Here is a 72,089-nt window from a genome sequence, read left to right on the forward strand (position 1 = left end):
AACCTACAGAACCATGAAAAAATAATTTCTAACATTAAGCTTCCCATTTTGTAGTATTCAGCATCTAATATAGTTCACAAATCCTTGCCCCAACATGAGTATAAGAATATACCTAATGGGTGCTGGATTGGTGGTTCATTGTGTTAAGTGCATGCCACATAGCATAGGAACCAGAGACCAAACCAACAGAATCTGTAGAAGCATCAACTGGGTACATAGGCCCTTGTGTAATTCCAGACTATGGAGACAAGACAGGGGATCACCAATGCAATCTGGCCATTAAGACTAGTTGTATGATGAGCTCTGGGTTTGATTGAGAGGCACTTCCTTAAGGAAAATGTAGAGGACCCATTAAGGTGGTTCTTGGCAATAATATCAGATTTCTACATACACATGCATTCATGTTCACATGCACATGCATAACACATACACACACACACACACACACAAATGTGGAAAAATTTAATGGGGAATGGAGACATCCTCTGAATTGAAACTCTCCCTCCAGGAAGGGAGGAAAGAGTTATGAGACTTAGATTTCACTCTGGGAGGAGATACTGACTAGCAGACCCTACTAAAGCAAGCTGAGACTGCCTCAGGTGGGTGACTTTACAGCCTGGAGAGCCTGCAAGTCATACTGAGGATGCAAATTTCCTGAGTTATCATCAGTGTCCGGGTGAGGGTTTTGGTGGTACAGCTGCATATGAGTCTCCCTGCTCTACAAGTAACTCCTCACCTATACTTACTTAAGTAACCTTAATAAACTCTCTGGTTGACCAAGTCAGACTTTGGTGAAATGGTTAATTTTGTCTACTGTGGATACTCTGACTGGGAAAAGTGTTAGTTGTGTCTCTCCAGGAAGTTTTATCATATTTGAGAAGAGACAAATCTCTAGTCAGAAAGAAATTGAACCTTTCCTTTGTGAGATTACTAGAGGAGCTCAGTTAGAGCCAGTACGGTAACTGTGCAAATATAAGATTATGGATCACTGATTGGAGCCGTATGGGAGTACAAGGAGTTCTGTTTCTCAGCATCTTAATACAGTCTTTTATCATTGCTTCCCACAATGAATTCCAGTAAAATTCACCTGTTTTTGTTGCTACAGCATTTACTAAGATGCTGTTATCTGCTTGGCTTCAAGAGTAACAATGTTAATATCTCACCTGGATGTTGAGAATGGATGATTTGTCCCAGAAAATTTAGGCAGACTAGAGCAGTCAGGAGGAACTCCTGTGTGTGTGTGAGAGAGAGATCTGGCATTGATTCCTAAAATGACAGGAATATTCAGTTAGGTCACAGCCCGAATCATACAGTTTGTCTTCTTAGGGGATTTGATAACCAAACCTCCTCATTAAAACTGGGCTTTTTCCTGTCTTTCTCCTCCCAGGGGTGCAACTCCTTAAAGACTTGTTCTATAAAGACAGGAGTCCCTCACAGCAGATCCCCTGATACTCCAGGCCTAGAGTATACACATCAGTTATCTTCATCATTGCTGCTCACCCCCAACAAGGCCCTTGAATTAAAACATATACCACAGGCTCATATAAAGGCACACCCCTGAAAACACAGTAAGGAGACACAGACATGAATATCAAAAGATAACTAATAAAATGGGTAGCAAGAAAACCCCAATCACAACTTCTCCAATAAATACCAGCATTCTTGGTGAAAAACAAAGAAAAGCTATGTCAGAAAGTCTGATGTAAACTTCAAGCATGAAAATATGTCTTACATATGAAGATATGTTATTATTACAAATATTTAAAAAGTATTGTGAAATACAAATAATGTGTCACAGCTTTTCTTAAGTATCATTGATATTTCCTTTACCATCTTATATTTTACTCAGAAAGTTCTGATCCTTATCAGAAAATATAGAATAAACAATAAGTAAGACTTAAAATTTTATTTGGTTATTCTTGACAATTATATATATATTGATATATTTTATACATCTACAATATAATATAATATATATCCATTATATATATGTAACATTCACTCATTGTTATACCCATTATGATCTCCATCTCATCACTATAAATCCTCCCTCCTTACTGATATTATCATTTCTATATTCATGGTTTTTGAGGCTTTTTTTGTTTTGAAGGTCAAGTGAATTCAACAAGGATTATTCTAGGACCATGAGTTTGGAACTGCCTGATAAAGCCTGGTAGGCTCCTCCATGTATACAAATGAAGACAATTATTGGCTTTTTCACAGAACTTGTTACTAAACTATAGTTCAACAAAGAGACATGTGATCAGTGATTGACTATTGGTAGGTACAGTCTCATGTAGACAACCAAAGCTTCACTGGAGTCAAGATTGCTTTGATTATGCCATGACTGTAAGACAGAATTTCATAGCCTTTCTGCATATCTTCCAGGTCTTACATTCTTTCCCTGTCCTTCTTTGAGATGTTTCCCACCTTTGGATGGTGTGGTATAAATGCCTTGCTTGGAGTTAAACATTCAACTACCACTTATTCTCAGCACCTTGAACATCTGTTTGTATCTGTATTCACTGTTGTTGATTTCAAAGAAAGGGTTAACTGATTGGAGCTGAAAATAGCATTTCCCTATAGATAAGAATATAAATATCAAAATGCACCTTTGCATGATGACAACTTAGCTAAACATCTGTTTTAAGTATTAAGTAAGTAAGGGTCATACTTAAACCCTGATAATCCATGGGCCATGCCTGCCAGAAAACTAGGTAGGCTGCCTGCAAATTTTTTCTTCTCCCTGTCTTCTTCCTAATCAAATTCCCCACAATCACCCCGAGTTCAGCAGCAAAACACGTCTGGCAAATTTCCCTCATCCCCTCTTTGAATCTCCTTTGGATCTCATAGATTTTCCACTTTTAGTCTGTCTGCTACAATTCATTAGCAGGAATACTTTGGAAACACACAAGCTGAGCAGACCATGGACACAGATCCACATAAAATTTCCTACTGGGCAGTCCACAGTCATCACACTCTCCAAATATAGAAACTCCCAGGAGTAAAACACTTACCCAATAGAGACAAAGCCAAATATCTTCACCCAGACCTAAAAGCATCCCAATAACAGTTACCTGGACATCATCATAAAAGCACAACCAATAAAACCTAGAAATATGTCTTAACTGGAGTCCAGCAATGCTACAATAGCAAACACTGAATATTCCAACATAGGTGAAGCCCAAGAAAAAGATCTAAAATCAGTCTGTGTGAAGGAGATAGAGACCTTTAATGAGGAAATCCAAGAATGTAAGGAAATCCTTAAAGAAATTCAAGAAAATACAAAAATAAAATAAATAAAACTGTTCAAGACCTGAAGATTGAAGGATGATTGATTAAAAAAATATTGAGGGAATGCTAGAATTGAAAACTTTGAGAATTTAAACAGGAACTATAGCAGCAAGTTTCACCAGCAGAATACAAAAGATGAAAGAAAGAATCTTGGGCATTGAAGATAAAATAGAAAAAATGGATATATTGGTCAAATTAAAATGTTAAGTCTAAAATATTTTCCTTAAAAAATTTTAGGCTATTGGAGCACTATGGAACACAAAGAAAGGACTACTAAGAGGTAAATTTTAGTACTACATGCTTACATAAAAAATAACTGAAGACATGTCATTCTAGTAAACATAAAATCTCTAGAACAAAAAAAGAAAGAAAGGGAGGGAGGGAGGGAGGGAAGGAGGAAGGAAGGAAGAAAGGAAGGAAGGAAGGAAATCACATCCAAAAGGGGTATGTGTCAAGGAACAATCAAACTCTGGCTGAAATCAATAAAATAGAAACACTGAGAACAGTACAACTAATCGAAGAAACAAAGATTTGGCACTTTGAGAAAATTAATAAGATAGTCAAACCAGAGATACAATGGAGGGGTAAGTGTGTGCTTGAGCTGCCACACAAGTCTAGTAAGGGAACACACAATCTTCCCACCTTCCTTATCTCCCTGGGTATTCTGAAGGGGCAGCTTCCCCAACCTAAACCCTCTATCCCCCTACCCCATCACCACTTTCAGCCAGGAACCCCTTCCCTTCCTCTCTCCCTTTTTTGGGGCATAAAATCCTCCAACTCAGTCTGGGTGGGCATCGCTGGGACAGGGCGGTGAGTGCAAATGGGAGGTAGTTCCTTTTGTTTTAATAGCCTGCCTGCGGCAAGGTAGGACTGCAGGGAAAGTTATTCCTGGCCAGCAAGGGGCACTAATCCTGTAGCAGAAGACCCAGCAGAGGAAAGAACAATTAGAGAGCATATGAAGGAAGTGATGGGCAGGCGCCAATGCAAGAATTCCTCCAACAATCTGAAAAAACAACATGAAAACACCAGATCCCAGCAATCTTACAACAGAAGGACTTGAACACCCTATTCCGGAAGAAGTGGAAAACAGTGTCATTATGAAAGCAATAGAGTCTCTTAAACAGGGTATGAATAACTCACTTAAAGAAACAGAAGAGAAATATAACAAAAAGATGGAAGAAATGAGTAAAGAAATAGAAGAGAAATATAACAAAAAGTTTGAAGAAAGGAGTAAATTCGTAAACGATACCCTGGGAAATCAAGAAAAAACAATCAAACAGGTAATGGAATCAGTTCAAGAATTGAAAACTGAAATGGAGGCAATGAAGAAAACACAAACTGAGGGCTAGCTGAATATGGAAAAGCTAGGTAAACAAACAGAGACTTCATGAACAAGAGATAGAAGAACGAATCTCAGATTATGAAGACACCATAGGGAAAATAAACACTCTGACCAAAGAAAACAGCAAATCCAACAAATTCTCATCTAAAAACATTCAGGAAATCTGGGACATAATAAAAAAGCCAAATCTAAGAATAATAGGGGTAGAAGAAGGAGAAGAATAGCAGATCAAAGGTACAGAAAATATATTCAACAAAAAATTATGGAAGAAAACTTTCCCAACCTAAAGAACGGTATTCCTGTGAAGGTCCAAGAAGCATACAGAACACCAAATAGACTGGATCAGAAAAAAAATCCCCTTGCCATTTGATAATCAAAACACAAAACATTCAGATTAAAGAAAGGATATTAAGTGCTGTGAATGAAAAAGGTCAAGAAACTTATAAAGGTAAACCTATCAGATTGACACCAGACTTCTCTATGGAAACCATGAAAAACAGAAGGTCCTGGGTAGAGGTACTGCAGAAACTAAGAGACCAGGGATGCAAGCCCAGACTACTTTACCCAGCCAAGCTATTGTTCACTATCAACGGAGAAAACAAAATTTTTCAGGATAAAAACAAATTTAAACAATACGTTGCTACAAATGCAGCCTTACAGAGAATATTAGAAGGAAAATCACAACCAAAGGAAGCCAACATTCCCAACACTGCCTACAATAACTCAGACATTTAGCGACCCTTCACAAGAACAACTCAAAGAAGGAAAACACATACACTCTACAACCCCCCCCCCAAAAAAAAAAATGACCGGAGTCAACAACCACCGGTCATTAATATCACTTAATATCAATGAACTCAAATCACCTATAAAAAGGCACAGACTTAGAGATTGGATACAAAAACAGGATCCAACATTCTGCTGTTTACAAGAAACACACCTCAACCACAAAGACAGACACCTACTCAGAGTAAAGGGTTGGGAAAAGGTTTTCCAAGCAAATGGACCTAAGAAACAAGCGGGTTTGGCCATTCTAATATCTAACAAAATCGACTTCAAACTAAAATCAATCAGAAGAGATGGAGATGGACATTTCATACTCATAACAGGAACAATTCATCAGGAAGAAGTCTCAATCCTGAATATCTATTCCCCTAATATAAAGGCACCCACATATGTAAAAGAAACTCTTCTAGAAATCAAGGCAGTCATCAAACCACACACACTAATAGTAGGAGACTTCAACACTCCTCTCTCACCAATGGACAGGTCAATCAGACAGAAACCTAATAGAGAAATAAGAGAATTATTGGAGGTATTGAATCAAATGGACTTAACAGACATCTATAGAACACTCCAACCAAATAGGAAAGAATATACCTTCTTCTCTGCAGCTCATGGAACCTTCTCGAAAATTGACTACGTACTTGGTAACAAAGCAAACTTCCACAGATACAAAAAAATATTAGTAACCACTTGTGTCTTGTCAGATCACCATGGATTAAAGTTAGAATTCAACAACAATGCTACCTCCAGGAAGCCAACAAATTCATGAAAGTTGAACAGTCAACTACTAAATCACCCTTGAGTCAAGGAAGGCATAAAGAAAGAAATTAAAGTCTTCCTTGAATTTAATGAAAATAAAGACACAACATACTCAAACCTATGGGACACTATGAAAGCAGTGCTAAGAGGAAAGTTCATAGCACTAAGTGCCCAATTAAAGAAAACGAAGAAAGCACACATTGGAGATTTAACAGCACACTTGAAAGCACTAGAAAAAAAAAGAAACTGATTCACCCAGGAGGAGTAGAAGACTGGAAATAATCAAACTGAGGGCTGAAATCAACAAAATAGAAACACAGAAAACAATCCAAAGAATCAACGAAACAAAAAGCTGGTTCTTGGAGAAAATCAACAAGATTGACAAACCACTATCCAAACTAATCAAACGGCAGAGATAGAACATGCAAATTAATGAGATCAGAAATGAAAAGGGGGACATAACCACAGACACAGAGGAAATTCAGAGAATCATTAGCTCTTACTACAAAAGTTTATATTCCTCAAAGTTGAAAAATGTAAAAGAAATGGACTTTTTTTAGATAAGTACTATATACCAAAGTTGAACCAAGAACAGGTGAACAATCTGAATAGACCTGTCAGTCACAAAGAATTAGAAGCTGTTATCAAAAATCTCCCTACCAAAAAAATCCCAGGACCAGATGGTTTCAATGCAGAATTCTAACAGAACTTCCAGGAAGAGCTAATACCTATACTCGTTAATGTATTTCACAATATAGAAACAGAAGAGTCATTGCCAAACTCCTTTTAGGAAGCTACAGTTACTCTGATATCAAAACCACACAAAGACACAACCAAGAAAGAGAATTGCAGGCCAATTTCACTCATGACCATTGACGCGAAAATTCTCAATAAAATACTGGCAAACCGAATCCATGAACACATTAGAAAAATTATCCATTATGATCAAGAAGGCTTCATCCCAGAGATGCAGGACTGGTTCAACATATGCAAATTTATCAATGTAATCCATCATATAAATAAACTGAAAGAAAAAACCATATGATCATTTCACTGGATGCTGAAAAAGCATTTGACAAAATTCAACACCCCTTTATGATAAAGGTGTTGGAGAGACTGGGGATACAAGGATTATACCTAAATATAATAAGAGCAATATACAGCAAGCCGACAGCTAACATCAAATTGAATGGAGAGAAACTCAAAGCCTTTCCACTAAAATCAGGAACACAACAAGGCTGTCCACTCTCTCCATACCTCTTCAATATAGTGCTTGAAGTTCTAGCAATAGCAATAAGACAACATAAGGGGATCAAAGGTATTCGAATTGGAAAGGATGAAGTTAAACTTTCGTTATTTGCTGACGATATGATAGTTTACATAAGTGACCCCAAAAACTCTACCAAAGAACTCCTACAGCTGATAAACACCTTTAGTAACGTGGCAGGATACAAGATCAACTCCAAAAAATCAGTGGCCCTCCTATACACAAAGGATAAAGAAACAGAGGGAAATCAGAGAAACATCACCTTTCATGATAGCCACAAATAGCATAAAGTATCTTGGGGTAACTCTAACCAAGGAAGTGAAAGACCTATTTGATAAGAACTTTAAGTCCTTGAAGAAAGAAATTGAGGAGGATACCAGAAAATGGAAAGACCTCCCCTGCTCTTGGATTGGGAGAATCAACATAGTAAAAACTGGTGCATGGGGGGGGGTGGGAGGGTTGATGGAAGGGGAGAGGGTTAGAGAGAAGGGAGTAGGGGAGGAATGGAGAAAGCTCGGTTGACCGGGATGGGGGGAAGGGAGGAAGGATGAATGTGGGATCAGGGAAGAATATATTTCAACTAAGGGAGTCATATTAGAGTTTACAGGAAACTTGATTATATATGGGATCCCAGGTCCAAGGAGAGATCCCCAGATTGTTCTCTGGACAGAGGAGGGGGTGCCTGAACCGGCCTTGGCCCGTGACCATACTGATGAATATTTTGCTTATCACCATAGATCCCTCATCTGGCGTTGGATGACGATACAGATGGAGGCCCGCGTTGGAGCACCGAACTGAGCCCCCCAAGATCCAAACGAGGAGCAAAAGGAGGAAGAAAATGACGAAGGACTGCGAGGGATACTATCACCCACTGATACAAGGGGTCGGATCTAATGAGAGTTTACCAAGGCCAGATGGACCGTGACTGAACGAGCATGTGATCCAACCAGATTCTCTGAATGTGGCCGGATTTTCTGAATGTGGCTGGCCTGCAGTCTTTCCGAGAAGCCATTGACAATGACACTGGGACTGGTTTCCTCTGCATATACTGGATTTTTGGGATCCAGTCTGTTTGGATGCTCACCTTCCTGGACCTGGAGTGAGGGGGGAGGAACTTGGACTTCCCACAGGGCAGGAGACCCTGACTTCCCTAGGGGACAAAGAGGGAGGAGGAGAGGGAGGGGGGAGTGGGAGGGCGTTGGGAGGAGGGGCGTAAATGGAAACTTTTTATAATTTAATAAAATTACAAAAAAATAAATAAATAAATAAATAAATAAATAAATAAATATTTTTTAAAAAGATATAGGCACAGGAGACCACTTCCTAAGTAGAACCCCAGTAACATAGACAATAAGAGAAACAATGAATAAATGGGACCTACTGAAACTGAGAAGCTTCTGTAAAGCAAAGGCCACTGTCAGTAAGACAAAAAGGCTACCTTCCAACTGGGAGAAGATCTTCACCAACCCCTCATCAGACAAAGGTCTGATCTCCAAAATATACAAAGAACTTAAGAAACTAGACACTAAAACTCTAATTAACCCAATTAAAAAATGGGGTACTGAACTGAACAGAGAATTCACAACAGATGAACTTCGAATGGCTAAAAGACACTTAAGGTCATGCTCAACCTCCTTAGCGATCAGGGAAATGCAAATCAAAACTACTTTGAGATACCATCTTACACCTGTCAGAATAGCTAAACACCAATGAGAGCCTATGCTGGAGAGGATGTGGAGTGAGGGGAACACTCATCCATTGTTGGTGGGAATGCAAACTTGTGCAGCCACTATGGAAATCAGTGTGGCAGTTTCTCAGGAAACTGGGAGTCCACCTACCTCAGGACCCAGCAATTCCACTCTTGGGAATATACCCAAGAGATGCTCTATCATACTACAAAAGCATTTGTTCAACTATGTTCATAGCAGCACTATTTGTAGTAGCCAGAACCTGGAAACAACCTAGGTGCCCCTCAATAGAAGAATGGTTAAAAAAGATGTGGAACATATACACATTAGAGTTTTACTCAGCGGTAAAAAACAATGACATCTTGAATTTTGCATGCAAATGAATGGAAATAGAAAACGCTTTACTGAGTGAGGTAACCCAGACCCAAAAATAGGAATATGGTATGTTTTCACTCATAAGTGGATTCGAGCCATAGTTAAAGGTTTTTGAGTCTATAATTCGTGACCCTAGAGAAGCTAAATAAGAAGGTGAACCTGTAGAAAATCATATAGTTATCCTCCTGGATATTGGATGTAGAAAAGATTGCCAGGCAAACTTGGGTGCACGGGGGTGGGGGGTGCAAGTAAGGGGAGATGGTTAGGGAGAGGGGAGATGGGGAGGATTGGGGATGGCTTGAGGGAATGGGAGGGGGGATGGAGGAAGGATGGTTATGGGAGCAGGGAAGTTTATACCTCAGCTAAGGGAGCCATTTTAGGGTTTGCAAGAAACTTGATTCTGGAGGGGTTCCCAGGCCCAAGGAGAGGTCCCCAGATTGTTCCCTGGGCAGCAGAGGAGAGGGAACCTGAACTGGCCTGGGCCTATAACCATACTGATGAATATTTTGCATGTCACCACAGAACCTTCATATGGCTAAGGATGGAGATAGAGACAGAGACACATATTGGAACACTGGACTTGACTCCCTAGGTCTAAATGAGTATCAGCGGGAAGGAGATCGTGAGCAACGAAAGCAAAACCAGAGTGAACCTTCATCTGATGGTGGATGGAGATAGAGATGGAGACCGCCATTGGAGCACTGCACTGAACCCCCAAGGTCCAAATGAAGAGCAGAAGGAAGGAGAACATGAAATAGGAAGTCAGGACTGCGAAGGGTGCGTTCACCCACTGATACAAGGGGACTGATCAAATGAGAGCTCACCAAGGCCAGCTGGACTGGGACTGAACGAGCATGTGATCAAACCGGATTCTCTGAATGTGGTTGAAATGGGGGCGGACTGAGAAACCATTGACAATGGCCCTGGGTCTTGATTCGTTTGCATGGACTGGCTTTTTGGGATCCTGGTCTGTTTGGATGCTCACCTTCCTGGACCTTAGGAAGGGGGGAGGAACTTGGATTTCCCACAGGGCAGGAAACCCTGACTGCTCTTGGGAATGGGGATGGAGGAGGAGAGGGAGTGGGGGGAGCGGGAGCGGGAGGGTATTGGGAGGAGGGGAGGAAGCGGAAATTCTTTAAATAAATAAATAAGGAAAAAAAAGATAGTCAAACCACATATAAATTAACTACAAGGTGGATATAGAATATCCAAATTAAGAAAATCTAAAATGAAAGGGGGACATAAAAACACACACTGAGAAAATCCAAAGAATCATCAGGATATACTTTAACATCCTGTGCTCAAACAAATTGGAAAACTTAAAAGAAATGAGTAATTTTCTCAATAGGAACCACTAACCACAGTTTAATCAAGATCAGATGCAAACAGAGATTATACTTTGGTTTCCCAGCCACCCAGTCCCAAATAATCACACAAAACTGTATTAATTATAACGCTGTTTGTCCAATAGCTCAGAATTCTTATCAACTAACTCTTACATCTCAAATTAACCCATTGCTATTTATCTGTGTATCTCCATGAGGCTGTAGAAAACTGGTAGGAAGGGTTCTGGCAGTGTCTTTCTCCTTTGGTAGCTACATGGCATCTCCTTGACTATGCCTACCCTCTCTCTATATCTCTGTTCAGATTTCCCACTTCTCTGTACTCTGCTTAACCATTGTCCAAAACAGTTATATTCATCAACCAATCAAAGCAACACATATACAGAAGGACATCACACATCAATCAGATACACAATCTAAACAAACCTATAACTCCTAGTGAAATAGAAGCCATCATCAAAAGTCTCCCAACCAAAACTCCCTAGGGCCATATGGTTTAAGTGCAGAATTCTATGAGATTTTCAAAGAGTTAACACCAATACTCCTTGAATTATTCCATCAAATAAAAAAGGAGGAGCATTGCCTAATTCATTTCAATAGGCTGAAGTTAATCATGGTACTCAAACCCAACAAAGTATGGAAATTATAGACTAATTTTTCTTATGAACATAAAAATAAAATAATCAATAAAATACTTGCAAACAGCATCCAAGAACACATAAAGATATCATCTACCAAGATGCAATGGTGGTTCATCATATTAAAATCAATAAATGTAATCCATCATTTAAACAAACTTAAAGAAAGTTATTGTCTGACAGGTTTACCTTGTACTCCTCCAGCATTGTTTGGGAAAGGCATTAAATCAGAACCAGCAAGCCATTTGCCAACCTAGTAACAAAATACATGCATAATCTCTTTTACAATATGGATTATAAAAGTGTCCTCCTAATAAGCAGTATGTGAGTATTCATCGTAAAATGTTTTATTAGCAGAGCACCATCTATAATATTAAAGCCATGACAACACTGAGAAAATAATTTTATCTCTTTATGTTGTCAGTACTGTATATAATATCTTTCTTCACTCAAGAAGACTGTTAACTAAATTGAGAAATTTTTTGCCTATTTTCATACTAAAGACTTAAATTAGGAACACACAAAAGTCTACCTCGTAAATACTACCACTGAGTTGCATACACACACACACACACACACACACACACACACACACACACACACACTACAATTAACATAAAAAGCAAATCTATACGGTAAATTGAGTTTTGACCAAACTGGAAGCATCAACAAGAAAAATCCTTGTTGGCGTTTTAATTTACTTCATACAACCATTATAAAATACAGTGTAATTACCAACCTTAAAGAACCTAGACAACAAAGAGGACCCTAAGAGAGACATACATTGATCTAATCTACATGGGAAGTAGAAAAAGACAAGCTCTCCTGAGTAAATTGGGAGTGTGAGGATCATGAGAGAGGGTAAAAGGAGGGTGGAGGAAAGAGGGGAGCAGAGAAAAATATATAGCTCAATAAAAACAATAAAAAACATAGTGTAATTCCTTCTTTTGCAGTGTAGTATCTGTTTTAACAGGGTGGGGAGTGGGGTGGGGAGGGGATAGTGGAGGGATCAGGAGGAGGAGCGTGAGTGGGAAATGGATTTGGCATGTAAAATGAGAAATTATGTTTTTTTAAATGCATTTTTTAAAAAAGAAAATAATGGCAGGAATATCAAGTTCTTATCCTTATGTAGATGCTCACAACCTTCATTAGTGGATCTTCTTTATGCAGCAGAAATCAAATAATACAAATAAATAAATAAGTAAATAAATGGTTAACACGCAGAGATTGACTGACTTTGGGATGTTCTCACCAGTAAATGGAACATTTATACATACCTCTTCCCTTCAAGTCCTAGGGATACAAAAAAATGAAATAATCCCATTTTTTCTTATCAGATCACCATGGCTTTAAGGTAGAGTTAAACAGCAACACTAATTTCTGAAAGCCTACAAACAAATGAACAATACTTATCTGAACCACCACTGGGTCAAGGAAGAAATAAGAAAGAAATTAAAGACTTCCTAAAATTTAACAAAAATGACTGCAAAACACACCCAATCTTATGAGCAGTTTTATGTTAAAAGTTTGTATCTCTAAATTCCCACATAAAGAAGCTGGAAAGATCCCACACTAGTGAGTTAACAGAACACCTGAAAGCAATAGAACAAAAAGAAGCAAACTCACCCAGGAGGGCTAGACTACAGGAAATAATAAAATTGAGAGCTGAAACCAACAAAATAGAAACAAAGAAAACAATATAAAAAAATCAATGAGACAAAGAGTTGGTTCTTCAAGAAAATCAACAGTTTCGACAAACTTTATCCAAACTAACAAAAAAGGCAAAGGGAATATATCCAAATTAACCAAATCAGGAATGAAAAGAGGGATATAGCAACAGACCCAGAGGAAATCCAGAGACTCATCACATCATACTTCAAAATCCTGTACTCCACAAAATTGGAAAGCATAAAGGAAAGGACAATTTTCTGGATAAACATCACTTACCAAAATAAATCAAGCAAGTTAAATAGACTTATAACCACTAAGGAAATATTGGCATCAAAATTCTTCAAACCAAAAAAAGTCCAGGACTTACCCCTGGCATAGAAGCATACAGGTGGATCAAGGGAATCGAATCAAAGCCCAGACATGGATCCACAAACCTGATTTTCATCAAAGAAGCCAAAATTATAAAATGAAAAAAGAAAGCATTCTCAAGAAGTAGAACTGTTCTAAATAGATGATGGCATATAGATGAATTCAAACAGACCCACATTTATTACCCAGCACAAAACTCAGGTCCAAGTGAATCAAAGAACAGAGCATAAAATCATATATACTGAACCTGATAGCAGAGAAAGTAGGGAATACCCTTGAATGCATTGGCATGTGAGACAACTTTCTGAACAGAATACCAACAGCATAGGCACTAAGATCAACAATTAATAAATAGGACCTCACAGAACTTAAAAGCTTCTGTAAGGCAAAGAGCATTGTCATTACGATAAAATGGCAGCTTATATAAAGGGAAAAGATCTTTACCAACCCTCATCTTCCAGACAGCTGATCTCCAAAACATATAAAGAACTCAAAAGACTAAACACCAAAAAATCAAAATCCAATTAAAAATGGGGTACAGACCTAAGTAGAGAATTATCAACAGAAGAATCTCATATGGAAAGAGAAAGACTTAATGAAATATAAAATCCTTAGCCATCAGAGAAATGCAAATCAAAATGATTCTGAGATTTCATATCACGCATGTCAGAATAACTAAGATCAAAGCACAAATGTTGGAGAGGATGTAGAGCAAGGGGAATACTCTTTCATTGCTCGTTGAAGTACAAACTTAAATAGCCACTATGGAAATTATTATGACATTTCCTCAAAAAAATGGAAACCGATTCACCCCAAGACCCAGCTATACAACTCTTAAGTATATATGCAAAGGGCACTCTGTCTTGCCACAAGGACAGGTGTTTAACTATGTTCATCACAGTTTTATTAATAATACCCAAAAAGTTTAAAGAGTCTAGATGTTCCTCAACTGAAGAATAGATAAAGAAAATGTGGTACATTTGCACAATGGAAAATTACTCAGCTGATTAAAAAAAATGACTTCATGACATTTGCAGTCAAATGGATGAAAAAAATCATCATGAGTGAGGCAACCCAGACCCAAAAAGACAAATACAGTATGTATTGGCTTATAAGTGAATATTAACTGTTAAGAAAATGATAAGCAAGATACAATTCACAGACCTAGAGAGATTAGGTAAAGAGAAGGGCTCTGTTGGGGAGCATGGATAACCTTGGAAGGAGAAACAGACTAGATTTTATGGGTAGACTAGGAATGGGTAAGGACAGGAATGGAAGTATCAGGTGGATGGTGAGAGGTGAAGAGAATGTGGGAAGATACAGCCAAATATGGGAGCCAGTGTGGAAACTTAGTGCAGTGAAAACTTCCTAGAATCTGTGAGGATGACCCCAGTAAGGATTCTTAGTTACGGAGGATACAGAATCTGAACTGTTCATTTTTGTAGCCTGGCAAGGCTTCCAGTGTTAGGACTGGATTGTATCTGGTTGAATTTTAAGCAGTGGGGGGGGGGGGTCTGATGGCGATACCTGAACAACCCAGGCTGATTGTAGTGATTGCAGGTCACTCTCTGAAACCTGAGAGTGGGACCCCATTGCTGATGACAGCATCACACAACTCAGAGAACTTAGAGAGGTTGAACTGGTACCTATATTCTAATCTTGTTGGCAAGAAGGGACTCTGAAGGCTATGGAAAAACAAACCTGAACACCAACCCAGCCACAAAACCCTCAACCTATAATCTATTCTGCCTGCAAAATGTTCTGGGCCATGCTGATGCAAAATTTGTGGGAGTTGCCAACAAATGTTTTTGAGGCCTACTCCATGAAAGGGAGCCTATACCCTACATTTCTTAGACAGCTAGGAACTGGAGACTAGATAGCCCAGAGATGGAGAGTAAAAGCAAACGTGACTGGCCAACAAAAGTAAATAAATGAAATGATTCCTATTGATATTCTAATGTATTTATAGATGGGTGCCTTGTCTAGTCTTCATCAAAGAGACTTCAACCAGCAGCAGATTGGAACCGGTACAGAACACACAGCTAAACAATCCAGAGAAAGAGTCTAGATTTGAGGGCTCTGATTGGGTCTTTCCCGCTGGAGCTCGGAGAACCCATGGAAGATATGAAGAAAGGAATGTAGGAGTCAGAGGGCATGAAGGACACCATGCACCAAATTTGCTAAGCAGGGCTCATATGGGTCTGCAGAGACTGAATTGGCAAGCACAGAACCTTTATGTGTCTGCACCAGTCCTCTCTATATATACATACACTACACACACACACACACACACACACACACACACACACACTATGGCTGATAGTTTTGTGTTTTGTGGTACTCATGACAATGAGAATGGGTTTATCTCTGATTCTCATCCCTACTCTTATCACTAATTTCCTCCTATTTGGTCACCTTATCTCCAGCCTTTGTGAGGGCTTTTTCTTTACCTTTTTGTGTCTTATTTTGTTGTGCTTGGTTGTTATCTTTTGGAAGCCTGCTTTTTTTCTGAATAGGAGATGGAAGAGAAGAGGATCTGGGGGAGAGAAAAGATGATGGGAACTGGGAGGAGTGAAGGGAAGGAAAACTGTGGTCAGGATGTATTGTATACGAGAGGAAATCTACTTTCAATTTCTAAAATTAATTAATTTTAAAAATAAAAGAGCTCAAATTTTCTAAATAAAATAAATTAATTAGTTAAAATATACGTTGTAGAATAGACAATTTCAAATTGATGGTAATATTAAAATAATCTGTAGCAGTTCAATAATTGTATAGCAAGTGTGGTTGGTTGGTAGAATTTGATGGAAAAAATTACTAGACTTTGAAGCATCCCTGTCCTATGAGTCATGAGCCTGAATCTGCCTTGAGATGCTACTCTCTTTAGGCTTGTTTTATCCTATCAATGTTGAATCTTCTATCAAATAATCTAAGCATTCTCTATTATATTAGCCAAGTTCCTATTGTTAATCAAAAGATAACAAACTAAAATATATGTAACTATAACTGATTTTATTACTAGTTGAATTTAAAATAAAATAAAATCATAGATAATGGGACAGGGGTTTGACTAAAATTCAGAGAATGGTGCCTGTGGCGGTGATGCACTAAAATTCCAGCACTCAGAAGGCAGGGACAGGTGGATCTTTGTGAGTTCAAGGACAATCTGGTCTATACAATGAGTTCCAGGGCAACAAGAGCTAAACAGAGAAACCTTATCTTAAAAATCAAGGATGCAGGAGGCTGGTGCAGAGAATGAAAAACTGCAAAAGGAATTTTCTAAAGATAATCACAAAAATGTCAAAGTCAAGTTCTTACTGTTAAGTGTGACTTTGAGCCCTAGAATGAGAGATCAAATTTTAAGGGTCAGATGTTAGGGTTCCTGTCTCTTCTTTCAAATATCATACTTTTGTACTAGGTGTCTAATCTTTAAGGTGCTTGACTGTTTCATTTTTTGTGCATGATAATCTATGTAAGAGGTTAATGACTGATCCAAACTCATAGAGTTGTATAGAAATGAGAAAATAAACATATACATTGGCGAAAAATAATAAAGAAGGAAAGACAGTAAGGGAGAGAGAAAAAGAAATCCCTGTTTTCAATGATATGCTTTCTCATGAAGGCACTCTAGAACTTCCAGAATGTTTGATTCATTTACTTTTTAACTTGATTGGACCAGAAAAGGAAGCCCCCTCACCACATAACAACAAAATACCAGGAATTAGCAATCTTTGGTATTTCAATGCAAATGGTATTAATCTTTCAATGCAAATGGTATTAATCCCCCAATAAGAAGACAAAGACTAGCAGAATGAATAGGAAAAGAAGATCCATCCTTCTTCTGAATACACAAAACACACATCAACAACAAATACAGGAACTACCTCAAGGTAAAGGAATGGAAAAAATATCCAGGCAATTATATCTAAGAAGCAATCTGGTGTAGCCATTATAATATCTAACAAATAGATTTCAAACATAAAATAATCCTAAGATATGAAGAAGGACACTTCACACCCATCAAAGGAAAAATCCTCCAAGATGACATCTATGCCCCAAACACAAGGGCACCAAAACATCTGTAAAAGAAACACTACTATAACTTAAATAGTTTACTGACCCTAACAAACTGATAGTGAGAGACTTAGAAACTTCAATACCTGACTCTGACCAATAGACAAGTCTTTCAAACAAAAATTAACAAAGAAATGATGGAGCTTTGCTGACATTATAAACCAAATAAACCTACCAAATATTTAAAGAGCATTACATAGAAACACAAGATAATATGACTTCTCAGCACCACAAGAAACTTTCTTCAAAATTGACCACATAAAAAAAAAGTGGACATATAAAAGTCTTAACAGGTAAAAGAAAATTGAAATAACTCTCTGAATTCTATCCGACCACTGCAGATTAGAACTGGATACCAGCAAAACCAGAAAAATAGAAGACTTACAAACTCATGGAAATTGAACAACTCTCTGGTGAATGAAAAATGGGTCAAGACAAAAGAAATCATGGGACACAATGAAAGTGGTACTAACAGGAAAGTTCATAGCACTAAGTGCCTGTCTAATGAATTTGAGAGATTTCATACTAACAACTTAACATCACACCTGAAACCACTCTAACTAAATGAAGCAAAATCATCCAAGAGGAGTAGATGACAGGAAATAATTAAATAGAGGGATAAGATCAATAAAGTAGAAGCAAAGAGAACAATACAAGGAATCCATAAATCAAAGAGCTGATTATTTGAGAAAATCAAGATAAACAAACCTTTATCTTAATTATCAATGGCCAAGAAATTAACAAGCTCAAAAATGAAAAGGAGACATAGTAATAGAAATTGCTGAAACCTAAAGAATCATACTTTACAAGCCTGTACTTCACAAATTTCGAAAATCAAAAGAAATGGATAGTTATGATTTCTCATTAGTTACCACTTAACAAAATTAAATCAATATCAGAAAAACAATTTAAATAAACCCGTAACCCTTAAAGAAAGAGAAGGATAAAGGTGAGCCCAGGGCCATCTATTTAACACAAAATTGTATGATACTTTTAAAGAAGAGTTGATGCCAATAGTCCTCAAATTATTCCACAAGAACAAATATTATCAAATTCATTTTATGATGTCACAGTTACCATAATACATGAACCACATAAAGACTCAAAAAGAGAGTTACAGTACAATTTTCATTATGAACATAGATGAAATAATACTCAATAAAATACTGGCAAACCAAATTCAAGAGCATATCAAAAAGATTATCCACCTTGATTAATTAGGCTTCATCCCAGAAATGCAAGGATGCTTCAACAAATGAAAATAAGGAAATGTAATCCACCACATAAATAAAGTAAAAGAAAAAATACATAGTCATCTCCTTAGATGTTGAAAAAGTCTTTAAAAATTCTAAACACCCTTTCATGATAAAAATCCTGGAGAGATTAGGAATAAAAAAAAAAAAAGAACGTACCTGAACATAATAAAGGCAATTTACAGCAAGCCTATAGTCAACATCAAATTAAATGAAGAGAAACTCAAAGCAATCCCACTATAATCAAGAAAACACAGGCTGTACACTCTCTCTATATATATCCAGTGTGGTACTTGAAGTTTTAGCTAGTAAAATAAGAAAAATGAAATAAATCAAAGAGATACAAATAGGAAAGGAAGAAGTCTAAATATTTTTATTTGCAAATGATATGTTAGTATACCCTAATTCCACCAGGGAACTCCTACAGTTGATGAACAGTTTCAACAAATTCTATACAAGATTAACTCAGAAGTTGGTTTTAAGGTCTTTTCCTTGTCTTTCAGCCTTGTTGGAAGACTCAGGACTTGCTACAGTAGAATAGTTGGGTTCTGGTGGTGACATATTTCCCTGACTGTTGTTGATTGTGTTTTTGTGCTGGAGTCTAGACCTCTTAGTTTTGGGTATTGATTATATGTCGAGGTGTTAATTTCTGAGTTTTTCTTAATTGAATGGGTGTTTCATTCCTTGATTTTTTCTTCCTTTCTGGTCTTCTGGCCCTTGTGGCTTGTGGTTGAGCAGGGGGTCTTCACCCAATTTGGGGGCTGGCACTTGTGATGGCAACCGTGGTCTTTTGCTGAGCAGGGAGTTTCTGCCTGTATTGGGGACTGGAACGCAGTACATAAGAGGGAATGGTGAACTGGGAATAGGGTTGATGGGGCACTTAGAGAGGGGAGTAGTTCTACTGCAGGCAGTTGACCTGGTCTTCTGGAAGTTATGACTTTGTGTTTGGACAGTGGTTGTCTTCTGGAGTTGGGTGCTAGTTCTTCTGCAACTGGAACCTGTGGTCTGGCAAGGGGTATCAACCTTAGGGAACCAAGACAGTGGAGGAGGTCTACAGTTAACTGGCCTGTTTTTCTGGCAGGCTTGGAAGATGATTGGCAAAAGGTATCTTCCAGAGTTGAGGGTTGGTATTATGGCTGGTGTGGCCTATTGTTGGACAGGTGGTGTCTACCGAAGATATTCTTTATTCTGCTTGATGCAATCTTTTTGTCCTGATATCCTTTGAGTTTTTTAGTATAGTTACTATGTTCTTTTCAATTGCATCTTCACTTCTTATTGAGTCCTTTTTAATGTTTCTATATCATTATTAAATTCCATTCTCAAGTCCTGGATTGTAACTGTTGTTTTCATCTGCTTTGTGTATGTGGTTTCTTGGGCATTTCTCAGGCATTTATTCACCTTAAGCTCTTTGTCTTTAATCTCATTAAACTGTTTCTTTGTGTCTTCTATAAGCTCCTTGACATCACTGATGAAGTTTGTGATTTTTTTTAAGTTCTGTGTTCTGTGTTTCATCAAAATAACTGCCATTTCTGCATTTCTACAGGACTGGTAGGGTTTAGAGAGAAGATACTGGCATGACCTTTCATATTCTTTTTATCTTGGCATGTGGACTTTTTTCTTTCTAAGTTTGTTGTAGACCTAGAAAGTCGGGGAAGAAGAGAGGATATGGGGCAGTTTGACCCTAGAGGTTAGAGTGAAATTAGGCAGACATTAGGCAATGAAATTAGAGGAAACAGAGCTAGTATACAGACAATGCATCCTAGTCCAAGTCTGGAGTTTGGGTGGTAGATCTGTATAGGTAGCAAAATTTAATGTGATGTGAGAGGGTACTAGCATTGAGAACAGGCAGGAAGGGTCCTGACAGGCACCTAGAAACCATTTGTGGTGCAGGCAAGGGATGCCAGACTAGTCAGTAACTGGATATATGATTGACTCTGGAGAACCATGTAGCAAAGCAATGCATAATCAGCATGTGGTTAACTACAGGTAGGGCAGGTAGTAGCAGGAATATTGAGGTTTGCTGAAGCTTAGGTGGAGGAAGACTGACTAGCCCTAGGCCCTGCATGTGGGACCTGGCTTAAGCTGGTGGATTGTGGAGAATGTATGGATGGGGATGTCCAGGAGACTCACTGGGGAAGGGCATAGGAAGTGTAGCTGAGTGCCGTGGCTAGAATCAGACCAGAAGTGACCTGTCAGTAAAGTTTTGAAAATTCTTTGGAAGTAAATGAGTTTATTCGCAAATGAGCATAAAGACAACATGCAGAAGCTATCACTTCCCTTCATTTTCTTCCTGGGAAGTTAAAATGGTCCACATGGGCCTCTTACAACCATGTTCCAACCCCCACAGGAGGCTGAACTATTCAGGGAATCAAGAAGAAATTGGACAATTTGCCTAACAAGAAGTCTTGGGAATTAACTCCTCAATGAAACTGTAAATATTCCCTTAGTTCTCATAATTTATCCTGCACCTTGGCTTCATTTACTCTTTGGGCCAGAAGGATACCTACATGTAAACTGCAAGGTATCCTTTTGGCCCAAAGAAGATTTCCCAAGAAGAAAAATTAACTTCTTTGTTTAACTTCAGAAAGAAAGAAATAAAGTCCAGTCAGTATAAAGAATGCACGAGTGATGGCGTCCCACAGAAGAAAAACAGCCAAGTAAGTGTTTGGGGAACCTGGAGTAAATAAAAGAGGAACACGAGCCATCTGATGACAAAATTGATGAGAGCCTGGTTTGATGGTATCATAAAAGCTAAATTATTCACTTTTACCAAGACTTTAATGATTTTCCAAGATTTAATTATTCATTTTTTCAGCAACTTGTATTTGTGAATGTCTGCTCTTACATGTGCACCCATGCCATGGAATGAGTATGGAAGTATTTGGACAACTTTGTGATTTGACTCTTTCCCCCCACCTTACTGAGATGGTATCTCTCTTCCTGTATCTATTCTCAAAACCTATACGGTGAAAGAAAAAAATCTAGTCTTGCAAGCCATCCTCTGACCTCCTCACACACACTACATTATATACATACCCACACATATACAAAATAAATAAGCATTTTTTAATCTTTTAAATTCTGATAGCCTGTAAACAAAATACAAGGGACTAGGTGGGATCACATCAGTGCTTCCTTGAGCTAGATAGACTCAAAAAGAAGAATAAGAGGGTACATGAGTCCTCCCATTCCTGAGAATTTCCCCAGGCTCTAGAACAACACGGTGTGAAAGAGTGGATAGGCAAATGCTTAGACGTCTTAAAACGAAGGTACAGGAAACTAGTTCATTGTATCAGTTACTAATTTCATCAAATAATGATCTTTAGTCCTTTTTGGTATATAAAACGTTTATTGTCTTTTGCTTGAATTATTACACTACAGTGTAGTACGTTTTCCAAGTCTTAGAGTGGTATAAACTATTTGTGCCCAAAGATTTCTCTAGGATTTCTCTAGGACTCCAACAAGAGACTCCATAACAAAGGATTATAACTCAATGGAAAAGGCATAAGCCTTTGACCAGGGAAAATACAATATGGGAATCAAGCTTGCACTCTTAAAATCTATAAGAGATTTTGCAGTCAGGTGGTGGAGGCACACGCCTTTAATCTCAGCACTCAGGAGGCAGAGGCAGGCAATCTCTGTGAGTTCGGGGCCAGCCTGGCCTACAAGAGCTAATTCCAGAACAGGCTCCAAAGCTACAGAGAAACCCTGTCTCGAAAAATAAAATCTATGAGAGATTTTGTATTTCCTACCTCTTCTTCAACTCTCAATCATCTGACCTTTAAAAAGGAAGACAGCAGGGTTTAGAGAGATGGCTAAATGGGTAAAGTGCTTACTGTGGAAGCATGAAGACTCTTGTTCAGATGGCTAATACCCCTGTAAAAGCCAAACTTGGCAGTGTATGCTTTCAAGCCCATAACTGAAGGCAGAGAGAGATAAATACTGGGGTCTTGCTGGGTATTCAGTAAATCTAAAATGATGAATTACAGGTTCAGTGAAAAGAGGCTCTGTCTCAAAAATAAGGCAGAGAAGCTATTGAGTCATATATTCTCATTGTCAACTTCTGGCCTCCAAGCATGCTCCCCCAACACACACACAAAAGAAAAATAAAATAATAAAATCTGGTCACAACTCACACTTAACAACTTGCTTTTAAAATGATTTAACATATATGCAAAGTGTTAACTATAAAAGTGGTCATGTTAGGATTTTATTAGATGTTATAGAATATGAAACTACTTAGAAGCAGGAAATGCTAGGAATGATTGAGATGAGGGGAAGTTAGCCTAGTTCCCAAGACAAGTGCAATAAACCTGTAGGGAGATGTGTTACCAGAAAGCATAAATTTGCAAAAGATATTGAAGGGTTTTGAGAGATTTATTGCAGGGAGGGGCATATGTATGTGTGTACTCACACTTACAGTGTGAGGGTACATATGTGTACCATGATGTTTGGACAACTTTCAGAAGTCCACCTTCTTTTCTATGTATTTGTTTGCTTGTTTGTTTAGAGGTGAGGTCTCTTTTTGTTTCTGCTGCTGCACTGTAATTGTGACCTTCTAGCTAATATTCCTGTCTCTTCTGTGAGTCTCATCTTAGGAGATCTGAGATGACAAGTGCAAGACACTACATCCTATCTTTTTATCTTTTTATTTTGTTTCCAAGAATTAGAATCAGGTCACCATACTTGAAATGTAAGCTCCTTTGCTGACTGAAACATCAAATAGTCCTGAAGTTTTTAACACACACACACACACACACAAAAATTAAACTTCACTCAGTGGACAGTAGTGAGAAATACAAAGACATTATCCAGATACTAAAGTTTCCAGAACGCCATGACATACCCAGACACATTTCCAAAATAGTCTTATATGCTATTAAGCCTTCAGGTAGCTGATTATTAAGATTATGGAGACTGCAGCATTGACTCCACTTGCTACTCAATCATGAAAATCAGAGTTCAGATCCCAGCTCCTGTGTCCAGTGGCTCACATTAAGGACATGCTCTCACAATTTGAAAATTGTCCTTAGCATTCAATTACCCTACCAAACAGAGATGTATCAATTCATGTATAATTGTTAAAATATAAAAGATAAACATATACTCTAAATTTAGACCCCTTCGATTAATTTTACTCTCTATACTCTGTGAAATTCCATCTGATTTTACTAATCACGCCATGCCTCCACTTTTTATGTTAAGTAACACTCATTTCTTTGGGTTGTTGTAAGTAGCAAATGAGAAAAGAAGTTAGTGTTGCAGGTATCTTCCAGGTTCATGCCTGCAATCCTAGCTCAGCAGAGATCTGAAGGAAAACTAGAAGGTCAAGGACAGCCTAGGCAATTTACTGCCTCAAAGTAAAAATATAAAAAAAGACCCAGCCTGAGTATGTAACTCGGTGATAAATCACTTGTCTAACCTATAAAATACCATGGGTTCAAATCCCACTGCTACCAATAAATAATAACAAAAAGTAAATAAACATTTAGTGATTGTTCTTATAGGAGGCATTCAAGCAAAAAAATAGAGGAATTGTTTTCTTACGTTTATGAAGAAATTATTCTTATGCCTTTGTTACCAGAAATCTTAGGGAGTCCCACAGGGTCATTGCATGTTACTGAGGAAATTCAGATCCACCTACGTTGATTTAAAAAACAAAACAAAACAGAAGAACTGGTTTATAAACCTCAGCATCTGCAGGCAGAAGGAAAATGGAGAAGAGAAATAAAAACAATGCATGCTATTTTCGTTAAGCCAGAATGGAGGTCAGCTGCCCTGTGGACAAGCAGACACATATCCAAGAGGGGTGCTTCAGCAAAGAGTAAAAAAGACCGAAGAATCAGAGAAAGCATGCTTCAGTTCTGACTAAACTCTGTAAAAAGAGACAGAAAAGAAAACAAACAGACAGAAAGATACACCCTTTTGAGTCAGACCTCAGAAAGGCTGACAGATACAACAGAATCAAAGCAAATTGTCTCAACAAATAATTGATATTCCTCTCTCCTTTTAAGAATGGCTCAAAGTGAATCCACCTTCCTATTGTTGGTTCTGACTCCCTGAAGGGTTATCTTTAGCCAGATCACTGACCTGTGATCCCTGCCAGTGATTTTATTCTTTTGACAAAGTGTAGTCTATTCTTACTGGTCCTTTACTGTTCCTGTGACATTATTATTGTTCAGATATGACATTGTCCACAAAAATAAAAAAGAACAATGGCTCTGGTTTCAAGTGTCTTGAGTACAGGGTCTGTGTATCTCCAAGTTATCATTCCACTCAGTAAGCCTAAAGCTTGATATGTGGCAATCACCAGTAACTCCTTCTGGTGTGAGTAAATGAATATAAAAGAGGTGTCAGAAATATAATAATTCAAAATAAATCCAATTGTTTTCAGGTGGGGCCAGTGAAAGAGAATGGATGATTAAGTGCTAATTTAAGGTTATAAATTCAAAGCTAATTTGAATTAGCTCCTGTTTTAAGATAGTTGTGTAACCAGAAACTCAAATTCTTACTTAATACTACAGTTAGCTTGTATCATAATAAAATTAGAAAACCAAAAATAATTTTAAGTGGATTCTTTACAGTTTGTCTCGACGGAGAAGATAAGTAATTCTCATTTTCTCTTCACACCTGCTACTGTGAGAAGTGTGTCAATATTAAGTGTCTTTCACAATCTTTCTGTCGTATTTTTTCTTTTTTATTAGTTCTTCAAGAATTTCATATAATGTATTTTTTCCATATTCATGACCCTCCCCCAACACCTCCTTGATCCATCCTTACCTTCTTTACTCACCCAACTTCGTGTCCTCTTTGAATTTTAATGCATGAAGTCCAGATTCTGTTACCTTTGTGTGTATAGATGTGCGACTATTCACTAGTCCTTATTCAGCCTGCCAGGAGCCACACCCTTAAATAAAACTGATTTCCCCTCTGCTAAGAGCTATAAATTGCCAGTACCTCCCTTAGCAAGTGATCTTTGCCCACCTCATCCCTGTCTAGGCTAGAATTTAAAAAGATGAAATTCTCTGATGTATTGATGGAACGAAAAACAATAATTTTTAGTGAGTTAGGACAGACCCAGAAAGAGAATGAATCATCACATGTTTTCTCTCACTTGTACAGATTAATATTTGAATCTTCAGGTAATATAGTTATCAGAAAATTAGGCAGGAGCTATAAACGGGGTTTTTGAGGGAGAGGAGATAAAATGAAGTGATATGAAGGGGTATATAGAAATAATAGAGCATGAAGCCTTATTTATTCTTTTGAAACAGGGTCTCTAACTGAAGCCAGAGATCACTGGTTCAACTAGGCTGACTGCCAGTGGGTTCACGGAAGCCTCTTTGTGGTACCATCCAAGCATCAGGATTATATACACTTAGCACATGAGAGCTTTTCTGTGACTGCTGGCGTCCGACACCAGGCCCTCATTTTGCACAGCAAGTATTTTATCAGCTGACTCATCTCCTTGCACAGTTCCTATAACTGATGGGGAGGAACAAGATGCAGCCTAAAGATATGTGGTTTAGACTTTGAGACAGGTGAAAGAGTCCTCTTGAGGGTAGGGTGGGAGTGATTATTTAGCCTCAACTTTCTTCCCCTATCTCTGTTCTTTATTACAAAATGCTGCTGTTGCTGTTGCTGCTTATGCTTCTGCTGCTGCTGTTGTGGATATTGTTTTCAAGTTCAAATTTGAAGAAAATAGCAGTAAGCAGTCCTTCTTGAAGATTTCATATTTTTTGCAGAAAAAGGTCTTAGAGTACCAAGTAGTAAGAGTAAGTCCCACCCTTTTAACCAAGCAGAGTTCTTCATTTGTAGGTCTATTCTTTCCACACAAGTAGCTCAGAAAGATTTAAAAGTTGTTTGGTCTGAATCCTTTTATGTCTGCTTTCTGCCCTTCTCCAGTCCTGAAGAATATTCAGATAAAGACTTTCACAAGTAAAGTGGAAATACAGATGTGTATATTAACGTCTGTTGCTCTAATTGTAGAATGAAGTTTGAAAAAGAATCTATGGAATTCCTATCCTGGGTACTATAGCATTTGCCTATAAACCATAAAATAGTATGCAAAATGAAGATCAAGCATTTGTTATTCTTAGAAAGCACATCATATAGCTTTTACCATATTCTCCCAAGGTCATGGGACAAAATTGCTAATAACGACAGAAAGAGGAGAGATAATTGTGGAACTCAATGTTAGAGCACTTCCCTAACATGTGAAAGTACTGAATTCAATCACTAGTAACACACACACACACACACACACACACACACACACACACACACACACACAAAAGAATATAAAGAGGAGAAATGAGGGAAGCAAAGAAAACAGGGGGGAGGCGTGAGAAGAAGGAGGAAAAGTTGATGAAAGGAAGGGAAATGGATGAGAAAGCAGGGGAGGAGCAGAGAAAAAAGAAATGGAGGAAAACAAAGGAAAGGGAGAGAGGAAGTGGAAGGGAGGAGAGATAAGTCCAAACAATTGGACAAAAATCAGATTTATGGGAATATGAAATTACCAAGAATAGAACAAGTAAATGAAGAGAAATCTAACATGGGCAACCATGATAAAGACACATGAAAATAAGCCCACACCCATTCTGTTGACTGTAGAATCCTCAGGTAGAATCTTATTTCTGTCAAATTCCATCCAGCTCAGGCTTTGGAAATCAAAATCTAATCCAAAGCGTGACTCTTAGATCATGTGCCTCTTAATCTCCTTAACCTAATCTGAGTTTGTTCTTTTGTGAAATTCTAAAACATCTCCTAGCCCCATCTTAACTCTTCTCAATCTTTATGCTCATCTCATTTCGGCTTCATGGCTTTTTCAATAAAGATGTATTCATCCAGCAGCCTCTACTATCTACCAGAAACATAGTTATCATGTTTTTCACAAAGGTCATGGGACAAAACAGTTAATAACAAGAATTTTAATTGTAATAACAATGATTGTTAATAACAGCAAAGAAAACAAGGAAAAAATAGAAAAAAAATGTTTCTATTCCATTTATAATTATACTGGTGGGTTTGCAGTAGCAAGATATTTCCTGTAGAGAAATAGAGATCACCATGCTAATTAAATAAGTACATCTAACAAAAAAGCTTCTCAGATATGGAATTTATTTATTTATTTATTGGCACCAGGTCTCACTGTGTAACCTTAGTTGATCTGTCACTCACTGTACATTCCAGACTTAAAATAAAGATTCTCAAAGAGGTTCTTCTGTCTTCTCCTCCCACATGCTCAGATTAAAAGTGTGAGCCACCATGGCTGGCATCATATGCAATTTCCAAAATAATATTTTCCACCTACAATTGGTGAATCTATGGACACAGAATCTACTTTATGGAAAGGGGACTGCCTCTCCTTTCCTAAATTTCCCTAGTGTGATTTAGTTCTCATTGTTTCTGTTTCTCTTTGATCTATTTGAACGTTAGATATCTGCATTCAGTATTTTAAGTAGTTATCTCTAAATTTTAATCATGTACACTTGATGAAGAAAGTATGAAATACCCAGGGCAACACTGAGAACCTCTTTTGCTCTAAATGTGCTTCTTATACATAATTTATTCCCAGTGATTTATTTTTATTGCTTCCATTTCTCTTTTCTCTTTTCTAACCTTCTGTGTGTTGAGGGGTAGGAGAATCTGCTCACACATATGTAGTAGGCAGAGAACAGCTAATAGGAGTTGGTTCTGTCCTTCCTCTATGTGGCTTCTGGAACTCTCAAGTCAGCAGACTTAGGGGTAAGCAACTTTCTCCATTCAGCCATCTCTTTAAGATGTGTTTTATTTTTAATTAAGACGTATTGATAGGATTCAGTGTCATGCTTACACATATACATGCATACATGCTTGTTGATCAAACCCAGTCACCATTCTGTCACTCTACTTTCTCTCTCCCCATCACCTTTCCCTGTCCCTAAGTAATTATTCTTGATCTCTTTGTGTTATCTTAATTTTAGTTCTGACATATGAGAGAAAATACAGCATGCCTGTCTTTCTGTATCTGTCTAGCTTAATCTACTTAAAATACCTTCCAGTTCCATCAATATTGCTGCAAATTAAAGTCTTTAATTTCTTCTTTTGGCCAAATAATTCTCCATTTAATATATCTTATTTCCCTTTCCACTCATCTACTAATAGACATGTGAGCTGATGCTATTTCTTGGATACTGTGGATAAGGCTGCAATTACACGGCCATGCAGATGGTTTCTCCCTGTTCTTTGTTTCTTCTCCCTAAATGTTTACCAAGGGGAGGTATAGTCAGAAATTTTTAACAAGGAAGTGATATATGTGCATATATCTTTTAAGATTTTCCCAATAACTATAATTCATTTGGGTTTTCTTTTCTGATCATTTTTGTGTTTTCAGTTTTAAAGTATCTTTATTGAATATTTATGAATTTCATAAAATTACATTATGCATTTTATACAAAGATAATACCTTGTATATATATTTTTATTTATTTGTAAAATCTTCTTGACATCTTCCATAATGAATATGCTAATCTGCATCCCTATGTCTGGTTCCTCTTTCTCTACATTCACACAAGAAATTACTTTGTTTGTGTTCTTTAGTTTTAATTAAGGCAGGTTCTCCGTAGTCCAGGTTGGCCTCAAAATCATTGTACCACCAAAGTTGTTCTTGAGTTTCCAATCCTCCTGCCTCTACCTCCAAAGTGCTGAAATTTTGTGTCAACATGTCTCCTGGCTTTCTGTTTGTTCATCTTGTTGTTGTTTTCTTTTTTTAAATAGTCAACTTTTCAATTTTTATTTTTCATTCTTTTATGTCTTTTTATTTGTTTTATATTTGCTTATTGATACATGTAGAAAGGATATGCACATATCAGCATGTCTGCAGAGGTCAGAGGGCAAATGGAAGGATTCAGTTCTCTCCTTTCAGTGTGTGGGCATCAAGGATCACATTCAGGTTCAAAGATTTGGCAGCAAGCACCTTTACCCACTGAGTCATCTCATCAGCACATTTTTTATTTTTATCAGTATGCATTTATTTTAAAGAAATGAGTTTTGTATTAAAATTTTTGTTCAAACATATTATGTACTTTGACTGCATAACCAGGATAAGATGATATTTCACTGTTTGGTTTTATTTTCCCTCATAAGCTAATGGCTGTAAATATTTTTTCATATATTTATTCATTTCTTCATATTTTAGTTCACCTTCACAACATAAATTCTATTTGTATTGCTAAATGTTTGTGACTCAACGTTTAATTTTTAACATTTGGAACATTGAAATTTCTTGGATGGCGATTAATTCATAGATACAACGTTTTTCTGGATTTCATTAGTTCATCCTTCAATACTTCTTCCTTTGAGAACTTTGAGTGAAGCCTGGAAATGTGTCATAGTACATAAGAACACTTGAAAACAAGGGGAGAGCAGTTCAAACTCTCAGCACTCACATAAAAGCTGAGCATTGCTGCACATGCCTGTAGCACCGGAGTTTGAGGGTAGAGACAAGAGGGTCCTGGAATCACACTGAACCTAGGTGAAATGGCAGCATTCAGGGCCAGTAAAAAAACTGTCTCAGCAACAAAAAGAGGGGGAGCAGAGCAATAGAGAGAAACATTTGATGTCCTCCTTTGATTGCCACAATTATGTGCATAACATATGCATGCATATATGTTGTACACCAAACACACACACACACGCACACACACACACACACACACAATTCAAAAGCAAAATATGCAATCTTTCTTTTCTCTCTTCCATAATGTTCTCAGCCCTGAAACTATGTATATACAAGATTATATTGTCTGAGCAAATTGTATTTATATATTTAGGAATGTAATTTTAAAACTGTATGTAACAACAATCAAAGAAAAAGAGGCCAGATTCCATGAAACCAAGAGAAAGTGTGAATGGGGAGAAGGATAACTGGGAGGGATTTAAGGATGGAAAGAGAAAATGGAAAATCGCATAACTGTATCTTAAGTTCAAAAAAAATTTAAAATCAGTAAAAAGAAAAAAAAAGAATCCATGAAATCTCCATTTTCTCAATACTTATGTAAAATGGGAGCATTCAGAGAATTCTGAATTTAAGCTTCCAAGAGTGAGGTAATATAAATACTAAGCAAAAGTCCAAGGTATTGTAATTAGCTCAACAAGAACTGGGACGTTAGCTTGTCTTACCTTCTAACCTATCTCCATACTATTCCTTAACTTCTACTTTTAATACTCCCAAAAGAGTTAAACACATGGGACCACAAAACCAAACCAGCGCATCTGAATTCATCCTCCTGGGACTCTCAGAGAAGCCAGAGCATGAACCTGTCCTCTTTTCTCTCTTCCTCTGCATGTATGTGGTCACAGTCGTGGGGAACTTGTTGATCATCTTGGCCATCAGCACTGACTCCCACCTCCACACTCCTATGTATTTCTTCCTGGCCAATCTCTCCTTGGTTGATTTCTGTCTAGCTACCAACACTGTCCCTAAGATGCTGGTGAACATTCAAACCAGGAGCAAGTCTATCTCTTATCCTTGCTGTCTAACTCAGATGTACTTTTTCCATTTCTTTGGCATCATGGACAGTGTCTTAATAGCGGTGATGGCTTATGACCGGTTTGTGGCCATTTGTCACCCACTACATTATTCTACTATCATGAGTCCACGGCTCTGTGGGCTGTTGGTAGGTGGGCCATGGGTGTATTCCTGCTTCATCTCCCTTACCCACATCCTCCTCATGGCCCGTCTGGTATTCTGTGGAAACAACGAGCTTCCCCATTACTTCTGTGACCTCACTCCACTTCTTCGGCTTTCATGCACAGACACGACAGTAAACAAGATATTTGTGCTTATTGTGGCAGGGATGGTGATAGCCACACCTTTTGTCTGTATCCTTGCCTCCTATGCTCGAATCATCGTGGCCATCATGAAGGTACCCTCTGCGGGTGGCAGGAAGAAAGCCTTCTCTACCTGTAGCTCTCACCTCTCTGTAGTAGTCCTTTTCTACGGGACCACCATTGGGGTCTATCTTTGTCCCTCCTCTGTCCGCACAGCTGTAAAGGAGAAGGCTTCCGCAGTAATGTACACAGCAGTCACCCCCATGCTGAACCCCTTTATCTATAGCCTGAGGAACAGAGATCTGAAGGGAGCCCTGCGGAAGCTCATCAACCGAAAGATCAGTGCATCCTCCTGATCATCAGAACATTGGGGAATTTCTAGGCAGATCTAAAGATCTTATTTCTTCAACAAAAGGTGGTATAGCATGTGAAGAAAGAGTAACCACTTTAAATTCTGAGTTACAGAAATGCAAGTGACAATTGCTAGGTGGCCTTTTAACTATTGTCCTGTTCTAGTTGTTTTGACAGTCAATTTGGCACAGCCTAGGATCACCTGGGAAAAGGAAATCTCAATTAGAGAATTACCTGGGTTTAATTGGTTTGTGTGTTGTGGGGACTTATTTTAATTGTTAATTGATGTATGAAGACCCAGCCCATTATGGGTAGTACCATCCATAGGTCCATGGTCCTGGGCTGTGTAAGGAATTCAACCAAACACTAAATATGAGGCTTTAAGAAAGCCAACATTGCTCCTCCATGGGTGTTGTTTCAAGTTTCTGCTGAGTGTCTTCTCTGATGTCCTTCAAAGATTTACTGTAACCCTTAAACTTAATTAGGCCCTTTCCTCATATAAATTGTTTTTTTTGTCATAGTATTTTCTCACAGCAACAGAAAAGGTAACTAGAAAATTCCCAAATACGGAAACCAGTAAATAATTCTAATTCTGTCTCACAGTGTCCTCACAGAAAAATAAGATGATCATTACAGATTGGATTTTTCCTGCTTCAATATCCTTTTATCAAACAGCAAATGTCATCATGCATTCTGTAATAATAATATCATCTGAGAAATGTATCATTTGAATATTGTAGCATTGTAGAAATATTACAAATGGTATTTACATAAACAGTATAAATTGATAATTTAATCCAACACTTTTATTAATTAATTTTGTTTGGAGATAGTCTCATGCATTTCCACAATACATTCCAACCATTCTCATCTCCCACCTTCCTATCACTCCCATGAATCTCTGCTCCTATGCACATGTCTCTCTTACACATTCTCTCTTATACATTTATGTGTAGCCACTTTGCTTTCTAACCCAGGGCCATCAGCATGACTATGGGATCATAGCTATCTGTTGGAGCCTGGTGGGCTTGACCATGGGTACACAACTGAAAATAGTTGTTCTCTCTGTCTCTAAGAGTCTACCAATAGCCACTAGTTCCATGACAATAGTCCCTCTTCCTTCATTGAATTATTATTGATAAGGTCAGTCTTGTATGTATACCCAGTACATATAACTACACTCAGTAAGAGTTAATAATTGTAATAATGTCAGAGAATGGTTGTTCATGGACCTACTCCTTATCCTTCAAATCTTACATATTTCCTGTCACCTCTCTTATGCAGTGTTCCATGAGCCTATATAGATGTCTTATCTACTGTCAAGCACACAAATATTCCTAATATTTTGAATCTTGGGCAGTGTCTTAGGTAGGGTATCTATTGCTGTGAAGAGATACCATGACCACAGCAACTCTTACAAAGGAAAAAATTTAAAGGGTGTGACTTAAATTTTCAGAGGTTTATCCATTAATACCATGGCAGGACATGTAGTAGGCAGGCAGACATGGTGTTGGAGAATGAGCAGAGAATTCTACATCTTTAACACACGCACAGGAAGTGAACTGTGTCATTGGGCACAGTCCAAGCATAAGAGATCTCAAAGCCTGCCCCCACAGAGGCACATTTTTCTCCAACAAACTCACACCTCCTAATAGTGGCACTCCCTATGAGCTTAGGAAGGCCAATTGCAATCAGACTACCAAAGGCAGCTTGCAGTAATCACCCCAGGACTCTCTTTATTCACTGCTATTCTTTGTAGAAAGAGTCTGTTCTGATCAAAGGTGAGAGAAGCTTTGTCTACAGGTATAAGTACGGGTATTTAGAAGACAATTTTCTGTCTTGTCAATTTATCAACACAGAGTCTTCATGTAATTTAGAAAAATAATGCTGGAGGTGTAGTTCAATGACTAGCATGCTTGATTAGTATGCACCATACCTTGGCCTGGATCTCTAGCACAGTAAGACACAGGGAATGATGGGTAGACATGAATGTGGCTACTATCGGCATAACAAAACATACTGTTCCATCATAAACATTTTATGCCACAATAAAAAGAAATGAACCTTAAAATGTGAATAAAGACTGGGACAGCTTGTTGAATAAAGCTCTTGGTGCACAGACATGAGTACTAGTATTTGGATTCCTGAGAACCCAGGAGAAGCCAGATGAAGTTGCACACATCTCTAATTTCAGTATATCTACAGTGAGATGGAAGGTAGAAACGGCAGAATCTCCACAAGCTTACTGGTTGGCCAGCCTTCCATATGCAATCATCAGAGGACCCTGTCTCAAACAAGGTATGAGATGAGGACCCACATTCAAATTTATTTTCTGACCTTCACATGTCCACTGTGTATACATATCTCCATATTCATACATAGATACTCATACATACATAGTCATCACCATATACATTTACATATCAATAGAGAAATCTCAAAATAGCAATAAATATATAAATCAGCAACATGGGCCTTTAGTAAGTTTCCCAGCTGCCCAGACTCCTGAAATAACCGCACAGAACCTGTATTAATTAAACCACTACTTGGCTAATTGCTTAAGTGTATTGCTAGCTAGCTCTTACATCTAGAATTAACCCATCTCCATTATTTTATATTTTACCATGAGGTTTGTGGCCTACTGGCAAGGTATCAGCATTTCTGGCAGCGGCTCCATGGTTTCTCCTTGACTCTGCCTCCTTTCTCCCAGCATTCAGTTTAGTTTTCCCCACCAAGCTTTACTCTACCCTATCACAGGCCTAAGACAGCTTCTTTGTTAACCAATGGTATTCACAGCATACAGAGCAGAATCCCACATCACAGTATCTTGTTGTGCAGCAATGTCCCCTTAAATTGACTAAGGTAATTTCTTCTAGTTCCAACTTTGTTTTATGTATGTTTAGACAGTACTTAGTCTTTCACCCATCAGTAATCACATCTACCTTGGCAATGCTTCTGAGTCAGTTCCTGACCCTGATCATGGTCCAGATATATGAATCAGAATAATAAATGTTTGTGCAAGCTAAAACAATAAAATAAAATAACTAGATAAATCATAAATCAAAAATAATTGTCTTGTGTCTGGAAAATGATTGTAAGTTCTGAAAAAAAAAGACAGATGTTGCAAGGCATCTCCAAACCCCTCACTGATGTAAATGCCCCCAGTACTGATGCAATTGTGTGCTTTGTCAAAACACTGTACTCCTGAGCTTTGGCACCAAGAGAGATTTTGGAAATATTAGTCTACTCTTGGTCTGACTATTATTAAAGGACTCTGATACTCTTAATGGACTTAATTAGTGTCATTGCTGATAATTGTTTCACTCTGAATTGACACATTTCCACAAGGAAAGAGTCATGAGACTTTGGAACCTAACAAATTTCACATGGCTGGGAAAGCTGAAGCTAACATGGGTATCCATTCAAAAGGATATAGAAAGAGTAAACAGCTTCTGGAGCAGGAGACTAATCCACCTAACTACCAAGAAAAGGTTCTCCAACCTGTCTAGCTGCCTAGAGGTCATGCAGAGATCTCTTGGGTTTGGACTTTAGTGATGCAGCTGTTTTGGGTCATCTCTGCTCCTGTAAATACCTCTGACAAAAGCTCATTGGTTCACTGAATCTGATTTTTCGTGCAATCATTACTTTGGCCTCTGAGTTCTTTATCTAGAAGGATTAAGGGTGTTTGTGTGTGTGTGAGAGAGAGTGTGTGTGTGTGTGTGTGTCTGTGTGTGTGTGTGTGTGTTATGCTCCCTAGGAAAAGTCTCGCACACTATGTATTGCTGTACTTTAAAATAACTGGAAGAAGAATTCGCATTTGTTTAACTGTGAGTAATACATTGCACTCTTAAATTACTCCAACAATAGTGTCACTGGGTTATAAAATTTTTTTAGTTGCTTTATGATCGTATGGCACCACTGTCATACACACAGGACATCTTTGACTGTAACATCATTGTTCAGCATATGATTCTCTTTAAGTTCTATTCTGCACTCAGTATTTATTTTTATATCCATAAGTTTACATTTCCCTCAACCTTGGTCAGACCAGATTCGTTCTGCAGTGGATAGTAGTGAATGCAAACACACACATGTATAAGACAACTAAAGAAGATCAAGGGGATACAAATTGGAAAGGAAGAAGTCAACGTATTGCTATTTTCAGAAGACATGATAGTGTATGTGATCCACCCCCAAAATTCTACAGAAGAACTCCTACAACTGATAACTATCTTCAGTGAAATGGCTGTATACAAGACTAACTCAAAAAAATGAATAGCCCTTCAATTTACATATAATAAATGGTCAGAGAAAGAAATCAAGAAAACACCACCACACCCATCACAATAGCTAAAATAATATAAAATATCTTAGAGTAACTCTAACCAAGCAAGTGGAAAAACCTGAATGACAAAAACTTAAAGTTCTTTTTTTTTTTCAAATTAGCTCATTTAATACTTACACTTCAGGATTTAAAATAAAGCAATTTATCCACTTCCAGATCGTCTGTGCTGGTACATAATTAAATCCAATAAAAAAAATCCTGTCCTTTTTGTTTCAATTTTCACTGTCTTTATTGAACTATATATTTTTCTCTTCTAGAAATAGATTAGAGAAGATATAAGAATATGAAAGGATCTCCCATGCTCATGATTGATAGGATTAACATACTAAAAATGACCATCTTACCAAAAGCAATCTACAGATTCAATGAACTCTCCATTAAAATCTCAAAGCAATTCTTGAATGGTATTCAACTTCATATGGAAAAAGGAAAAGCCCAAGATCTCTGTATCAATCCTGGAAAAAAAAAACTTCTGGCAGTATCACCATCCCTGATTTCTAGCTTTACTACAAGAACTATAGTAATAGAAACTGCATAATGCATGATGTTGCCATGAAAACAGACAGGTGGATCAACGGAATTTAATGCGAGATCCAGACATAAATCCACACACCTATGGACACTTGATTTTCAACAAAGAAGACGAAATTATACAATGGAAAAAAGAAAGCATCTTCAATAAATGATTTTGGTATAACTGGATGTTGACATATAGAAGAATGCAAACAGATTCATACTTATTACCCTGCATAAAGCTTAAGTCGAAGTGAATCAAAGATTTCAACATAAATCCAGATACAGTGAACTGCATTGAAGAGAAAATGGGAAATGACCTTGAACACACTGGCCCAGTAGACAACTATCTTGACAGAACACCAATAGTACAGGCACTAAAACAGGCAAATAGGACCTCATGAAACTGAGAAGCATCTGTAATCCAAAGGGCAATGTTAATAAGACAAAACCAGCAGCCTACAGAATGGGGAAAGAGCTTTACCAACACCACATCTGGCAGAGTGCTAATTTCCAAAATACATTAAAAAAAAAACTCAAGAAACTAGACATCAACAAACCAAATAATCCAATTTGAAAATGGATAGGGATCTAAATGAATAATTCTCAACAGAAGAATCTTAAATGTACAGGAAAGACTTAAAGAAATATTCAATATTCTTAGCCCTCAGGGAAATGCAAATCAAAATTACCCTGAGATTCTTTTTACCCCTGTCAAAATGGCTAAGATCAAAAGCACAAGTAACAGCTCATACTCAGGAGGTAGAGCAAGAGGAACACTCTTCTATTGCTGGTGGGAGTACAAACTTACACAATCACTTTGGAAATCAGTTTCTCCTCTTCTTTGTCTTTCTCATCTTGGAGACCAAGTTCATGCTGCCCAGATACAGAGTCTGCTGATGTAAACCTGATTCATGTTCATCCCCAAGGATACATGTTTCGGGTGTAACCCTCTTGTCAGCACAACAGAAATGTAAATCGGGAAGAAAATCAGCAGGAACACAGCCTGCAAGTGCTAATTTTTTTTTTTTTAAAAAAAAGGTAACTATAAGAGAAATCATAAAATACTATAACAGGTGTAACTCCTTTGTCAACTCTAGACATCATTCTTGTCCAGTTGTTTGAATTGGGCCTATCTCATGATCAGAAAGTAAAAGTTAAAAGGCAAGAAAATGTAAGCCAGTATGTATATGAGGATGTGGGGGATTTAAAGGTGACTCGAGATCTCTGAAATCAGCTGAAAAGGAAAAAAGCATGGGCAGAGTTTTGCTCTGACATCATCAGTGGTAGATGCAGATCTAGATCATAGAACCAAACAAAAAATCTTACACAACACAATGGACCTTAATCAGTTTAATCAGCTGTTGAAAACTTTTCTGTAATTAGATAAGAAAGGGCAACAAAAACATCACTTTGATCAGCCTTCAGTAATTCCTAGGAAAAACTACTCTTTCACAGGAGAAGAGGTGAGACAGACAAATCAGGAAAATCAGAGGCTTTTGAAAGAACTATCAAAACAGGCTGAAAAACCAGGAAGCAAAAGTCCAATTCCCAGAAGATCTGTTGCACTTTCCTGCAAGTTGTATCATAGTGCTATCAACAGACAAAAAGAACAACAATGAATTGAAAGAGAAAATTTGGATTTATTGAAATAGCTTGAAGCTGGGAGGCCAACAGTTGGCATGAAACAATGTGATGTACTATCATCAAAATATGAGTTATCTCAACTCCTTCACCAGCCATTAGACAAGTGAGATCAACTCTGAGCCATTAAAGCCCACTGAGAGGAGCTTCCAGGGCATCCTGTGCCACAAGTCTTCTCAACTGTTAAACTAATGGATCCGTGCTGGACACATCCAATGGCTTTTTCGCTAAAATAAAAACAACCAAATGTTCATAATGCTTGGCTGTAAAATCCTTTTTATGGCATATATTGTTTGCCCCATTTTAACAATGTGTTTTTATGCATTACTTTAACTCTTTGCAAACATCTGTAGTACATTTTCTCAACTATACAACGAGTGTAATTAATTATTATTCAGTGCAAAATTGTTATCAAAAGACACTTTTATGTGAAATCAATGTTTCATATGACAGCATATTTATAGGAGTTACATGTTCATTCAATAGAAACAGAAGTGTGTGAATATTTTCTCAAAATAGAAATTTATTTATTATGTTGACCAAACAGCAGTGGTGATAATCCTTGGTTAAACAAGACACTCCTCTATGTTCTTACTCTATTATTTTCAGTTATTGGAAGCATAAACTTAAGCACCTCATGTTTCAGAATGTCTGTAACGTAAGTCTCTTGATTGTGTGTTACTCTCCCTATGAAGAAAATCTTGAAATTTGTTTTCACGTATGAGTTGATTTCAATTTGATAAACAGGGTGAGCAGCTTGAGCTCATGCAATTCTTGGTTCACCACAGGTATTTCTCTGTAAGAGTTTGATTGTCCATTTCAAACTATTTCACACTGTGAACAATATAGGTTCACTTTACAAGCCTATGGTTTTTACTTTTACACAGTCAGGAAAAAAATACTCCTAAGGATTCTGAGAAAAGAGGTGCCTTTGAAATTGTACTTTCTTGTGATGTGTTTGTATACAGATCATTTGCATCATAAACAAAAGCAAGTATTTGTTGGACCATCAAGCAAAACTCCCAGCTCAAAGAGTCAAGAAGCAAACCCCAGGGTGTGTTAGAGAGTGTCTGAAATGATACTGTTAGTGTATGTGTTGTAATTGTGTATTTATTGTAGTAAAAGAAGGCTTGGAGTAAGGAAAAAATGTTTTAGATAAACCATACAAATAAGAAAGAAACTAATCACACATTAGTCAATGTTACTGCCTTAATATTAGTGAATTTTCTTGGTTTCGTCTGATTTGACTGAATCCTAGAAGCACCATTCTACCAGTCTTACATTTAAAGACCTACTTATCCTGATGGAATTATTAGTAACACTGTTAATCCCACTACTTGAGAATAAGACCACTAACACAATTAGAAGACAAATTTGATTCAAGATTTAATTAAATACTGGCCAGGTTGATGGGCTCTGACCAGGTCCATCTCTGGATTTCTAGAAGATGCCCCTAAATCAAGTTTTGTGAGGACTTAAGAAGGAAAACCCATAATCCATTGCAATTCCCATCAGGTCCAATTAGGGACAAGCATACACGTTGATATACTTCCAGACTTCAATCAATCATGGGCAAGTGTACAGCTTGGTCTATTTCCTCTCTGTGAACCTCTCTACCTGTGATCAAACACATTCAGTCCAGATGGACCAAACAAACTTTTTTAAGGGAGTAAAAAACATGTGCCTTGCTATTTTCTTTTTTTTCCTTATTTATTTATTTAAAGAATTTCCACTTCCTCCCCTCCTCCCAATACCCTCCCGCTCCCCCCACTCCCTCTTTTCCTCCCTCACTATTCCCAAGAGCAGTCAGGGTTTCCTGCCCTGTGGGAAATCCAAGTTCCTCCCCACTCCCTCCAGGTCCAGGAAGGTGAGCATCCAAACAGACCAGGATCCCAAAAAGCCAGTCCATGCAAACGAATCAAGACCCAGTGCCATTGTCAATGTCTTCTCAGTCAGCCCCCATGTCAGCCACATTCAGAGAATTCGGTTTGATCACATACTCGTTCAGTTCCAGTCCAGCTGGCCTTGGTGAACTCTCATTAGATCAGTCCCCTTGTATCAGTGGGTGAACGCACCCTTCGCGGTCCTGACTTCCTTCTTCATGTTCTCCTTCCTTCTGCTCTTCATTTGGACCTTGGGGGCTCAGTGCAGTGCTCCAATGTGGGTCTCCGTCTCTATCTCCATCCATCGTTGGATGAAGGTTCCCTCTGGTTCTGCCTTCCTTGCTCACGTTCTCCCTCCCTCTGCTTCTCATCTGGACCTAGGGAGTTAAGTCCAGTGTTCCAATATGTGTCTCTGTCTCTAGCTCCATCCTTCGCCATATGAAGGTTCTGTGGTAACATTCAAAATACTCATCAGTATGGTTATGGGCCAAGGCTAGTTCAGGCACCCTCTCCTCTGCTGCCCAGGGGAATAGTCTTGAGAATTTCAGGCACTAGCTGTCCTTGGGCAAGGGGCCTGCAAATCAGAGGCATTTTTGTTTCATGGATTTCTTAGGCATAGTAATTAAACCTGAAATGTACCTTTGGCTCTCAACACACATGACACATAGGTGTATTACACCCAGATCACAGAGTCCCCCAAAGTCAACTGGAAGACTGAGTCCTGTGGTAAAAGCAAAGAGCTCTTATTCAAGCTTAAGCTTGGACTCTCCCTCTGTCCAGCCCAGTGGTTGAGAGCAGGGAGGGCCAAATTCGGATGGGGTAGGGTTTTTAATTAGAGTAGAGGATGGGGTGAGGGGATTTCCGGAGTTCAGGATCCTAATTTACTGACTTTTGTTTGGGGTCTTGGCAAAAGGAGAATAAATGAGTCCTGGGCTCGGGGACATCTAGTGCTGTGAGTGTAATGGTCTGTTCCCCTCCCCCCGTTCCTTTAAGAGACAAACCCTACCCATTCCCTCCCCCATCTGCTGAGGCAAACAGGTCTTTCTTCTGCTTCCAGCCTGAGCTCCTTCCTACCCATCTCTCTTCTGAAGAGGTAACTTCTACTGTGTCTCCTCTCCTCCCCCCTCTTCTCCCGACCTCTCTCTTTCTCTCTCTCAGTGCCTCTCTATCCTCTTCCTCCATCTTCCCTCCCTCCCTTTCCCCTTCCCTTCCATAACACACTAAATAAATATCCAGCCTCACTCTACGTGGGTGCCTATCCATCACTATCTCTCACCCGCCACACAGCTTCCTGCCTGGTACTTGCTGCTCCTCCTTCCCTTCTGCCCATTTGGTGCCACTTGGGGACAGCACCATTTTACATTTACCATAACAGTGAGGACCTGACTTTGCAAACTCTATTATAAAGAAGGGACTTCATGTTAAGCCATATAATGAGTGGAGACTGATCTCAACTCCAGAAATGTGCTATAATAGCAGAACTTGAACAGATACCCAGAAAATAGCCAATTAAGGAGCTACGGAGCAAGACCATAAAATTTAACGAGGTCCAGATATTCCTAGGAGGCATCCTTTTTTTGAAGATACCTTGCCAGTTATTAATGGTTCTTTGTTAAAATTTTCATGCTCAAAAACTGACCAGTGGCTTCAGAAATCTTACCGTATACCCTCTTTACCCAATCCCAAGACAACAGGACAAGAACTTCCCTGGTTATAGCATTTCCCCTTTAAAAGTTCTCCACACTACCGGGCTCAGAGCTGCACTTCCGTCACCTACTGCATCGGAGTGGTGGAGGTGTAGTCCAAACCCAAGTTTTAATATTAAAAATCCTCTTGCATGTTACATTGGAATCTGGTTCCCTGAAGTTTCTTTTGGGGGATAATTAACTTGGACACAATGATGGTCTTATCCAATCTTATCTAATGGTTGGAATGTCCCGGTACTTCCCTTTAGATGTTGGCCTTCCCTGAGCCAGTCAGTTATCGGTTTTCCTGGGCCCAAGTGCTGCTTGCCATGGCAGCCGTGTAGCCTTGGCCCCATTTGTGACCAGGTTGCCCTGGGCCCCACAGGTGCAGTATAGTTAGCTATGAAAGCTAGAATATTTTTCTGTCAATTTATAGGCTGTTATTTTATAGAACAAAGTATATTTCCTAAGCATAACATTTTCATTACCGGTCTTGTCAAAATACCTTTAGGACATAAAAATAAGTTTCATGTTCAATGACATGATTTCCTTAAAATACGAATTTTCCCTACCTCGGTGAGATCTTTCTGATGTCAATCATCCAGTACTGTAGCATGTGTACTGCACTTACTTCACTTCATTAGCAGCGAGGCCAACTGCACTTTATTTACCAAGTGCCTGATCAGACATCGTCCATCTTTGTTTAATAGATTGTGTTTTAGAGCAGCGAAAGTCAAGAATGGTGAGGCTAAAAAAAAAAAAAAAAAGAAAAGAAAATTGTTGAGTACATACACATTAACATGCTGGATGTGAATACACCAAACACACACAAACCACAGGGGAAGGGAATACAACATGACTGAGTGTTTTCTGCTTCTTTGGGGGGGGGACTATGACATTCTTTGACAATTTGTTCTCTGTGCTTTACATAACCTTCAGCTGTACAAAGGTTTTATTTTATATTAGCTTTTAAACATTGAACTTTGAGTTTTTCATAACAACTTAAATTTAAACTGCAGCATTTGGGCATTTGCCCAACAGTAAGTTAATCAGTTTTAAAACTGATTTTTGAGGGGGAAAATGTGTATATGTAAAACCTCTTATGTTCACAATGGCATTAGCATGGGAGTACAATTTATTTGATTTCTCCAAGTTTCATAGATAAAGCTGTACCTTGATTTTAGATTCTAATTTCTGCCTTGATTTTTATTATTTGAAAGAAGTTTATCTAAGTATTACTGATAACAGACATTCAACTTCAAGTACAGTGCAACCATATTTTAAAAACAATTTGCAATGCTGTTGCTATAGGCACATAAATGTGAAGACTCAAAGGACAAGGGTAGGAATTTCAAAGCTAGGGTTCACTGGTGTAAGCTGAATGAAAATGGGTACAGTAAAGAAACCAAAGTAGACACTCTGTGGGTGAACAAGGAAAAGTTTATTCCAAACTACCAAACTGCTTGCTGGCTATCTCGCAGGAAAGCAAGGAGAAAAGCAACAGAGGAAAATTTTTTTCAGGGTTAATTGGGAACAGGAGAGAGGAGGGCTTGTGGGCAGGGACTGAGGGATCCAAGAGACTAGCTTGACAAATTAGTAGGCACCACAGTCATATGTTAATGAAGGGCCAGAAGCACCTCCTTCTGGAGGTAAGAACGATTTCCTTCTTTGCAAGCAGAAACAGTTTTCTTTCTTGAAGGACCAAACCTGTCAGGGATACTTTAAGTTTAGAATTTAGAAGGCATTTCCCAACATGAACAGTAGAGAATTGCTTTACAGCACAACTTTGAGCTAGAATGTGTGCTGGTGTGATGGGAAGCAGCCAGATCTGACTGAGAACTGTTTTCATTTTCTTTTTTAATCTTTTTTTTTATTTTCTTTTTTTATTTATTTTTTTTCAAAGTTTATTAAAATATAAAAGTTTCCATTTTCGCCCCTCCTCCCAACACCCTCCCACTCCCCCCACTCCCTCTCCTCTTCCCTCTCCATTCCTAAGAGCAGTCAGGGTTTCCTGCCCTGTGGGTAGTTCAAGTTCCTCCCCGCTCCCTCCAGGACCAGGAAGGTGAGTATCTAATCAGACTGGATCCCCAAAAATCCAGAATATGCAGAGGAAACAAGTCCCAGAGTCATTGTCAATGGCTTTTTAGAAAGATTTCGGGCCAGCCACATTCAGAGAATCCAGCCTCCTCCAGAGAATCTGGTTGGATCAAGCACTCCTTCAGTCCCAGTCAACTGGCCTTGGTGAACTCTCATTAGATCAGTCGCCTTGTATCAGTGGGTGATCGCTCCCCTTGCGGTTCTGATTTGCTTTTTCATGTTCTTCCTCCTTCTGCTCCTCCTTTGGACCCTGGGGGCTCAGTCCGGTGCTTCAATGTGGGTCTCCGTCTGCATCGCCATCCATCGCCGGATGAAGGTTCCCTCTGATCTTGTCCTCCCTGCTCATGTTCTTCTTCCTTCTGCTTCTCGGTTGGACCTAGGGAGTTAAGTCCAGTGTTCCAATGTGGGACCCCATCTCTATCTCCATCTATTGCCAGATGAAGGATCTATGGTGATAGCAAAATATTCATCAGTATGGTTATGGGCCAAGGCCAGTTCAGGCACCCTCTCCTCTGTCCAGAGAACAATCTGGGGATCTCTCCTTGGACCTGGGATCCCATTTACAGTCAAGTCTCTAGTAAACCCTAAGCAAAGTCGGGTGCATGGGGAGTGGGGGGGTGGAAGTAAGGGAAGATGGTTAGGGTGAGGGGAGAGGGCGAGAATTGGGGATGGCTTGGGGGAATGGGAGGGGGCATGGAGGAAGGATGGTTATGGGAGCAGGGAAGTTTATATCGCAACTAAGAGAGCCATTCTAGGGTTTGCAAGAGACTTGATTCTTGAGGGGTTCCCAGTAAAGATTAAATAAATAAATAAATAGAAAAATAAAAAAAAAAGAAAAAGAAAACGCTTTACTGAGGCAGGTAAGCCAGACCCAAAAAGAGGAATAAGGTATGTATTCACTCATAAGTGGATTCTAGCCATAATTAAAGGTCTTTGAGCCTTTTATTCGTGATCGTAGAGAAGCTAAATAAGAAGGAGAACCTGAAGAAAATGCAGGTAGTTTTCCTCCTGAAGATTGGAAATAGACAAGAGTTCCAGGTAACCAAGGGTGCATGGGGGGTTGGGAGGGTAGTTGGAAGGGTAGGAGATTAGAGAGAAGGGAGCAGGGGAGGAATGGGAAATGCTCGGGGGACTGGGAGGGGGGGAGGGAGGAAGGATAGATATGGGTTCAGGGAAGAATACATCTCAACTATGGAAGTCAGTTTAGGGTTTACTAGAGACTTGACTGTTTTCATTTTTGTCTAGTAAATATTTATGAAAGATTTCAACTATTAAATTATTTCTCAAGGAGTAGATAGTACCTGTTTCTCCCCCAGTGTTTTTCAGTCTTTATGAAAAACAGCTCTTAACAGCTATTCCAGTTAACGCTTCATGGTTTGTGAAATAGCAATTTTACAAATAAATAAAAATGTTTATTTGCAAAATAGCATCAAGCAATTTTGTTCAACCCAAGTGATGATGGAAATTTATCCAACTTTGATTGTGATAGATGTGTGTCTCACCTCCAGATTGATTCAGCAACTCTAGAGTATTAAGGTTGATGTGGAGCTGAAGATGCTACTTTACCCTAGTTAGGAATCAAAAACTTTGGCATCTCTGTATCTATCTCCATCCATCGCTAGATGAAGGTTCTATGGTAATAAACAAAATATTCATCAGTATGGTTATGGGCCAAGGCCGATTCAGGCACCCTCTCCTCTGTCCATAGAACAATCTGGGGATCTCTCCTTGGACCTGGGATCCCATTTATAATCAAGTCTCCTGTAAACCCTAAAATGACTCCCTTAGTTGAAATATATTCTTCCCTGATCTCATATCCATCCTTCCTCCCTCCCCCCCATCCCAGTCCACCGAGCTTTCCCCATTCCTCCCCTACTCCCTTCTCTCTAACCCTCTCCCCTTCCAACAACCCTCCCACCCCCTCCCATGCACCCGAGGTTACCTGGGACTCTTGTCTATTTCCAAACACTAGGAGGATAGCTACATGATTTTCATCAGGTTCACCTTCTTATTTAGCTTCTGTAGGATCACGAATAATAGGCTCAAAGACCTTTAATTATGGTTAGAATCCACTTATGAGTGAATACATACCATATTCCTCTTTTTGGGTCTGGCTTACCTCACTCAGTAAAGCATTTTCTATTTCCATCCATTTGCATGCAAAATTCAAGATTGGACTTAACTCCCTAGGTCCAAACGAGAAGCAGAAGGAAAGAGAACGTGAGCAAAGAAGGCAAGACCAGAGGGAACCTTCATCCCACGATGGATGGCGATACAGACGGAGACCCACATTGGAGCACCGGACTGAGCCCCCCAAGGTCCAAATGAGGAGCAGAAGGAGGAAGAACATGAAAAAGGAAATCAGGACTGCGAGGGATGCGATCACCCACTGATACAAGGGGACGGATCAAATGAGAGTTTACCAAAGCCAGTTGGACTGGAACTGAACGAGGATGCGATCCAACCAGATTCTCTGAATGTGGCCGAATTCTCTGAATGTGGCTGGCCCGGAGTCTTTCGAAAAGCCATTGACAATGAAATTGGGACTTGTTTCCTCTGCATATACTGGATTTTGGGAATCCAGTCTGTCCGGACACTCACCTTCCTGGACCTGGAGGGAGGGGGGAGGAGCTTGAACTTCCCACAGGTCAGGAAACCCTGACTGCTCTTAGGGATGGAGAGGGAGGAGGAGGGGGAGTGGGGGGAGTGGGAGGGTGTTGGGAGGAGGGGCGGAAATGAAAACTTTTATAATTTAATAAAATTACTTTCTCATAAAAAAAACCCTTTGGCATCTTGAATGCCAAAGTCTTGCTGTTTAAATGACTGTATATAGAGAGAATGTACTTACTGCTAATGGCTGAACTGTTTATTTTCATGAATAAAGATTAGGAAGAAATTTTTAAACCATCATAAGAAAACAAACAAAAAACCTATAGGCTTATATCCTGAAACTCTCTTAAGTTGCAAATGTTATAACTTAAAAGACTAGTAAATGAGAAAATTAGGATCCAGTGGGATAGCTCAGTGGGCAAAGACACCTGCCACCAACCTTGTTGGAGCTTATTTAATCCCCAGAACTCAGTGGATGGAATGAACCAATGTTCACAAATTGTCCCGACCTGTGTGTGTGCACATACACCAACCACACACACAGAGTAAAAATAAATTGCAAAATGTAAGTAACAAGCAAACAAACTGTCCAAGAAGACCAAATATTTCCCAAAGGAAGTACAAATGGCGGTCTTGGGATGTAACTCATTTAGTAGTAGAATGTTTACCTAAACTTTATGAGGAGAGGTGATAGCTGTAATCCCAGCACTCAAAGCTGGAATAGGGAGGAGGAGAAGCTCAACATCATTACCAGTAGCAAAGAGATGTTGAAGCCAATGTGAGATACATGGTATCGTTTTTCACAAAAGAATAAGAAGAAAAATATGAAGAAGAAAAAATGTGTATATGAAAAATATTCAACATCTTTGGGCACCAGGGAAATGCAAACCAAAACTATGTGAATCGAGAATGGCTATTATCATGAAAACAAAAAGTAAGCAAAGCTGTCAGGAAAGGCAAGGAAAAGGGATGCCATTGTTGGTGGAAATTAATCTAACACAGCCTCCTGGGAAGTAATATGGAGTTTCCTCAATAAAACTACATCTAGAAGTGCTGCAATATCCAGCTATACTATGTCTGGGTTTACTACGCCTGAAGGAACAGGAAACCGATACCTATACGCTCACATGTGCAGCAGCATGATTCACTGTTGTGTGCTGTTTTGATAGTTTTCTGACAAATAAAGCTTGCTTGGAGTCAAAAGGTGGAGCTATCCCCTAGCTGACCAGAATTAACCATACAGATATGGAGAACTGTAGACGGATAGGAGACAGGAAGTAGTAGACACAGCAGAGAGATCTCTGGCCCTTTCGGGAGAAAGGAACAGAAGAGATAGGGAGTAGCTGGTGACTGCTCTTATTTCTCTGATCTTTCAGGTTCTTATCCCAATATCTGACTGCCGATTGTTTATTGATAAGGAATAATTAGTTAAGCAATCAATTCACAGTACCCAAAATGTGGTGTCATTGTAAGTGACTCTGAGCAAATGGATGTATTACAGACATGAAATCCTGCCATTTGCAGCAAAATTTAAGAGAAAATTATTGCATATTTTCTCTCATATGCAGAAACTTCTTAAAACAAATATTTATGAGCATTTATAGCACACACACAATCCTTAGGGAACACTGTGAAAGAGGGAACTGAAAGAATGTAAGAGTCAAAAAATGGAATGTGAGAGTCAAGATAGGCAGTTGTGAAATGCTATCTTCTGGGCATCATGAGCCTAATGTAGTTTTGACCTCATAGCAAGTGTGTCTGCCTGCAATGGGCCTGCACCAGAGGGAGGCCCAAATTGATTCTTGGGGAGGGGCAATGATGGTTTTCAGTTGTCTAGCCACTAATGAGCCCACAGGATTCCAATGGATAGCTTCAAGCCCATAGTCACATAAAAGAGTTTGGAGGCTCTTGTGGCAGCTAAAACCATGAACAAATCAACATGCTCTGCTTTGTCTTTGTTAAGTACTGAGATATAACTCAAGGTCATGAGAAACACAACTTTGTTGATGGCTGAGGACCTCTCTGCAAAGAAAACTCCAGAGATTAGACCCAAAACTAGCCAAGAAAGAAGAAGTTATTGGAAGAAGGTGGAACAATGTTCAAGAAATAAAAACCTAAACATGCATTTTGAGGAAAAATTGGCATTTAAATATATTTTTAAAATTAGTGGTTGAGGGTGATGTGCACATGGAGGCTTGGTGTGTATTTGTTTGCGTTGTGTATGTAGGCTTGTGGGGGTGTTGTGTTATGCTTCTGCATGTATGTTTGCATTGTGGAGCTATGTGTACATGTGTGTGTGTGTTATGAGTTCTTTAATCTGTAAATAAATTTCCCATATAACTTAGTTTTGGGGTTTTGTTTGCTTTGTTTATTTATTTATTTTGGTTTTATTTAAGACAGGATTTATGAGTATAACAGTCCAGGCTGTCCTGGAACTTGCTTTCTAGAAATGGCTGGCCTTGAACTCCCAGAGATCTGCCTGCCTCTGCCTCTCAAATTCTAGAATTTAAGATGTGTACCCCTGTTCCTGGCATATAACTTAGATTTAATTTTTTTCTTCTTTTCTTCATGTGTGTTAGTGTGGGGGAATTTGTGTGTGTGTGTGTGTGTGTCTGTGTCTGTGTCTGTGTGTGTATGTGTATATGTTAAGGTCCTGTGGGGACCCCAGGTTGATGTCAGGAATCATCCTCCTTTGCTCTTGCATCTTATTCATTGATGCAAACTCTCTCAATCAATACCAGAGGTGAACAACACAGCTATCTCCTTACTTTAGGAATCTCATCTTCACTTTCCAGAGGCTGGAATTACAGGTAGGTGGTCATCAGAACTACATGGGTCAAATAAAACACGGTAAAGAAGGCACATGCTATACTAATGATGCTCAGCCAACCAGGGCTCTTAAACTTATGTCCTTATCCAAAACTTTACCCATTTCTATTCTGAAAAGCACATTTCTCTTTCTTCTTTTCTGGGGAATAGGGTAGGGTTCAAGACAGGGTTTCTCTGGGTTGTCTAGGAACTTGCTATGTAGACCAGTTTGGCCTAGGATTCACAGATATCTGCCTACCTCTGCCTCCCAAGTTTCTCTTTCTTAATAAACTGCATTTGTATCACTACCCATGTGTCCCTGGACCAATTCAGTGACACGAAAACTGACACAAAGACCTAGAAATCTTAATGGATGTTTAACATTTTGCCAAAAAGACTGTGAACACTTGAATGTTATGCTTCCACAGAGATTGACTAGATATTGTTGCAATCCCAAGTGGACACACACGAGGGCAGCACAAACACATCATTTAGAAGTCTAAAGCCCTGCATATTCTTGGAACCCAAATTTTCAGTATATCTGTACAAATTTGTTACTTTATTGCTCAAAGTTTTTTTGTTTTTTATTTTTTATTTATTTTTTATTTTGTTTTTTATTATTTATTCATTTATTTATTTATTGCCACCAGGAGTCACAAGCCCATCTCTGATTTCCTACTGAAAGTGAAGAAATAGGGATGATGTCTTATGCCAAAGATTGGATGGACAAAGATGCCAGGCTTTTCTATTTGGATTTCTTTGGAACTCTGGGTCTCTTCCTTCCTTTAAGGCATAGAGAATAAACTCTGTAGAATGGAGGGTCTTGAGATTAACTATTTTAAAGACTGCAGCAGCATGCACAGGGCTTGCACATGTTTAATCCAGATGGGGCCCCAGTGCTGAGAGTGGGGAGAGAGCATGGGTTCCTACTCATAAGCAAGGAGCTACTACAGTTGGGACCTACTTGCAAAGGAAAAATGGCTCTTCTCCAGTAGAGCTTCATTGAGTGTATTAACTACACTTTAGGGCAGAGCATGATAGTTGATGAACACAAAAAGAAGTCAATGAAATTTTATATACTTTTTGTCTCATATTGCTTTATTTGGTGGGTTTTTTTTTGTCTTGTTGATAGAGGTTTCTGACTCACTTGGTCCCACAGCTGGCCCCAAAGAAACTCACAGAGGTCTACATTAATTATAAAGTGATTGGCCTATTAGCTTAGGCTTCTTATTAACTCTTATAAATTACATTAGTCCATAATAGTTGCCTGTGTTAGCCACGTAGCTTGATACCTTTTGCGGCGAGGCAGTCACATCTCATTTGCTCTGTGTCTGGGTGATGACTACAGACTGATGAATCTTTCCTGTTCCCAGAATTCTCCTGTTCTCATTGCCCTACCTCTACTTTCTGCCTGTCTACTGGCCAATCAGCATTTTATTAAACAAGTACAAGAAACAAATCTTTACAAGGTAAAACCATTGTCCCACAGCATCTTGCTGGTGTTTTGAGTGTATAATTTGCTTTCTAACTTTAAGTTTTCGTGTGTGTGTGTGTGTGTGTGTGTGTGTCTTGGACCAATTGATTCATTCTTTAATGACAGGCTACCAAGGGGAAGGTCCAAATTTGAAAACATAAATAAGATGGAAAAATGAAAGTCAGGAGATCTTGCACAAGCAAGCTATGTCTAGAGTCATTTGGACATTGTAGAAGGAGGAGCTGCTGGGTACCAGTTGTTGCAAGGAACCATTCATCCTGGCCACACAAAACCAAAATAATCACACAGAAGATGTATTAATTAAATCACTGCTTAGCCCATTAGCTCTCGCTTCTTATTGGTTAACTCTTACATCTTAATTTAACCCATTTCTATTAATCTGTATATTACATGAGGTATATTACCAGCAAAGTTTCAGCATGACTATCTCTAGCAGCAGATCCATGGCATTCTTTGACTCCACCCTTCTTTCTCCCAGCATTCAGTCCAGTCCTCCCCACCTACCTAAGTTCTGCCCTATCAACAGGCCAAGGCAGTTTCTTTATTCATTAATGGTAATCAGTCAGTCTACCTGTAGAAATCCACAGTTTGCAGGGGAGAGGGGAACCACAAGTGAAGAGCAATGAATTAGGGTTGGGGAGCAACAGTGAGTGAGTCTTCTGTCAGCTGTAACGTGAGAAGAGTGGAGACGTGACCTTGTGGCAATTGCCAGGTAGGAGGTATCACAATGAGAGTTGTTCTCAGTTTTAGAACAAAATTGGTGCTTTCAAACCTGCAAAATCCCACTCAAAACCTGGAGTCTTGACCACTTATCCAGCTTTCCTCTAATCACTTTCAGTAGGTCAGGCACAGGTTTAAAAATCAGTGTCAAGCAGACACAGAGAAATATGTTCTCTCTAGTTTGTGTTAGCTTATAAACTCATCTTCAGCTGGGTCTTATGGTACAGGTCTATAACCCTGTGTTCTGGTTTCATCCTGTCACTATAATAAAACACTCTGACTGAAAGCAGTTTAGGGGTGTATCTGGTTCACAGCCTATCCCTGAGGAAAATCAGGGCAGAAACTCAAGCAGAAAAAATGAAGGAATGTTTCTTGCTGGCTCAATCAGGCTGATGCTTGTTGTGGGAGGCCGCTTGCTTGTTTCCCGGCTGCCATACTCCCAAAATAATCACACAGAAACTATATTATTTGCAATACTGTTTGACCAATAGCTTAAGCGTATTTCTAACTAGCTTTTAGATCTAGACTTAACCCATTTCCATTATTTTATATTTTACCACGAGGCTCGTGGTTACTGCATGTCTGTCCTGGCCATGGCTACATGGCATCTCGAGACTCTGCTTTCTTTCTCCCAGCATTCAGTTCAGTCTTCCATATCTAGCTCTATTCTACCCTGTCACAGGCCAAAGCGGCTTCTTTATTCATTAACCAACAAACGCAACATATATACAGAAGGACTACCAGCACCGTTTCCCCTTTTCTGTTTATATACAAAGAAAGGTTTTAATGTAGTAAAGTTACATATAACAAAACAGTTATCAAATAGGAATTATAGTTACAATATTTATATCTACTTTATCTTTTCTCACAACTAAGAAAATCTATAAATATAACTATTCTTCAACTCCATCAAAGACTCCAGATGGATAAATATATTACGTAAGTAAATAGGAAGTGCATTGTAAGCAGCTTCCAAAACCCTAGAATTGACAGAGACATCTTGCTACCTGGAGTCACCCAAACTTCTTCTGTAATGTAGGGATATCCATCTTCAACCTATAGGCCCATAATATCCACCAGACTTTTCCACAAAGCAGGAAATTCAAAGACAGTTCTACCTATACTGACTATCTGTGTCCTGTAGAACGTCTACCAGACTCTTTTTGTTCTTTCATGAAGCAGGAACCCCAAAGGATGGTTTCACGTTTAGGCAAGTTCAGCAGTCATTTTTCTGTGGGACCTGCATGTCCAGTTCGTACACCATAACATCAAACAGTCCAGGCAAGATCTGTTTCCTGACCAAATGGCTAACAAACTCCATGAGAAGACTCTGCAATGCCCATCATCCTATTGAAATAGATTGGTGCTGCCGGGAAAAGATGTTTCTCACTGTCATGAAAAGTCCTAAGCTATCAAAGCATTTTAAATGCTATATTCTGAAGGTCTCTGAAAGATTTGAAGAATAGCTATCTAACTGAAATATATCTCTATGTATCTAAAAAACCTAACTAATAGGACTACAAGCTTGATTATTATAGATGATTATCTATTAACCTATATTTCTTAATTATACATTACAGTTTCAAATGATCTGCACAAACACAATACCTTAATCAAGAGCAGAAAAAATTTTATATATTTTTATAAATTTGTATCAATAAACCAAGATCCATACCAATGCAAATCTCTATAGCATATCCCCTTTTAAATGTAAACAAACATTTATAAACAGTATTTGGGAATATGGGTGTAGTTCTCTCCAAACTGCTTCCTGCTTTTTTTTGGGTGAAGTGTTTTGGGGGTGTTTATGGTGACCTTTAGGGGGGCTCTTAGTCCATCAAACCACATTAGTCTGGAAGAAATCCATAGGTTTTCATCTTCTGTGGAAAGAAAAAAATGAACTAATTTTCCAAAGCAGCAAATCCTTGAACCCAAATTTTGGAATCAAGATAGCTTTGAAACACATAGGCTTGTTTAGCTTAGCAGCCCATACAATAAAATGTGTCTCTGTACTTAGCTCCTTCACAGTCAAAAAAAATTTGAAGAAAAGACAATAATATACATAATCCAGATTCTCTGTGTATATTCCCTCTTTACATAGCTTATTTTTCTTTATTACTTTTTCTACAAGTTTAATATTTATTTTATTATCTTTACTCCTTTAATCTATGACTGTCTGTACTCTTTTTTTATTACATTCACTGTCTCTCTACACTTTTTCTTCTCTCTCCCAAGCCTACATACATGTTTTAAACACACTGTGACTCATTTAGAATTCTTTTATGTCTGAATCTGTCCAATTGTGTATCTGTAATCCTTTTCTGCCCTAGATAACTTTTAAAATGGTAAGCAGCTTGACCGCAGTGGCCCTGGTTTCTGGCTGTGCCTCTCTCCACTTTTAAAATGGTGGAAGTACCATTACAACCAGCTCTGGGATGACCAGGTAAGAGTCACGTTCACCACTTTAACTCTGAGAAGGAGTGTGCAGCACATAAGCCCTTTTTATCTGAGCAATAGCTAGATATGCCGTGCAGTGCACTGTACTGCCTAGAAATATCTCTGTCTATGGTGACAGGAATCTGCCATACTCTCCTACTTGTGTACTCCTAGTAGACCTGATTCTGCTGATTGCTCAACCAGGAAGCACTAAGCCATGGGCATGGTCTCAGCTACTTTCCTTCCAACCCCAAGTGGACATACAAGCACCCAACTACACAAATGCTATTCAAGTGCTTGCTCTCATAAAAGGGTCAGAGCAGTTTGTGCTGCTGTTTTGAAATCACTCATTTTTTGGTTTTGTTGTTGTTGTTTTCCTGCTAGTGCTGAATCAGAAAGACCTCTCTTAAAGGAGCTACACCATGCCACCAAAAAAAATGCTGGCTACCAACAAGCCTTGCCTAACTCTGTTCTTTTGTGTCTAAAATAACTTTTTAAACCTTCTCATGCTTTACATGGATATAGTTGACTACATTGGCATGCCAATCTATTGTGGGAGGCCGCTTGTTTGTTCCCAGCTGCTCAGCCTTGAGATAACCACAATGGTGTGGAAAGTTGTTCTGTATATGTATTGCTTTTATTGGTTAATGAATAAAGACTCTGGCTTGGCCTGTGATAAGGCAATGTCGAGCTAGGTGGGAAAACTAAACTGAATGCTGGGAGAGAGTAGGCGGAGTCAGTGAGATGTCATGGAGCCACCAGAGGAGAAAGACAAAAGCTGCCAGGTGGAACCTTGCCACTAGGCCACGAAGCTCAAAGTAAAACATAAAATAATAGAAATAGGTTAATTTAAGAGATAAGAGTGAGCTAGAAATATGCATAAGTTAATAGGTCAACTAGTGTTGTAATTAATACAGTTTTCGTATGATTATTTTGGTTCTAGGCAGCCTGAAACAAACAGTAGCCTCCTACAACAAATGCTTTTCCAGCATTTCTATTAAGCTCACTTTTAATTCCCAGAGAATGACACTGTCTACTATAGCTAGGCCTTCTTATATCAATTAGCAATCAGGACTACCCCACACAAACATACCCATAGGCCAACCCGATCTAGACTATCCCTCAGTTTCAACTCCCTACTCTACTAACTCTAAGCTGTGCTAAGTTGACCATTAAAAATAATTAGGACACTCTGTAACCTGCCTCAAAAGGATAAAGCCATTCTGTAAAGAAACTTGTGTCTCCTAGTTTGGCCAACAAACTCTTGAAAAAAATGGACTCCAAGAAATGGGAATTTCCCCCCAGAAACATCATATCAGGAAAAAAGAAAGCCTAAAGACTGGACAGTCATAAGAAAGATGCTTCTCCAAAAAGAAATTTCAAATTGACAAACCAACTTACAGAAGGTAGAACCAAAACATTGTTGGGTTAATGGTGGGCAGGTGGAATCACACCTTGACAGAGACTATTTAGATGTACATAGCCCTAGGTTTAGACTTAACTGTCAACCTCACTGTTATCCATGACAATCATAATACTCAGGGAGGAATGGCAGTAGAATGTTGAATTCAAGATGAGCCTGGATGTAGATAGGGAGACCCTGTTGCAAAGTAAAAAGTAGGGCTGGGGAGATAGTTCCAATGAAAGAGGCTATGTTTTATGAGAGTCTGAACCCCACATCTTCAACACCCAAATAAATGTCATGGACACATGGTAGCTCAACTATAATACCAGTCAATACTCAGGACACTGAGACAGAAGATTCCCATACCAAGCTTATTGAGTAGGTGGGTGAGCTGAATCCATGAAATTTGGGTTTAGTGAGAAACTGTGATGTAATAGATAAAAAGTGATTGTGGAAAATAGTAAATGTCAATCTCTGGCCTCTGCATGCATGTATGCACACCTAGACAGCAGTCATACACATGTAAACACATATAGACACATGTATGGATAACACACACACACCTACAAAAAAGAAAAATAAAAGTAAAATGAGAGCTGCAGATATTTTTCAGTTGTAAAGCGTTTGTATAGTATCCCCAAGCCCTGAGTTGCACTGCTAGCCCTGAAAAATAAAATGGCCTCTAAGAAGATATTAAAGTGGTAATTATTTCTTTCTACAACTAAGACATGTGTAATCAAAGATTTGGAGGTTGAAGTCTGGACACCAGCATCCCCAACAAGCTAGGCTTAGTTACTCAGCCCAGTATGCCATTAAAGAAATGAGATGTGCAGTGACAGGGATGGTGCACGTAGGCTCCTGGTAGACCAAGAACTCCCCAGATCAGGGTCTGCTCCTGAGAATAGTCAGGTAACTTGGACTGGAAACTTTTATTTTTTTGGCAGGAAGGCTTTAAAGTTGGTGAGTAGGGATAGGAGTTTGGAGTGGGTAGATATGGAAAGAGCTGGGAATAGATGACAAATGAGTATGATCAAAAAGCTTCATATGAAATTCTCAAAGAACTAATAAATATTATTTAAAAATATTTTGGAATATATAAAGAAATCCCTAATTTTCCACCAACCAAGGGACTAAGAATGCTTTTGAGGCCTATAGCAGCTGAGATTTCTTTCCATCTTTGCTGTATTACCAACTTCTCTGATGTTGCCGCCAACATATTCAAAATGGGTCTTTTTCATGGCTTTATTAGTTCTGTTACTGCAAAAAGTTCATAAAATTGCTACTTTATTGGAACACTGAATCTATGTTAGAAACCTAAATCTATATTCCCAGGCCATGGTCACTTGTAGTTTGCTTCAGAATAAGCTATCTCTTACTACTTTTGAGGTAAAAATTGTGTTGTTTTCGCATCAACAAAAGCCTCCAAAAACATGCACACACTCTGACACACACACATACACACACACACACATTAGAGAGACAGAAATGTTTATTATCCTGATTTCACTGAGAGACTATGAATTACATGAATACCTGACAGGCAGATATGGAAATAAGAAATCAAACTTATACTTCTGCCTTTTTTTAAGGACTGACAGCTTGAGACAAAGGCCAGAAAAGTGTTTTGCTGTTCCATAAGAACCCCTTGCCAACTGACCATCAAGGCCTGACCTGACCCTGTCTCCAAAATGCTATGAACCTGTCAGCTTTCCCCATTTCTGTTTAAACTGATCAAATTTATCTAAGGAGGAAAGATCTCTGCTGTGGGACAATGGTTTTACCCTGTAAAGATCTGTTTCTTGTACTTGTTTTAAAAAAGCTGATTGGCCACTTAGCCAGGCAGGAAGTATAGGCGAGGTGACCAGGCAGGAAGAAGAGGTGGAGCAATGAGAATTCTGGGAAGAGGGAAGCTTCAGAGCAACTATTATCCAGACACAGAGGAAGCAAGATGTGACTGCCTCGCCAACTAAGGTGCTGAGCCATGTAGCTAACACAGACAAGTATTATGGGCTAATGTAAGTTATAAGAGTTAATAAGAAGCTTGAGATACTAGAACAATCAGTTTATAACTAATATAGACCTCTGTGTGATTTCTTTGGGACTAAACAACTACGGGAACCAGGCAGGACACAAACCTCTGTCAACAGACCTCCATGCCCCAGCCTGACAAAGATGCTTACAAGTTCATAAATTCATGAGAAAAATGGATTTCGACTTCCAAAGTCCTAGCTCTACTTTGCAAATAGTCTTTCCCTGCATGTGTTTTTGCCCTTTAATGAAAATGCTTTTCATCTGTTGATTATGCCTGTTGGACATGAAAATATTTTTTGCTGATATCTGTTTTTTAATTTAATTTAATTCCCTGAATTTAATTATTTAACTGACAAAGGAAACAAACTCAATCAGGACCTCTAGATGGCAACATGATAACCGTAAGTTATATACAACTTATCCCACATATCCCCAACATGCAGAGTTTTATGGGCTGTATGAAAAAGAAACTAGTAGTAAAGGAGGCAGCTCAGCTGATAGAGTGCTTGTGTAGCACACGTGGGCTCTGGCTTCCATCCTCTGCAATGAGTAAAGCATGTGCAGTGGTTCATGCCTATGATTTCTCTTCTTCAGGGGAGGAGGCAGGAGAGAATTAAAAGGTCATGGTCATCCTCAACTGTAACACCTGATTCTGTGTTAACCCCTTGGTACAGTTCGCGCGCCACTGTACCATATGCAAGTTGGGCAAAGGCCTGGAGATTGAAAGAACACACAAGAGACCAGGGTCATTTGAAAGGAGATCAGCCTAATGCTATTTATTCAATTTAGGGGAAAACCTATTCTACCTGGCTGCTGCATAAGGATTTCCTCCCAGGCAGGTGGGAAGTTACCATACCAAAGATGAAAAAATGTCCTACAGCTAGTCACCAGGCTAGGGCAGAGGGAGCACAGGAACAAACAGGATGTTTTAGCTGGCTGACCAGAAACTGTCCTCAAGATGCACCCCAGGAGCAAGGGTAGACCCGGGACCTACACTCAACCACATAGAATTTGAGAAAGCCTGACAACATTTGACCCTGTCTTGAGTGGCAGGCAGGGTGAAATAGAAACCCACAGTCAAGCATTAGGCAGAGTTCACGGAAGCCCCATAAGAGGGGGAGGAAGGATTGCAGGAGCAATAGGGATTGAGGACACCAAAAGAACAAGCCCCACAGAATCAAGTAAACGGGAATGTAGGGGCTCACAGAGACTGAAGTGACAATCACAGAGCCCGCGTGAGTCTGTGCTAGGTCCTCTGCAAATATGTTTGGTTGTTTAGCTTGTAATTTTTCTGAAACTCCTAACAATGAGAATGAGAGTATCTCTGACTCAGTTTTCTGATCTTGGGACACTTTTATTCCCACTAACTTGCATTGTTCAGCCTTGACACAGGTTATAAGAAAAAAAATCTGGAAAATGGAGAATGGTGACAGATCTTAGAGCTATCATCAAGGCTATTCAACCTATGGGCCCTCTGCAATCTGGAATTCCTCTGCCTTCTATGTTACCAAAGGAGTGGCCTCTCATATCTATTGATTTCAAGGATTGTTTCTTCACTATACCATTACAATAAAAAGATAGAGAAAAGTTTGCCTTCACAGTGCCTACTAGGAGATATCAATGGACTATCCTCCCAGAGGGAATGCTCAGTAGCCCCACCCTGTGTCAATATTTTGTAAGTCAGCCATTGGAAATAATAAGTGATTTCCTAAGTCTATAATTTACCATTACATGGATGACTTTTTGTTATCTGATTCAAACATAAATACCTTAGAAAGACTGAAGAAGTAAAGATAGTTTTACCTAAATGGGGATTGCAGATTGCTCCTGAAAAACTACAAAGATGAGATTCTGTCAATTATCTAGGTTATAAAATAGGTTTACAAAAAATTAGGACACAAAAGGCACAAATTAGGAGAGATTGGTTATGGACTCTTAATGACTTTCAAAGATTGTTAGGAGACATCTCCAGCCTATGACCAGTTGTTGGGATAACACCTGATCTAATACAAAACCTTAGATGGTGATAAAGATTTAAATAGTCTTAGAGAATTAACAGCTAAAGCAGAAAAGGAACTGACAATGGTTGAGGAAAAATTGCAGGAGGCACATGTGGATAGGGTGAATCCAAAGCTTAGTTCTATTCTCATCATATTGCCTTCCAGAATTTCTCCTACAGGAATCTTAATGCAAAGAGATGATATTATCTTAGAATGAATATTTTTATCACATAGACTAAGTAAAAATTTAAAAACTAATGTGGAAAAGGTCTCTGAATTAATTATAAAAAGTAAACTAGCCAGCATAGACCCAGAAGAAATTATAGTGCCTTTCACTACTGATGAGATAAAAAAAAGTTCTGGGAAGACAATGAACCATGGCAAAGAGCTTGTGCTAATTTTTTGGGAGAAATTAATAGCAACTATCCCAAAAGTGATAGGCTTAACCTTATAAAGAAAACATCTTGGATTCTTCCTCAAATTGTACATGATGATCCAATAACTGGAGCCTATACATTTTATACTGATGTCAATAAATCAGGGAAGGCAGGTTATAAATCAGACAAATTGAGTAAGGTCGAACAAAGCCATTCTCATGGTGCTAAGGGATTTTAAAGAAACTCTTAATATAGTTACTGACTCACAATATGCAGAAAGAGTTATCTTGCATATTGAAACTGCTAAATTTATACCAGATGATACAGAACTGGCTTCATTGCTTATCCAGGTTCAAGACATGATCAGGAATAGGCTTTGTCCGATGTACATAACACACATCTAATTCCATATGGGTCTGCCAGGTCCTCTAGCACAAATTAATGCAGAAATTGATCAGTTATTGGTTGTAAGTGTGCTGCAGGCCTCTAAATTTCATAAAAAAAACATCATGTCAATAGCAAAGATTTAAAGAAAGAGTTTTCTATAATATGGCAACAAGCTAGGAGATTATAAAGAGATGCCCTACTTAATCTTTCTATAACCAAACACCACTACCTGCAGGGACTAACCCAAAGGGTTCTCAAAGGAATGAAATCTGGCAGATGGATGTGTTCCACTTTGCAGAATTTGGCAAATTAAAATATGTACATCACACAATTGACACTTATTCAGGTTTTCAGTGGACAACTGCTTTAAGCTCTGAAAAGTCTGATTCAGTAATTTCGATATTTAAAGTGTTTTTATTCTCCCTTTTTGAAAAGTTCAGTATCAGTATGGACCACTTCTAAAAGCACCTCATTCGACTGAGTTTTCATATTCAAAGTGTTTGTATTCTCCTCTACATGTATAACCTCTTCTTTAAGAAGCTTGGTACCGGTCTGTGTAGTGTTTAAAAGTACCTCAGCTGACTGAAAACTGTTAGTTAAGATGGTCATGTCCTTTTTTAGATTTCCAACTTCTTTTTTAAGAAGCCTTGGTTCAGTCTGTAAAGACTGCATCATTTTCCTATTATCAAACCATACTTCTAAGAAAAAAAAATAGGACAAAATCAAACCCTAAGAATAGCAGTGTAAAGGAACATCATAGACATTTTGTAAGACCTCACACATGGTGTAAGTGAAAAGGCTATTGAAACCTTGGACGGTTATATTGTCTGACATAGTGCCCTTTTATAAATCAGGAACGTACTCATTATATTTAAAAAATAGTAAATCTCATTTGTGGTTTCAACAGTTGGTGTAGGTACAATAACCATTGCCTGCCAGTAGGTGTCGCAGTGCACTTGAATTTACTTGCTTGGTTTGGATCTGAATTTAGGTGGAATACTGAAAAATATACTCAAATCAAGAAGTTTTTATGTATAAATCACAGACCATGTGCTCTGTGAAGGTCTTTGGCTGTTCAATAGCCACACTGGACAAGTCTCCCGCTCCGGTCTTGGTTGGACCCAAAACCTGCTACAGGGCAGTAGTGGCGGCAGGGGTGGGGGGAGCCAAAGCCTGCAGCACTTGTGAGCAGTGCGGGGCGTGAGAAGCCAAGGGGGGAGTGTGCGGGAAGGCTATGGGGCTCAGAGCTGGATGCCGAGCTGGGACAGTCATGCCCAAATGAACGCGGCATGACCGCGGCTGGCCAGAGCTACCAGGGACTCTAGCGGCCCCACAAATCAGGCAACAGGTGTTGCAAATTAAGTCGGTATAATAAGTAACCACGCCATGCAAAGAATAACAATTATATTTTAATGGTTATAAGGGGAAACTCACGCTATAAGAGTGGGAGGGCCGACTTCCTATGTGTCCGGCCGGAAGCCATGCAGAGAGAGTGTACTTGGGTCCTCCAAGTTTTCTTTCCTTGTGCTCCAGGTAGCCACACATTAACTCCATGTGATGGCTTGACAGAGTTTCCACATCAGAAGTTAATGCAGGTCACTGAAATTATGGACTGGGGGGGAGGGGCATGAGTAACGTATTATATTGATTTTTTTAAACTTTGTAATGGTTTTCAATTTAAGTGAAATACATTTTAAGATTAATTTTAGCTATCTATTCATACTTCATAGGTTTGGGCCCTAGAAAATTTTAAGTAGCAAATATGAGTTATATTAAGTTCTATTGGGCAGTACTGGATTAAATTTTTCTCATCTATAGACATTAGTTTGCCATAGATATAAAAAGTAAACATTTCTGTTGCACTTGGGAGATCACTTTGTGCTAAAATTGTTCACGGTGAAAGCATAGGAACCTGAGCTCAGTGCCCTAATTTGGAAGACACCTAGCCTGAAGTATGCGAAGGCTACAACGAAGAGACCTATTTCATAAAGGAATGTCCCGCGCTACCGTCTCGCCAGCAAGAACGACACGGCACACTTAGGATCCTTCTGCAGAAAAGCTTTAATGCGTCTTGAGAGAGAGAGCATAAGCTTACGAAGAGGAGACCCAGAATGAGGGGAACCCATCCCTTATATAGGAAACAGTCCTCGCTTCGGATGTGTCACTCTTGGATTGGTCCGCTGCCCATCAACCCAGATGACGCCTCGGGAGTAGGCAGGGACAGCAGCAGTGGAAAGTTACCAAGCACATGCGCATTATCTTGTTCACCAGGCGGTGAGGCCGGATGCCATCTTGTAATGGAGAATGTCGTTGCGGCCCTCCACAAAGGAATCCAAGGACACCTGAGGTTTTTTTCTGATCTCCACATGTGTGATGTGGCATGTATATACTTTCACACAAGTACATGCACATACCACACACACACACACATACTACTTTGCCACATGATTATGAGCTCATAGCGTCATTATTTCTATAAACAAAATAAGTTTTGACCAGGTGTGGCTAGAAGTCCTAATAAGTTTCCAGGAAGAGCAAAATGACAGGTGGCATTGAGGCTTTCTTGGCTTGCTGCCTTTCTATTAAAACATGCCCACAAAGTAGAGTGGACCAATATGCCATGCACTCTTAATGTCCTACCCTGTAAGACAAATTGCCTATATCCTCCTGAACAGTTCAAAAGACTGACGCTCAGATAAGCTTCATAGAATGCCCCTGGTCACACACCAAGCAAATGTCCAAGTAAAGTTTTTAGGTAAATCAGACCCAGAGCTCAGAGAATGCACCAGTCTCTAGAAAATGCACTCTTTCTGTGAGCATATGAGCTGTTTTAACTTGAAATATGTATTTGTGTGCGTGCATAATATATGTCTGGATAATATATAACTTCATTCGTGGATGAATGATATTAGATTCATTAGATATTAGAAAATAATAATATTTTATTATTATTAGATATTAGAAAAATAAGCATTTCCATGTCCTCAAACATTAATCCATTCTCTATGCAAGGAAGAAAATTACATGTAAGTGTGTGTGTGTGTGTGTGTGTGTGTGTGCATGTGTGTATTCACATGCAAACATGTAGTAGAGGAATGAGCATGTGTTGTAGAGTGTTGCTATCAAATGACAATTATGATCCAGCTTTCTTCATCTTAGGCTTTATAATATTTTGAATGAAAAAGGTCACCAAAGGGAGTGGCACTATTAGAGGGTGTGGCCTGGCTGGAGGATGTATATCACTGTGCGGTCAGGCTTTGAGGTCTCTTTTGTTCAAGCTTTCCTCAGTGAGACAGTAAATTAACTTCCTGTTGCCTGCAAGATGTTATCTCAGCTACCGCATCCCATCTTCCTGTATACTGCCATGATACCCATCATGATGGTGACAGACTGAAGCTCTGAAAGTGTAAGAGCCACCCCAATTATGTGTTTTCTTTAAAAGAGTTGTCATGGTCATCGTGCCTTTTCACAGAAATAGAAACCTAAGACAGGCTTGAAAGCCATCTTATATTAAAAACAAACTGGGTTCATTCCTGTTTATGATTATTTGTTTCTGAAGAATTAGGCTATGCCCCACCTGTAATCTCAACTGCCAGTCGTTCAATGCTGCCTGTTACAGTAATAGCTGTTACTCCTTTTGGTCTCTGGTCCCTACTTCCAGCGACTTCTGACCTCTCGTCACCATCTTTCTTTCTTTCTGCTCTCTCTCTTTGCGTGTGCACATGTGTTTTCCCATCTCTCTCTCTTTCCCTGTCTCTTTCTTTCTTTCTCTCCCTCTCCTTTAAGTAATAAATGTTCATCTTTATGTTCAGCCTTGTGTCTATTTACTATGTCTTGTAACTCCACTATGTCTTATATGTCTTATAACTCTACTATGTCTTATGACTCCACCTGCCCGCTTGGGTGACTCTCCCGGCCACATGGCAGTACCAGTCTGTCCGGGATGAGCCACCGCTCTGTTGCTCACGGCGGGGAATCTGCACCACTCTAGCCGTCTCTGCCTGGACTAACGGCTGCGGTCACACCGACATTATATTTTTTAAGGAATAAAAATAGCAACCATGTCTTTGTTTCAAAAGGTTATTATGGTTAACCTGTTGTCGTGACTACTTTGCAACCAGTCTTACAATCATGTCCATATTTCATGGCTCTACCTTTGTTTCAAAAGTTTGTTGTGACTACTTTGTTATGACAGCTTATTATGTTTTATTCTTGGAACTCTGCCTATTTTGCCTGCAACCCCCTTATTTGGAACCCCCTACTCTTGTCCTACAAATACCTTATCTTCTTCATTTCCAATGTTGACCTCTGAAACCCCATTTTAGTGGGAGGTAGCCCCTGTACAGAAATAAAAATTTTGCTTTCATTAATTGCTTGTTTTAATTAATTTGGCTGTGATGACTTGAGTCAGTGGTCTTTCTCCTCCCAGCTTCTGGGTTAACAACAACGTGTGGACTTAATTCTTTACTTGCACCATGTAGGTTCAAGAAAACAAACTGGAACATGAAGCCCATTTCCACTCTGTTCAAGAAGACCGACTTGTTTTACAAGTTGGTGAGGACGTGCAGTATTCATCTGTCTTTACCTGACAATAGACTCCAGGCTGCTTACTGGTAACCATGGCACCTAAGGAGCACTGAGTAATTCAAATACTTCTAGAATTGAACAAAACCGTGAGATTCATTTTTATTGAACAAGGACTAGGCTGATTTTTTTTAATTTTTTTCCTTATTTATTTATTTAAAGAATTTCCACTTTCTCCCCTCCTACCAGTACCCTCCCGCTCCCGCTCCCCCCACTTCCTCTCCTCCTCCCTCCCCAATCCCAAGAGCAGTCAGGGTTTCCTGCCCTGTGGGAAATCCAAGTTCCTCCCCCCTCCCTCCAGGTCCAGGAAGGTGAGCATCCAAACAGACCAGGATCCCGAAAAGCCAGTCCATGCAAACAAATCAAGACCCAGTGCCATTGTCAATGGCTTCTCAGTCAGCCCCCATGTCAGCCACATTCAGAGAATCCGGTTTGATCACATGCTCATTCAGTCCCAGTCCAGGTGGCCTTGGTGAGCTCTTATTCCATCAGTACCCTTGTATCAGTGGGTGAACGCACCCTTCGCGGTCCTGACTTCTTTTTTCATGTTCTCCTTCCTTCTGCTCTTCATTTGGACCTTGGGGGCTCAGTCCGGTGCTCCAATGTGGGTCTCCGTCTCTATCTCCATCCATCGTCGGATGAAAGTTCCCTCTGGTTCTGCTCTCCTTGCTCACGATCTCCCTCCCTCTGCTTCTCATTTGGACCTAGGGAGTTAAGTCCAGTGTTCCAATATGTGTCTCTGTCTCTATCTCCATCCTTCGCCATATGAAGGTTCTGTGGTGACATGCAAAATATTCATCAGTATGGTTATGGGCCAAGGCCAGTTCAGGTACCCTCTCCCTGCTGCCCAGGGAACAATCGGGGGACCTCTCCTTGGGCCTAGGAACCCCTCCAGAATCAAGTCTCTTGCAAACCCTAAAATGGCTCCCTTAGTTGAGGTATAAACTTCCCTGCTCCCATAGCCATCCTTCCTCCCTCCTTCCCAACCCAAGCTGTCGGCTTGCTGTATATTGCTTTTATTATATTTAGGTATGATCCTTGTATCCCCAGTCTCTCCAACACCTTTATCATAAATGGGTGTTGAATTTTCTCTAAAGCTTTTTCAGCATCCAGTGAAATGATCATATTTTTTTTCTTTCAGTTTATTTATATGATGTATTACATTAATAGATTTGCGTATGTTGAACCAGCCCTGCATCTCTGGGATGAAGCCTACTTGATCATAATGGATAATTTTTCTAATGTGTTCTTGGATTCGGTTTGCCAATATTTTATTGAGAATTTTCGCGTTGATGTTCATGAGTGAGACTGGCCTGTAATTCTCTTTTTTGGTTGTGTCTTTGTGTAGTTTTGGTATCAGAGTAACTGTAGCTTCATAAAAGGAGTTTGGCAATGACTCTTCTGTTTCTATATTGTGGAATACATTAAGGAGTATAGGTATTAGCTCTTCTTGGAAGTTCTGGTAGAATTCTGCATTGAAACCATCTGGTCCTGGGCTTTTTTTGGTAGGGAGATTTTTGATAACAGCTTCTAATTCTTTGTGACTAACAGGTCTATTTAGATTGTTCACCTGTTCTTGGTCCAACTTTGGTATATAGTACTTATCTAAAAAAATGTCCATTTCTTTTTCATTTTCCAACTTTGAGGAATATAAACTTTCGTAGTAAGATCTAATGATTCTCTGAATTTCCTCTGTGTCTGTGGTTATGTCCCCCTTTTCATTTCTGATCTTATTAATTTGCATGTTCTCTCTCTGCCGTTTGATTAGTTTGGATAGGAGTTTGTCGATCTTGTTGATTTTCTCCAAGAACCAGCTTTTTATTTCATTGATTCTTTGAACTGTTTTTTGTGTTTCTATTTTGTTGATTTCAGTCCTCAGTTTGATTATTTCCAGTCTTCTACTCCTCCTGGGTGAATCAGCTTCTTTTTTTTTCTAGAGCTTTCAAGTGTGCTGTTAAGTCTCCAATGTGTGCTTTCTCCGTTTTCTTTAATTGGGCATTTAGTGCTATGACCTTTCCTCTTAGCACTGCTTTCATAGTGTCCCATAGGTTTGAGTATGTTGTGTCTTTATTTTCATTAAATTCAAGGAAGACTTTAATTTCTTTCTTTATTTCTTCTTTGACCCAGGGGTGATTTAGTAGCTGACTGTTCAACTTTCATTAGTTTGTTGGCTTCCTGGGGATAGCATTGTTGTTGAATTCTAACTTTAATTCATGGTGATCTGACAAGACACGGGTGGTTACTAATACTTTTTTGTATCTGTGGAAGTTTGCTTTGTTACCGAGTACGTAGTCAATTTTCGAGAAGGTTCCATGACCTGCAGAGAAGAAGGTATATTCTTTCCTATTTGGGTGGAGTGTTCTATAGATGTCTGTTAAGTCCACTTGATTCAATACCTCCAATAATTTTCTTATTTCTCTGTTAAGTTTCTGTCTGATTGACCTGTCCATCAGAGAGGTGTGTTGAAGTCTCCTACTATTAGTGTGTGTGGTTTGATGACTGCCTTGAGTTCTAGAAGAGATTTTTTTTTACATATGTGGGTGCCTTTATATTAGGGGCATAGATATTCAGGATTGAGACTTCTTCCTGATGAATTGTTCCTGTTATGAGTATGAAATGTACATCACCATCTCTTCTGATTGATTTTAGTTTGAAGTCGATTTTGTTAGATATTAGAATGTCCACACCCGCTTGTTTCTTAGGTCCGTTTGCTTGGAAAACCTTTTCCCAACCCTTTACTCTGAGTAGGTGTCTGTCTTTGTGGTTGAGGTGTGTTTCTTGTAAACAGCAGAATGTTGGATCATGTTTTCATATCCAGTCTCTGAGTCTGTGCCTTTTTATAAGTGAATTGAGTCCATTGATATTAAGTGACATTAATGACCAGTGGTTGTTGACTCCGGTCATTTTTTTGGGGGGGCGTAGTAGAGTGTATGTGTTTTCCTTCTTTGAGTTGTGCTTGTGAAGGGTCAGTCACTAGATGTCTGAGTTATTGTAGGCAGTGTTGGGAATGTTGGCTTTCTTGGGTTGTGATTTTCCTTCTAATACTTTCTGTAAGGCTGGATTTGTAGCTACGTATTGTTTAAATTTGTTTTTATCCTGGAATATTTTGTTTTCTCCGTTGATAGTGAATGATAGCTTGGCTATCATAGATGATAGTCTGGGCTTGCATCCTTGGTTTCATAGTTTCTGCAGTACCTCCCTCCAGGACCTTCTGGCTTTCATGGTTTCCATAGAGAAGTCTGGTGTAAGTCTGATAGGTTTACCTTTATAAGTTACTTGACCTTTTTCCTTCGCAGCTCTTAATATCCTTTCTTTAATCTGAATGCTTTGTGTTTTGATTATTATATGGTGAGGGGATTTTTTTTCTGATCAGTCTTTTCGGTGTTCTGTATGCTTCTTGGACCTTCATAGGAATATCATTCTTTAGGTTGGGAAAGTTTTTTTCTATAATTTTTTTGAATATATTTTCTGAACCTTTGATCTGCAATTCTTTCTCCTTCTTCTACCCCTATTATTCTTAGATTTGGGTTTTTTATTATGTCCCATATTTCCTGAATGTTTTGTGATGAGAATTTTTTGGATTTGCTGTTTTCTTTGGTCAGAGCGTTTATTTTGTCTATGGTGTCTTCATAATCTGAGATTTGTTCTTCTATCTCTTGTATTCTATTGGTTATGCTTGTTCCTGAAGTCTCTGTTTGTTTGCCTAGCTTTTCCATATCCACCCGGCCCTCTTCATTGCCTCCATTTCAGTTTTCAATTCTTGTACTGAATCCATTACCTGTTTGATTGTTTTTTCTTGGTTTTCCAGGGTATCGTTTACAAATTTACTCATTTCTTCAATCTTTTTGTTATATTTCTCTTCTATTTCTTTAAGTGAGTTATTCATACCCTGTTTAAGAGACTTTATTGCTTTCATAATGACATTGTTTTCCACTTCTTCCGGAATAGGGTGTTCAAATCCTTCTGTCGTAAGATCGCAGGGATCTGGTGTTTTTATGTTGTTTTTCAGATTGTTGGAGGAATTCTTGCCTTGGCGCCTGCCCATCTCTTCCTTCAGATGCTCTCCAATGGCTCTTCCCTCCGCTGCATCTTCTGCTACAGGATTAGTGCCCCTTGCTGTCCAGGACTCACTTTGCCTGCAGTCCTACCTTGTCGCAGGCAGGCTATTAAAACAAAAGGAAATACCTCCCGTTTGCACTCACTGCCCCGTCCTGGCAGCGCCCACCCAGTCTGAGTTGGAGGATTTTTTGCCCCGAAAAAGGGAGAGAGGAAGGGAAGGGGTTCCAGGCTGAAAGCCTAGGCTGATTTTTCATTATTAAAGTATTTTTCAGATAATATCCTTTCTTTATGCTGTTCTCCTCCCCCAGTTCCTACCAAGTCCTCCCCTCCCCCCAAACCACACAACTGCAGAGACTTTATTTCTCTCTTTTTAAAATGCCAACAAACAAATAAACAAACAAGAAAAAATAAGAAACTGATACACACAAGCATGAAAACACAAACCAAAAAATACATTCAAAAGACCAATAAGACTAAGCAAACAAAGGAAAAAAGAATCACAAAGATATCTGAGAGAAATAGTCTACAAAATTACCCTCCCCACTGAGTTTGGTTAGTATTGACCAACTACTCCAGAACATGGGGCATACTGGGAAGTGTAGTTAATATACCCAATGAGATGGCACTGAAGAAAAAAAATTCCTCTTTTTTTTAAGCAGTTAAAATTTGCAAATAGGTTTTTAGTTAGCAATAGGTGTTTGGTGGAAAGTTCCATCCCAAGCCCCCTCCCCTGGGAGCTACCACAGTCCAGACTCCTCCTCCGAGAAAGCCCGCCAAAAGGTGACCCCTTCCCAGGGAGGATCAAGACCACTCCCATAGGCTATTTAAACTGCCCCCCAGAGAACAAACACGTGGTCTTCCCGATTTTCCTTCCCCTCTCTGTGTTTTCCCCGAGGGCCACCAATCCATTAAACCTGGGCTGTTTTCTAATTCTGTTTGATTTGATCTGATTTGGATTATTGCATCAGTGGAGAGGCTTATTGGGCCAAAAAATACTTTACAATAGGAGTCAATGTCCACTTCCCCCTCACAGTGCTGGTACCTCATTAGGCTAGAACCTGTATAAGTCTTTTGAACATTGTCACAGTCTGTAAGTTCATGTGTGTATCAGTGTTTTTATGTCTGGAGGATAATGTTTTCTAAGACACATTCACCATCTCTGGCTCTCTTAGCATTTCTGCCTCCTCTTCTGCATAGATCCATGAGCCTTTAGAGAAGGGATTTAATGAACATGTTCTATTTAGGACTGAGTGTTCCAAGGTTTATCATTCATTGCACATCATCCAGGTGTGGGTCTCTATGTTAGTTTCCAGCTATTGCAAGACGCTTCTCTATGACGGGTGAGTGAGGCACTGAGCTACGGGTATAGCTGAATGTCATGAGGAGTAATGTTATTGCACATTCAGAAGAGGCTTTAATCTCACCAATAGCTTGTAATGACAATCCCCCTCCTCCAGTCTCCAGAGAGGACAATGGAGTGGCAGCTTAAGAACAAAAGGACAGCTTAGTTACTAATGCCAATTCAGGGGAAGGAGGGAAGCTACCTTTCAAGTAGGCTTACAACATTCCTGCTGGCTCAAGAGAGCTGGAGGGAGCAGGAGTCAGAGCCAGAATGTCTGCTCAGATCACGCAGGCTACTGTGGGTCTGATATATTTTAAAAACCTATTGGGTGCATCTCAGTGTAAAAATATGTGCTACAAACACTGACTTCAACTCCCAGAATCACATATACACACACAAAGATTTGCAAATTTTTAAAATGTTTATTGGATATACTTACTATATAAGATATTGTTTTGTATAACAATATTTTCATACAGTTATATAGTGTGTTTTTTTCCCAAATTCCCTCTCCATGACAGTCTATCTCTCATTTTAAAGTCACCTCATCTTTTATTCGTTTTTATTCCTCTAGACCCTTTCGACCTTTCTAATCCTGCAACTCAAGAATACAGTTTTTCATGTTGTGGTGAGCTCCAACAATAAAGTTATTTTCATGACTCTAATTTTGCTACTGTTATAAATAGTAATATAAATACCTGCATTTTCTGATGGTCTTAGGCAACCTATTAAAATGGTCAAATGACCCCTCAAAGAGGTATTGACCCACATATTGGGAACCACTATTCTAGCAGGTGGTTTATTATCTTTTAGATTTCATGCATAAAATTTAGAACATACAATAACTATCTTTCTGGATCTGGCTTATTTAACATTACACATTTCCTCAAAATTCAGCTTTGTCAAACAACAGCAATTTATGGAGCAACAACTTTGAAGGAGGGGTTCCTTGTTCTAGGTGGAAAATTCAAAGCATTGTGATAAAACCAGATAAGAATTCCTGCCTAGATAGGAGACAGATTCCAAATAAGCAAACACATATGCACAGTCACTGCAGATGTCACTAAGAAGAAAGGAATGAAAAGTAGAATAAGGCAGTGACTAATAAAAATAAGAGGGTTACAGAGGGAACATGATGTGGCCATATCACAAAGGACACATATGAATATTTGGTGTTATCAGATGACAAAGATTTTAAATCCATGAATCACCTGGAGGAGAATATTGTTGAAAATGGCAAGTACATTGCTCCTGGTGTAGGCATGTTCCTGTAACTAGTGTAATTGAAAAACAGGGACTAAGAAAAGAAGAAAAATGGGGACAAAAGAGGGAAATAGTATTTTAGGGATAAGAACTCTTATTTTATTTCTTATCCTTGAAGTTTCCAATTTCTGTAAACAGGAAACGTTGATGCATTATGGATAGGTGGATGAATGTATGTATATATGTATGTATGTGTGTATGTATGTATGTGGGAATGGATGGATTTGTGATAGTGGATGGGTAGATGGATAGACGAATGCATAGATAGGTCAATGGGGAGATAGGTGTATGAATGGACAGATGGATGAATGTATGAATGAGGTAGAGGTAAAAGCATCACAAGTTTGAGTCTAGCTTGTGCTACATAGAGAAAGTCTCTCTC

The 72,089-nt window shown here is 39.0% G+C and overlaps 1 protein-coding gene and 1 pseudogene across 1 annotated transcript; both read left to right on the forward strand.

Moving 5' to 3' along the window:
* The first annotated feature begins 31,086 nt into the window (after positions 1–31,086).
* Positions 31,087–32,028, forward strand: LOC125400734 (olfactory receptor 1M1). The gene has a single exon (XM_048434874.3). It carries the CDS (start codon positions 31,087–31,089, stop codon positions 32,026–32,028), a length of 942 nt encoding a protein of 313 aa, XP_048290831.3.
* A 5,771-nt stretch (positions 32,029–37,799) lies between these two features.
* On the forward strand, positions 37,800–38,781 carry LOC125400566 (cilia- and flagella-associated protein 97 pseudogene; annotated as a pseudogene).
* Positions 38,782–72,089: the final 33,308 nt, after the last annotated feature.

This window comes from Myodes glareolus, chromosome 4 (genome assembly GCF_982192425.1).
Source record: "Myodes glareolus chromosome 4, mMyoGla1.1, whole genome shotgun sequence".
NCBI lineage: Eukaryota > Metazoa > Chordata > Mammalia > Rodentia > Cricetidae > Myodes > Myodes glareolus.

What these genes read in the sequence shown, in the direction of transcription:
- LOC125400734 (XM_048434874.3), top strand. Translation starts at nt 31,087, where the DNA reads ATGGGACCACAAAACCAAACCAGCGCATCTGAATTCATCCTCCTGGGA.